We start from the raw sequence: 72,089 nt of genomic DNA on the forward strand, positions 1-72,089 counted from the left end.
GTGTGTGTGTGCGTGTGCGTGCGCGCGCGTGTGTATACATACATTTGTACACATGCACACACACACATACACACACACACGCGCGCGCATTGATAGATGCAATGCACGAACTTTAGACTCTAGAGTCATTCTTGTAACTCTCTACCAATTGTGAAAATATAAAACCTACATATATGTGTGTGTGTGTATTTAATGCACAGTATATGGATTTATCTAACCCGGTGATAATCACAAAATGCTCCTTTAGTAGACCAGCTTACAAACCACATACTAAACCAACACATAAAAGTGTAATGTAGAGTCCTGTGCAGTTGAAATCCAGTAAATCCAAACAATGAAGATTTATATCAACTTCATAAGGAGTTTTATAGAATATTAAGTCAGGAGATATGAAATGAATAAATTTCTTTCACCAGTTGATATCCATAAGATGGCGGTCTTTTCACAGCCAACATCATGGAAAGATGATTTACTTTAGTGTATAATAAATTATTTTACATGACTGCACTAGTATATATGTTACAAATTGCGTAGTACCATTGTACATTTTACAAGCTAATGTAGGTACAGAAGGCTATCTCTTCAGAATCATAGAGTATTATGGTTACATCCACCTTTTCAATTCTAGTATACACATACAAAAAGCCATCTTCGAAATATTAATGCATAGAAGACAATAATTAATAAAAACTATTTTCTATGGAGGGGAGGAAAGGTGATTTCGTGAGATATTAAAAAGGAAACAGTGACTAGTGGTAGTGGAAATGAAGAGAGTCAGATATTTTCTCATTAATAACCTAGAAGTATTAATAATAGAGAGAGAGGAAAAGAGAAAGTTAAACATAATCAGACAGAAGTTTGCAGATATTGTGTTTATGAAATATAGAGAGTAATATCAACAAAAAGAGAAATAAAATGAGAGTAAAAACTAGGATTAGAGAGAGGAAGACAGTAAGAGCAATAGAAATTGGTATGGTAGATCGGAGGATTCTGAGCTTTATAAAGTAATTAAAATACGGTGAATATTAACCGGAATGGGAAAATAATGAGGTAAAGTAATGAAATTAGTGTTTAAAAATATATAATCAATAGTATGACAGTTAGATATATATATATATATATATATATATATATATATATATATATATATATATATATATATATATATATATATATTTAACTAGGGAATAAGTAACTATAATTATATAATGGGAAAGAGAAAATAGAAAGTGTATGTGTGTGTATATATATATATATATGGGAGAATGTACGAAAAAAACAACAACAGACGAGGACAGGTGGTGTAGACAACAAAAGGATGTATTAGTTTGACGCTCGGGAATCCCCAACCCCTAACTCTCTCACGTCATATATATATATATATATATATATATATATATATAGTATTTTATATTCCTGTTTTATTTTATATTATTATTTCATTTTTGTTATGTTATTTTATTATATTGTTTTTAACCACCAACTTAACACTACACACTGAATTGTGGCAAGGTATGGACGGATACCGGAGTACAGAGGAAATTATGTATAAATATATCAAATTAAGAATTCTACGAGGTATAGTACAATGCAAAATACCAAACGGAACCTCACCTCTTATATCTCATCTTTCTTCCTCCTTTAACGCCTATGTGATATAATTCTTGGGAGAGAATACATTTGCGGCTGAAGATAGCTTTATATTGTCAATTATACACTGATGTAACAACTATAAAGCTTGAAACACGTGTACCGCAGAATCCTTTGTGTTTTTGTTTTTATTTTTGCATTTACAATTTATATATATATATATATAAATATATATATATATATATATATATATATATATACTAGCAAATGCACCCGTTCTTTTGGACGGTGTAATTTATTATAATGGCGCACTCCTCTGGACTGTTTCAGTTGAATTAGCCCTCAGTTAGAAGTCGTTTCAACTTGATAAACGTAAAATGTATAATTACCAATTTCGTTTGCATTTTATTATATGGTATTAAGCAACCTAGGTAATGAATAAAGTTTTTTGAACACAAACTTGATAGTCCATGAAATGATATTGCAATTTCAATAGACATTAGGGATTCTATATCTCACCTGAAGCGTTAAGCGTTTTGTAGCATGTAGTTATTTTACTCGTAATGTCTGACACAACCGCATTGAAGCTTTTTTTCAATGAAAGTCATGTATGATAAAAATCCCACCGACTGACCGATGGTTTTAATGTGCCCCTACGCAGAACTTCACGTTTGCATTGGTTTGAAGTTGCATTGCTCTTTGTTCAGCAGTGGACATAAAAGCAGCATTCAAAGCCTGATGATTTGTGCGCTGTGCTGGTGACTCTGCAGCGTTTGCAGCAGCATTAGTGTCAGCATTACGCTTCCTTCGGGAGGTGCACTGGGGGCTCTGCAGCCCGCGCAGCAGCAGTAGTTTTAGCATTACGTGCCCTCCGCGCTGTGCGTTGTTGTGGTGACTGTGAAGCCCTTTCAGCAGCAGTATTGCGTTTCCTTTGGGCTGTACGCTGTTGGGGTAAGTCTGCAGCCGTTGCAGCTAAAGCATTTTTGGCAAGACGCGCCAACGGGATAGTCCATTTTTGAGGTGATTCGGTAGCCCTTACAGCTGAAGCATTTTTGGCTACACGCGCCAACGGGATAGTCCGTTGTTGAAGTAGCTCGGTAGCCCTGGAGGCAGCAACAATTGCAGCATGACGGGCTCGGCGTGCCACAAGCCCTTCTTCAGACTTTGAAGGAATCTTTCTGATTTGGCAGACACCACTTGTTTTCTTAACGAAACACTTTCAAACTTGGGACACTGGTAGAATGTGTCATATAAAACATATTTTACTGTTAGTGTTGTTGAGAAAAGTTTATATTTTTAAAGTTATTTCGTGTTAAAATTGTCGTATTTCGGTAATTTCAACCAATCACAGACGTCTATTGAGGTGAAAACAATTACTGCTGTGGATTGTAAACAACACTTTGTGGCGGTGTAATGGGATCTTTTCCCTTGAATAAAATTAGTGCCGTTGTTTGTCAACAAAAACTATCGGCTGTACTGTTATTTATGACATCGTTCGTGCGTTTGTACTGGTTTTAGCTTTAGGGTCTTAGGGTTAGGGTTAGGGTTAGGGTTAGGGTTAGGGTTCGGGTTCGGGTTTTAGAGTTGAGGTTAGGGTTTTAGGGTTAGGGTTAGGGTTATGAGTATTTTTGCCAAATTTGGTGAAAATCTGTTCAATACACCGCCACAAATTATATACTATATATATACTATATATATATATATATAGTATAGTATAGTATAGTATAGTATAGTATTGTATTGTATAGAAATAAGTGAACTCGATTTACAGTAACAGGACCTGTCTCGGCACTAAAGAGGTATTTTCATGTGTTTGATGTAATTTTTTTCTGTGTTGTTTAACTCTGCTCCATATTCATGTAATGCAGACAAATGCAGCAGTCTTAAATATCCTAAATTATTGATAACTACCGATTAGCTAACTGCATTATGCCTCAATTTAATTGGTTGGAATGTGTTCCGTTCAACACAAATGTATATAAAGTCATTAGATACTCTTATGTCAACTTTTTTTAACCACACGTTTGACTTCTTCAGAGGTGTTTTATCTTGAAAAAAATGCAAGTCCAAAACGAATTTCCGTTCATTTCGTCTGATTTGTATTTCGATTCATTTGAAACGGTGACCAATTAAAAACCGCGTTATATTTGGAAAATAGCATTGTGCAATTACTACCTACTCGTTTGTATTCTGTAAATTCTTTTGTTTAACAGGTGTTGATTAGTTAAAATGTAATATTTCTGCACATACGATAAAATTTAACAATTAAAAAGTATTACATTCTCAAAATGAACGACACGGTACGTTTTTTCGACGTTTATGTCTTGGCTCATATTCAGGTTCGACAGCAAAGGTTAGTCTGACATCGTCATTCTTCATACACAGGTATTTACCATGAGGTTGACGTCTCACTCGTTCACAACAAATCTTATTACCACAACAACTATTGTACAAAACATAAAAGCTTCACGGCTGACGTAACAGGAGTTCAGATCTCGTTACAGGCAAACTTTGTGTTCTCTGCCTAGCACTAATTGCATTTAGCTACCGGTTAACATTGAGTTCATATCTTGCCTTTGGCAAACTCTTGTGTTATCCAGCACTAATCGAGTCGCACTTTCGGTGCAATAGAGCAACGGAAAAAAAAAAAAGAATGAAAGCCTGGTGAGAAAACAACGCTTTAAAGATAAACGGAAAGTAAAACTAAAATGGAAGAGAATATGATAAGTGAATGAATAATAACAGATTTTTGAAAATGTCAGTGTGTTGTAAAAACACCATGGAATCCTTGATGTTAAATGACAGATATCTATTATCTTTTACTTGTTTCTTTCATTAGATTGCAGCCATGCTGGGATACCGTCTTGAAGAATTTTTAGCTGAATGAATCGACCACAGTGCTTATTTCATTAAAGCCTGGTGCTTATTCTATAGATCTCTTTTGCAGAAGCGCTAAGTTACAGGGAAGTACACCAGCTGTCAAGCGTTGAGGAGGAAATTTAAATAAGGTATTATTAACATTATTAATAATGATAATGATAATAATAAAGTGGCTAGCAAGTTTATTCCTTTATAAGTAAAAAATACAAACAAAATTCAGTAGCGTATAGAATACCAGTTGCTGTGAACAGAGCTATCGCTCTAAAACCACAAATTGCTCACTATTAAGATACACACGGCGAATTCAACGAATATAACAGAAATAGGCTTACCTTGTATGAACTACAGAAGTAAGTAATACGCATATTCCGGGATCAATTGATTTCGCTTTCTGTATGAAAAACATACTTAAACTCATCAGCCAGACTCACCGCAAATCATCTATTTCTGAAATATTCACCACATTGCACTGTGTGCGTTCTTTCATTTGAATGCCCCCGCGACATAACATGAACCAGTACAGTATAAATTTAAAGTAGGCATCATTACTATTATTATTAATAATAATGATAATAATAAAATGGTTAGCAAGTTTATACCTTTATAGGTAAAAAAAGTACAAACAAAATTCAGTAGGGTATTAGAATACCACTTGATATAAACAGAGCTATCGCTCTAAAACCACAAATTGCTCACTATTAAAATACATACGGCAACGATTTTATATATATATATTAAGAAGGAGGCAGTTAGAATTTTGGATAATTCTTTATTACCGCTTTCGTTCCTTCAATTGAACTCTTCGAGATATAATGTACAGAAATTTCTTCCACCTTTTATATAAATCGAAAAGAGAATGTTATTTTATTTTGTTTGGAAGAGGAGAAAGAGAAAAGAGGAAGGAAGGGGAAGAGGGAGAGAGAGAGAGGAAGACACAGAGACAAAAATGTATCTTGAGACTGTCTTTTGACTGACACGTGGGTGGTGTTAAATGATCTTTCAAGATGTGAATTTAGGTTTTTGGAGAAAGGGAGAAAGAGAGAAAGATAAGGACAAGAAAGAGGAAGAAAAGCAAAGAAAAGAGGAAGAGATACAGAGAGAAAGAGGTTTCTTTTCAATTATACTGTATCGATATGGCCAACCCATTGAAATTTAATTACAATTCAGGATGTCATTACAATTCAAGATGTCATTCAATTTCATTATATACGTATTAATATGTTTGTAAATATACACATTAGGATTGAAAAAGTGATATATATGTGTGTATGTGTGTGTATATGTTGTTTTGTTTAGCACCTGTAACGAGGCACCTGTAGCGAGGCACCTGTAGCGAGGCCATTTTGAAACAGCAAGATATCGCCTGCAACCATTGCCATACGCGAGACAAAAAATGAGATCTCGCCTGCAACCATTATTTAAGGAAAAGACAACTTTTTCCCTCTCATTCTTCTCACGCTTACGCCGAGAAGACACTTCGAAGCCAGGAGCTCACAGCGGACTTTTACCACATGCATTGTCTCCACGCGTTATTGAACCTCACGTGTATGGGAGAGAAGACTAACTACGCACTGCTGTGAAGATGGTTACTGAAAGCAAACCCCTTGTACGAAGCATCTGTGAATAAACGATTATTGAATTTACTCCGCCTGAGAACTTCATTCTTCGTATTTCCAGCTCCTTGAATCAACAAAATAATCATAATGGAAGAAGATATCCCAAAAGTATCATATAAACCTTCTTTCCATTATAAAATGGTGACCCAAGTCTAAAAGGATTTTCAGCAGCCGAAAGCCTCTATCATTGTTAAAATGGCTCACTCGAACGAAGAGCTTAGTTTCTAAATGCAGCAACGAGAGGACATATTTCAAGCAAGCGGGCCATCAACTTCACAGCCCGAGTTTGAATACAAAAGTTTCGCCATCGTTACAATTCCTAAAAGAATGAGCTTCACACGTAGACGACTTCACACCTTCCAGTTGTTGAATGTTGTAGATATTCCCTCTAGCCAGTCGCTTCTCTGTGCTGCGCCTTGTGTCTTTCTATGTTCGTGTGTTCCATCTACCTCAAAACAGAAAAGGGGTACAAACTTATACACACGAATGAGTAGAAGAACCACAAATTCGTCTCCTGCTCGTTTTCCCCCGAGGTACGATCTCCATAGACGAAGTAAACAAACGACACCATGTTGAGAAACGACGAAAAGTGCTAGTAACGAGCCGGTAAACTTGAAATGACGAGATTGTTTCCCGCCGTTTTGTTTTCGCCATTTTTCCTGCTGAAGCCTACAGCCATCGTTCCCGTCTACCGCCATGTTCTGACGCCTCACATGTTGTCAGAGACAGAAAACCACCTTGAAAAAAAAAAGGAAGAAATATTTTTTTTTCAGCGGACTGTAACACAAGTTTAGCGACTAAAATTTTTTTTTTTTTCCTTTCTGCACACAGTACAAAAAAAAAATCAAAAATTTTGTTACGAAATTTTTTCTTCTGCGCACACGTTTATTATTCCAACAGTACTTTTGTCGGTTCTTTGGTCTTTTTCTCTGTGAGAGTTTTGTACATTCCCATACTGTTTTCCTTTTTCCTTTCTTTCATCTGTAAAAGATGAGTCTTCCCAGCTTGCCCACATACTCTGGTGACGTCACACTCGTTTGCTCAATTGGATGCATATTTTTCCGCCCATGCTGTGCCTCACCAACAGCAACTGAACCTTTTGAACTATGGAATGCATTCACCTCTTGCACGCTCGGTGAAAGATCTCATCAGTGACCCATATCCGGACGCGACTTACGCGTCCGTCAAATCCGAAGTTTTCCATCGGAACACACAATCCGCGCAGAGTAAATTCCGGACACTGATGCAGGATGAACACCTGGGAGATAGGACCCCATCTGAGTTTCTTCGTCAGTTGCGAGAACTCAGCGACTCTCCACTTGAGGACAATCCTCTGCTAAGAAAATTGTTTTTCTCTCGTCTACCGCCGAATGTCCAATCGATACTGGCCACAACGGTCGACTCCAATTCGCACGATCAGATAACCACCATGGCGGACAAGATCATAGAGTTTACTGTGCAGCCCGCACCTCACCATACCTGTTCGGACCCCATAGTAGCTTCCTCTACCACTACAGAGTCTCCTGCCTCGTCACATGACGACATTTTGGAGAGAGTCGATGCATTAACACGTCGCATGGACACACTGTGGTAGGAACACGCCAACTCTCGTTGTCCTCGCAGTAGAAGCCGTTCTAAGCCACGGTCGTCTAGTTCTGCTCCAACGGTTTCCAATCTCTGCTGGTACCATGCCAGATTTAAGGACGAAGCCCGTCGATGCATCCAGCCCTGTTCGTTCAAGCTGTCGGGAAACTAGTTGCGGAAGATTTGAACGCGTCAATTTCTGACCGCAATTTTTCATCTCATCGTGCATTCTTTGTTAAGGATCGTGTTTCTAACGAATCGTTCATGGTTGACACTGGATCCAGCTGTTCTATCTGGCCTTTGCGTCTTACTTCAGACAAGCCGAAGCAATCTGCCATTAACCTGCACGCGGTGAATCCCCGATAAAAACTTACGGTCAGGTCTCATTAAACCTAGATCTCAACCTTCGAAGGGAGGTTCTAAAACACTTTTTTTTGCGAAGTAAAAAATGTGTATGTCATAACATCAAGTGGTGTTTCCCCAGCATGGTCACAGTTCGTGAGCTGAAACCAGTTCAATTCAATTCAGTTCATATATACTTTTCCTTATTCAGGCAGTGTTTGGTTGGTGTCGTTCTGTGGATTGTTGAAATGGTAGTTCTGGTTGTTGTGGAATTATTTTTTGTTCATCTAAAAAAAAAAAGACACACGCACCCACACATGCACACATCTCCCCACACTCAATACGCATATACATACACACACGCATATACACATGCACATACACACGCGTGAACATACACGCATGCACACACACACACACACAAGCATACATGCACACGTATACACACCTGTAGAATTTATCTCGATGGTATGAGAGAGGACGCGAAAGTTAAGGCGACAGGTTAGAAACCAGAGACGAATGCTGTTGTATGATAGGGGAGGGGGAGAATTAAGAAAGGAGAAAGGAGTGGGGGTGTAGATACATGTATCACAGGATGTCTATGTCTGGAGGCAAGCATAAGAGGGAATGGTGTGTGCATGAGCATGTAGTGTGTGTGTATAAATGCGTACAGAGGTGCGAAATGTTGGTGAGTAGTGGTAAAGCGTGTATGTAAGCACGTGAGAGGATTGCGGGTGGAGAATAAAGCCGTACGAGCAGAGGTGGAAAGTGTTATTTATGTGTGCAAGTGTATAAACGAAAGAATGTGATGTTTCTTGGCGTTTAGCTGTGAAGTAAAATAAGTGGAAAAATGTGTTAGAAAAGCTTGAAGTCCGATAAACTGATTGAAACACAAGTGTAAATAGACACATACACACACACGCACACACATACACACACACGCACACATACACACACATACATACATATGCACACATGTTTGTGTACATATATATATATATATATATATATATATATATATATATGTACGTATGCATATATCTCTACATATATATACATATATGTACATGTATGTATGTATGTATGTATATATATGTGTGTGCGTGTGTAACATACATACACAGGCGCACATAATACAAATTTATACACACATATACATACATACACACATACATACACATACATATATATACATATATATATATATATATATATATATATATATATATATATATATATATATATATACATATGTATATATATATATATATATACATATATATATATATATATATATATATATATATATATATATATATACATATATATATATATATATATATATACCTATATACATATATATATATATATATATATATATATATATATATATATATATAGGTGTGTATGTGTATGGATGTGTGCTCGTATGTATATATATATATGCTATACTATCACATACATACACATACCCATGTGTGTGTGTGTGTGTGTGTGTGTGTGTGTGTGTGTGTGTGTGTGTGTGTGTTGTGTGTATAGAGCATAGTGTTATTTTGAAATGTTCCTGTAATTATTGATCATTCCTTCAACAAAAGACGTAATTTTCGTGAAATTACTTCAGTTCCGACTTGAAACCTTATCAAAACTTCAACCCGCTAGCAGATAACATCTGATTCTACAGGCCTCTTCAGCATTGATTCTTCTTCTCTGTATTTCAGGAGTATAAGTAATAAGAATGTGTAATGTTCATACCTCTCCTGGAAACGTTTAAAGCGTAGATAATATAAAATGGACTCAATCGGAAATCGAAACCGATCAGCAGGCTTTGTCGTCTATTTTAGAACAGCTGTCTTTTTTGTGGATAAGAATGAATCTGATACGTTGTCGATTTCTTGCATACTCGCAATGAGCACAAGATGGTTGAATGGTTAAGAAGTTCACCTCGGAACCACAAGATCTCAGGTTCGATCCCACTGCAAGTTTTATTCGGTAAATGTCATTTTGCTGTAACTTCAGGTCGGTTCGTTTCTTATGAGTAAAATTGGGTAGACCAGCCATGTCAAACTGCAGAGTCTCTACGGGCCGCATTGCTCACATTCATGTTGCCATGTGGCTGCATATTTGTAAGCACACGTTTTCAAGAAAGATTTCCGTCAATTGAAAACTGATGTCAGAATTTTGTACAGACAAATTTTATTGTAACCACAAAAAACTATATTACTGAACAATAACTATTAAAAAAATAGCATACTACACAACAAATTTACTGATAACTGTTAATTAATCTTTATATTGCTGTCATGATGCTTGACATCGAGTTTTGCTAACTAATTTTCGTATATTTGGTTCAAGTTGTTCGTGCAGTTTCACCTTTCATCAATGATAACAAATGCTTGTCAATCAACCAGACCCTTTCAGAAGTCTTTGTTGTTTTGAAAACAACAATTTACACACATAACTTGAATCAACCATTGCCATAATCCTTGTGGGAAATTACCTGATTTTTCTCAAATCGCTGCGGCAGATAGGGGAAAAAGCTTGGTGATCCCATTTCATTGTACAAAGCAGAGTGAAGAATCTGACTGCATTTCTAACAGTTCCATTTGTATTCTTTCATCTGCCTCGACAGTTTCGTAGGAACTTTTTACTATTAAGTAAAAATCTTTCAAAACTTTTTATTTGCTCATCAATAATCTTACTTTCAATAATTAGATTATTATTTATTATTCTTATCATTAAAAGTTTTGGCAGGGTTCACCATTTTTAAACCCCTAGCAACGCCACTCGCTGGCTGCATTTGTGTTTGAAAAGATCCGCGAGTTTGACATGCCTCGGGTAGATGAAAACAGTCTTGGACTCCATCGGATGATTGTACCTGTAATTCAAACGATACAGTCTTGAAGTATATTGTGTTGTGCTAATTTTAAAACAGTCTTGGACTCCATCGGATGATTGTACCTGTAATTCAAACGATACAGTCTTGAAGTATATTGTGTTGTGCTAATTTTGTTAAGGGTACACGTGTCTTTAAAATACTCAACAGCTTACGCAATTAATTCAGGAGCAAGACAAAGATCCATCATAGAGCCACAAGGTTTCCAATTTGAAGGAAGAAGACAGTCAATTGCATTGACTCCAATACCTGACTCTATTATCTAGACCCCGAAAGTCATAACATGCTGGCTTGAAAGTCATAACATGCCGGCAGGAAAATAACATCATTAGGTGAGACAGGCTGACACTGAAGTGGCTTCGCTGATTGAAAGGTGACGGTCTCGGTTAGAAAATGCGTGGGCTAAGATTACGCGCCCTCCATTGTCAGTTAAAGTTTAGACAGTATCACGTGACAACTTACTGGGGCTGCCTGCTGGAGCCTAGCACCAGGTATTTAAAGGGAAATTTGACATGACAGTCAGTCGGCCGCTGACACTCGTTGACGCTGCATCGAAGAGGCCAGGGAACAGAAGAAAGATGACATGCACTCAACACCAGAGCTGAATACACCTCCGAAAGGGGGGCCGCCACGTCAAAACGGTAGAGGAGTAGGGGCCGAAACCGGACGTGGTTCTTCCTGATGATGTTTTGAGCTAACTGGATCCTATAAAGGAGCTGTTGTGGTAGCAGACCACGAAACATGGTTGAAATTCCCCAAGGGCAAAGTTAACGTGAGCAGGATTTGTACTCAGAATGTAAATTGCCGCAATGAATACCGTAAAGCATTTTGTTGGATGCTCCAACGATTCGGCTAATCTATTTATTATTGGCATCTGATGATCCTGCTGTATAAAACTAGAATGTTATCCGTTATATGACGAGTAACTTTGAATGTATACTTTTATCGCCATGAGTAATATCAGAGAAATACGGCATATATACATTAATTATGATAACTTTTTCAAATTTCTTGGGATTTTTACAAAATAATGAAATGAATACTGATTTTCTAAAGAAAAATATTTATTACCTTCAAATAAATTTAAATAAAACAAAACAATGATGTAAATATTCATTCTTAACATATTCTCGTTCATTAGAACGAGTATATGCTAATTACTCTTGCATTTTGTCTATACATAACTTCTCTTTAACTCCTTTATTTATTACTTTGTCATTTATTCCCTCTCTTCCTCTTCCTATATGTCTAGGAATCTCTCTTTCTCACTACGTGTGTGTTTGTAGCATTCTTTTACTCATCCTGTACCTCTTTTGTCAACTCTCATCTTATGTCTATTACTTCCCGCCCTTTCTCCATTCGATGTAATGCGTGACTAGACTAATCAACCAACCAACCAACCAACCAACCAACCAACATTTCATATAGAGATAAAATTCCATTGATTTCTGATTTTTTAGTAAAAATTTCCCTGATCAATAATATACGAAAGGAGAACTCTAAACAAGGAAGTATTTACTTGCGTACAGGATTCAAATCTCGCGGAGGTCAACTTTGCCTTTCATTTACCCGAACGTCAATAAAATAAAGTATCGATCAAGTTCTGAGATAGAACTAATCAGTTAAACCCATCTCTCGAATGTGAGGTATTGTCCCCGTGCTGGAAATTGTTAAAAAAAACGAAGTTCAGTACTGCAATAAAAAATATTTACCCATAAGACAACAGATTAAACGTTAAAATAAGGTATGTGGGAGAAAAGCAATTACTTTTCAAAAATAATTTCTGAACAAATTTAAAACAGAAAAAATATAATGGGTCATCCCATAAATAATGTGGGGTTTTTTATACTTTCTTTTATTTTTCAGAATTAAGATAAACAAATTTCTTTTTCAATCTAAAATACACTCTCCATTTTCTACAATCCTCTTCCATCTATCTGGTAGACTTGTAAGGCTCCTCTTCCAAAATTCACTTGTCCGTGATAAAAAATACTCCTCCAGTACTGTTCTAACCTCGTCTACAGAATTCATATTTTTTCCGTCCAAATGATTTTGAAGACTGTGGAATAAATGATAATCAGATGGGGCAATGCCGGCGAATATGGTGGGTGGGGCATCGTTTCCCATTGAAACTGCTCCAGCCTTTCGAATGTCATCCTCGCTGTATGTGGCCGAGCATTATCCTGATGAAAGAACATCTTTCGTCTTCAAACCAAAGATGGTCGTTTTACTTCTGGCGCTGACTTAAGCCGCTCAAGCTGCTCGTAGTAGATCTCTTTTGTTATCGTTTGGTTTGGATTTAAAAGTTCAAAGTGGACTAAACCTTTCATATCCCACCAAACAGATAACAACACCTTACGTGGGTGAAAACCTTCTTTAGCCTAGAGTTCCGGTGTTTCTCCTTTCCCTGCCCACTGTCTTCGGTGCTTGACATTTTTATAGAGAACCTATTTCTCGTCACCAGTCACAATTCGGTCAAAAAAGGTTCATTTGAGAGATGTGACAGCAAAGAAGAGCACACATTCACTCTGCGCGCGATTAGACTCGGAAAGTTTGTGAGGAACCCATTGACCCAATTTGCTGACTTTTCCGGTGGCACGCAGGTGTCGATGAATGGTTGAACGACCAATCCAAGCTTCTCTGCTAGTTCCTCAACAGTTACAATGGGATTTTGTTCCACCAGGATCTGCAGGACGTCCTCATCGAGCTCTACAGATCTTCCAGGACGAGACTCGTCTTCAAGGATGTAGTTTCTGGCTCGGAATTTCTGGAATCACCGTTGATACTGGCTTACACGTATTTTCCAGTCCCCATATACTGCATTAATATTCCTCGCACTTTCCGTTGCGTTGTTGCCTTTATTGAGCTCATAAAGCAAAATATGCTTAATATACTCCTTTGTCACTTCCGTTATAGCGTTGAAAAAATAACTGTTAAAATCGAACTGCACTCTTCAAAACTTGCACTAAGAATAACTACAAGGTAAAATTACTACTTGCTTTTATAGCAAGTTGATGCAGGTAGTTTCTCCTGTCCCCCTCCGACTTTTATTTCATGCATTTGAAAAAAACAGCATTATTTATGGGATTACCCAATATTTAGCGACATAAAAAAAGCAGAAAAAGAAGCAAAAGAAGCAAAAAAAGAAAAAAGGAAGATACAAAGGAAGGAAGAAAACTACAGAAGAAACAAGTAAAATAAAAACAAAGAAAAGCAAAAAGAAAAGGGGAAAATGGAAAAAAGAAAAAAGAATAAAAAGCAAAAGAAAAAGGAAAGAAAGAAAGAAAAATGAGAGAAAATGAAACAGAGAAAGAAAGAAAGAAAGAAAGAAAGAAAGAAAGAAAGAAAGAAAGAAAGAAAGAAAGAAAGAAAGAAAGAAAGAAAGAAAGACTAGAAAAAAAGAAGCAGTGAAAGAGAAATAACAGAAGAAAGAAAGAAAGAAAGGAAGAAAGACAGAAAGAAAAAGAAAAGGTGTAAGAAGGAGAGAAAGAAAATAGGGAATAAAGGAAAATAAAGAGTAATAGGAAAGTGAAAGAGAGTAAGAATAAAGAAAGAAAAAGAAAGGAAAATAACAGAAAGAGAAAACGAGAAAAGTGAAAGAGAGAAAGAAAGAAAATAGAAGACGCAAAGAATGGAAAAAAGAAAAATGACAAAAAAAAACGAAAAAAAAATTGAAAAAAAAGAACGAAAGAAACTTCAGCTGGAGATGTTAAATTAAAGATCATACACAGGTTCCAAGAGTAAGTAAAGAGCAAATTCAAGCAATAAAAGGAGCCATAAATACTCTTTAAATACTCTTAATTATTCCACGGAATAATTTGCTTTTGTTTACGAAAGTCTTTCTATCTAGCAGTGGAACTGTGTCAGTTACCAGGTCACAGTGTGACGAAAATGTTGACATCAAATATTAAACGATTTAGTGAAGTTAACAGAGACTGATATGTCTCTTTCACGTTATACATTGCTTTAGTTTCAATACAGTGGAGGCGCAATGGCCCAGTGGTTAGGGCAGCGGACTCGCGGTCATAGGATCGCGATTTCGATTCCCAGACCGGGCGTTGTGGGTGTTTATTGAGCGAAAGCACCTAAAGATCCACGAGGTTCCGGCAAGGGATGGTGGCGAATCCTGCTGTACTTTTCCACCACAACTTTCTCTCACTCTTACTTCCTGTTTCTGTTGTGCCTGTAATTTCAAAGGGTCAGCCTTGTCACACTGTGTCACGCTGAATATCCCCGAGAACTACGTTAAGGGTACACGTGTCTGTGGAGTGCTCAGCCACATGCACGTTAATTTCACGAGCAAGCTGTTCCGTTGATCGGATCAACTGGAACCCTCGACGTCGTAAGCGACGGAGTACTAACAACAACAACAGTTTCAATACGCGGTCCCAGATCAAATCGTTTACCAGACAAATGCTTCTCCGAAGTTTCCTATCTTTATTCATTCTATCTTCACTAGGTGTGAAGTGAGGAGAAGGTGGTAAGAGTAAAGTGTTGAGCCCGAGAGAACCTTCCAGAGAGATGAGCCTACGATTTGCTTTCAATGTTACTGCGTTTTATTTCACACTGCTAACATTTTACATCGCAATCATCGAGAAAAAGCACAACCTTCACAAACCTCATTTCATCTATCTTCCCTTGTATCTCGTTAATCGTTTAAAATTTAGTATAAGGCTAGCAATTTTAAGAGGGAAGATACTATCTAGTGCTTGACTTATATTTTATTTCATCGACATTGGAGAGATGAAAAGCAAAGTTGACCTGAGAACGTGAACAACAGAAGGAAATGGCGCAAGGCATTTTGTCCGATGTTATTTTCGATTCTGCCAGCTTCCCGCCACGTGTTTCATTAATAATGGCTTCTGATTTAGGTGCAAGGCCAGGAATTATTTGGATGGGGGAGAGAATTACTCGATATCATCAACCCCAGTTCTTGACTGGTACTGTATTTTATCAACTAAGAAAGGCGAAGTTGAACCTTAGCGGAATTTGAATTCAGAGCTCAAAGCATAAAGAGCTGAAAGCATAAAGAGCTGAAAGCATAAAGAGCTGAAAGCATAAAGAGCTGAAAGCATAAAGAGCTGAAAGAAATACAGTAAAGTATTTTGTCCGACGCTCCGTCGATTCTGCCAGCACACCACCTTATGCGTAATGCTCTCCAGGGTATTACACGATAAATTTGTCGATTATATCTTGGACGTTCTTGTCGGAATATTTGGTCTGTCCTGACAGGAATTATCCAGAAAAGAATTTATCTCTAATTTTATACCTGGAAGAATTGTATGTCATAGTAGAAAAATAAATATGCCTGTCCAAATTCCTCACCAAGGTCAAGGTATCATGACAGCACAATTCTTTCTTGTTTCTAGGCGATCCATGAAATAAAGATGGTAAAATAATAGTACTTTCTATGAGATCCTGCATAATAGACAAAATAAACAGATGACCAATAAGTCTTTGATTCTGTGGAACTCAAAAATGTCCTTGATAGTATCCTACATAATTGAAATTATTTACCTTAACTGAAAGAGAATCATCATCCCATTGCTAAAATAATTGTTCTACGATATGCAAGTTGTTTGCTGCCTTCTTTTATTACTGTTTGAACAACCTTGTATTACAGTATAGAAATAGTGTATATCATAACATTAAAGAGTGTACTCTTGTTAATTAGTTTAAGATTAATGATCAATCTTAGTTGACGTTCTCGTACTCCTTATGGATAGAATAAAGTGTAATTCTTTGAGTCAAAATTGAGGGTCAGTAATATTAAATTTGATCAATGGAGGTCTCAATATGGAAGGTAAATACGGACTTGATACTTAGAAGGATATTTATATCAATATTTTCTAAAAGTCATTGCTACATCATAATTTGGTAAGTTATATCGTCTTTGCCCATTGTTTCTGTCTCTCTTAAATACGATATTGACTACTGGTGTTGGAATATATCCTGCTGCTCTCTATTGAATTCGTACTCATTTTCCTAACATTTTATACACGGAAACGTAAACGTTTTTTTGTGTTGATCTGATTTAAAGTAGTTAGAATTTGAGGAATACAACTGCCATTACTCAGATTCTGGAATCTAATATGAATAGAATCGTTTTAGAATCAATGATGTAAAGCTTGTTAGATTGTCGAGGTTCTTCTCCATTAAGACAATATATTGCTCGTGCGACATTAGCTTTTGTCATGAAAACGAAAATATAACAGCCTACGATTTAAAACATCAGATATCTGAGTTACCACTGAGGAAAAGTATTGTGTTGTAAGATCTAATGCTATCTTGGAAGTGTTTGTAACTTGGATTTCTTGGTTTATTCCTTATATTACGGTGATATGGTGCTGTTTATCTTTGGTTATGCAATACCATTTTACTCTTGTGAAAACAGAGGAACTCTCTGGTGAGAATATTTGGCATTTCAAAGTTTGTAATAAATATTCATAGATCCACATGAATGACGCAGTGAATTTTCTTTGGAAAATAAATGTTGACTCTATTATTTGAAATTCTGATATTCTATTTTGAATAATGTTTATATTTCTTTCTTTTATGTTGATAGTCCTGTTTTCAGATAGTCTCTTATGTTGTAGTCCTGTTTTCAAAATTAGCATTGCTTTCTCCTCTGTTGATACTATTTTCTTCCATTTTTTTCTATTTGAAATAACATTTACATTTCTTTGTACAGATACAAATTTGCTTCCATTCTGAAAGCAATAACAACTCTAGATCTATCTCTAGCAATTAACCTTCTTCTTTCGTAATTCCTCTTGTACTCTTACGCTTATTCTGCTTTGTTTTTTGTTTGTTTGTTTGTTTCGAGCGTTGTCATATTTTCTTCTTGTATTTTATCTTGTTCTCTTTCAGCTATTTTCATACTTTTTATTGGTAGCCTTATTTCTACTTCTTTATGTGTCTCTTGTCATTTTACAGTCTTTATTTCTGTTTCTTTATGAGTTTCCTGCCATTTTACAGTCTTTATTTCTGTCCACTTAACATCAAGCAGTGATTTCTGGTGATAATCACCAATCTAGATTTCTGATATGTAGCTTTTTCTCTGTAACTGAGAACTTGTTCGCCAGTTTCCCTTATATATATTTGTTGTATAAGTAAAAATCTGAGCATTGGATTGCTGATCTCTAGACATCTAGTTGTAGATATTATCTAGCTTTCCTCTGTCGAGCGAATTTCCGCCACTTTTCATCTAAATTTTTTGTATGTGCTATCGCAGTGAATCAAATGCGTAGTGTGAAATGTGGATTATGAGAAACAGGCGCTGAGAGAGAGTGAGAGCTAATTATTGTAAGTTTCCTGGTAGAAAAACAACACTAAAAACCATGCTACAATGTTTACGTGAAAAAATAATGTTACAAAAGTAGATATACTTCTACTTCGGAATTCATAAAGAATATAGAAGCAAATAACCAGAAAAATAAATCTTTGAAATTGAACATTTAAGAAGAAAATGGGCGATCTGCATAATGAGATATTAAACATGAAGTGGATGATATGTGTTACGACATATTAAACAGGACAGTGTATATAATGAGATATAAATTATGTATAAAAAAGAAAACAATTATTTCTACTCTAAATTCTAATTAGCAGGAAAATCGGGAACTTAGCTTGAAAGATTTACATTGCAGAAAGAAACAGCAACAATCTTTTCAAAACAAAATAATATTAATTATATAAAAACGAATAACTTCTACTGAGGTAAACAACAACATTTAAAAAAAATAATAATTTTTACAAAAACAAAATTACTTCTGCTACCAAATTTTTTAAGTATAAGGGGTACTTTGTTCTTTATAAATAAAAAAAAAAACAGGAAAACCTTGTTAATGAATAAATAGACAGGACTGGCTCCAGCCTTACAATATGAACCTTCTTCTTTCAGCTCTTCAATGTGTGCCCTCATCTTCCGGCCTTACAATGTGTACTCCCTTCTGCCAGTCCTACGGGATACGCCCCTTCATTCATCCCTACAGTGAGAGCACTCTTCTCAGTTTTAACTCCTTTTACATCTTCCAACCATCACCCTTATTATACCAGCCAGGTAATTCAATCGGAAAATCATAATAAACTTGCGAACAAGAAATCTTTTCGTTTTATGATCATGCATATCACTTGTAAATTACTGGGTTACATCAGACGAATTTCACAGGCTAGCCGTGTACTCTATTCTCTTGTATTCCGAGTGTCACCTCACCGGCTCTTTTCAATATTAAGTTCTCGTGTTTTCATTTGGATTTTAAAAAGTCATGTAAGTTATCTCTGGCGTCCCCGGGTTTATCGCTATAGACAATCGTCTACTTTGCTTGGTAAGTAGCGCCGGCACTATCAACTGAAATTCGACGATGTGTACAATGAAGTATTAATTTTAACAAAAGCGATTACTTCTAGTGACCTAGAAACATTAACTTATACTTGCGAATTTCTTATATCTTTAAAAGAAAAATATAAATATTGCAACAAGAACGAAAGTGCCATTGAAATGGTTTAGTTCTGATTTGAAAATATAAATTGCACGTCGAAAACGCTCAAAGTGTTGATAGTCTTCCTCTTTGTACTGTCTATATCCAGCTCTAATCCCAGTCGATTGTCCCAGTTTTCAAGAAGGGCAACAAATCGCTGGCAGTGAATTGCCGACCGATCTCATTTGCCTCTTGCATCGTCAAATCATTTGAGAGAGTTGTGAGATATCGAGTAACTCACGAACTGTAAAGTAACAGCCTACTGATTCCCAAACAACATAGCTCCTGAAATGGTAGGTACTGCCTAACACAGCTCCTGCATCACTTTGATGATATTCTAAAGGCTCTAGGAGAGGGTTCCAATGCAGATGTTACCTATCGGGACTTCAGCAAGCCCTTCACAAAGTTGACCACAACATTCTATTCAAGAAAATATCGAACGTTGAAGTCTGAGGAAAAATTTGAAGTGAACTGAATGTTTTCTGGTGAGCAGAACCCAGCATGTTATGATAGTATTCGATCGAGCTCGGCAAGAATCATCAGTGGAGTCCCACAAAGCACACTATTATGACCACTCTTTTTCATTATTTACATCAGTGACATCATAGACATCATAAGTCACAGCAGTATTAGATTTTCGCAGATGACTCTAAGCTTCTGAAGATCGTTAACAGAGCAGGAGACCGAACAGATCTCCAATTGGATCTGTTCGCTGTTATCTCATGGGTGAAAAAACACAATATGCACTAAACGAAAACAAATTTGAATTAATTCACTTTGCACAAAGATGCTGCACTTAAGCTACCACATGGCATCAAACACGTGGCATTAAACACTGTTAGGGATTTTGGAGTAACTGTCGACAACAACTCATGCTGGAGTGCCCACATAAACAATGAAGTCGACATGACAAGTAGAGCGGGTTCGTAGATCCTCAGGGCTTTTTGATTTAGAGACGCTCCTGCCATTAACCTTGTCTTCTCCACCTTCGCCCGTCCTCACGTTGAATACTGTTGTCCACTGTGGTCTCCCTGCACGAAACAAAATATATAAATTGAAAAAACCCCATAGATCGGTCTCAAGGAAAATAGATGAAATGACAGGTCTTGATTATTAGGATCGTCTCGAAAAACTCAAACCTTATTACCGCCAACACCGCCATGAGTGCTATATCATTTGTATAATGTGGAAAAATATTCTGACCGTATTACCCAAATGATGTTGGCTTCAACTTTAAAATTCATCCAAGACTTGATCCCTGTGCCATTCGTCTTCTACTAAAATCATGCTCGCGTCACATTACAACACTAAGACAGAACTATTTCACTTCAACTGGGCCTACTTTCTTTAACATCATACCAAGATACATAAGAGAAGAAAAAAAGATAACATTCAAACGGTTCCTGCATGAATATCTCCAACAAATTCCAGATGAACTACCTACACACGCTTTATCTCTGTAAACTGTAACTCTTTACTCGAATGGGTTGTGATGCCCAAAGAATGACTGTAATATGAAACATAAAATGTTTTTTTCAAATGGTGCTATTAAGTTAGACATGGCCTGTGCCAATTCTGACCGAAACGAGAGAGAGAGAGAGAAATGTGATAAAAATATCTATTAGTGAAACGAGTTTTGCATACATTTCGTCAGTTGAGTTCGTAACAACATAAGACTATGTTTCGCTTACGAGTCATAATAACACAGAAACATATCCTATATTATCTCACGTACTTAACGAATAAAAATTAAAGTTATAATTAATTATTGACACAGTTCTTCCCTCTCACTAGATTTGTTTCTGGCGGACTTTTTAATAGTTGCATTAAATATATAAATAATAATTCACCTTATGTAACCACAATTTACTTCTCTCTGGCTTCTTTCTTTCTCACCCCGCTTCAATAGTTGCATATCATCTATAATGTGGGAATTTACATACTATAAAATAAGTTCTTTTCTCCTTAAAGCTATGTATTTTTAGATATCAGCAAATTTGATCAAAAGTAAAACGTTTCCCTTTCCTTTTGGATTTTCTCTTGATTTATTTTTAATTTGAAATAAACAAAAGGAACCAGTTCCAAAACATTATACACAACGCTAATATTTTCAATTCATTTTGTTTCTCAAGAGACGCTAGCTCAGTTATATTATTTTAATTTAATCGTAATTGCTTCAATAAGTAAATGTTGTTTATGTCTTTTAAAAAAGAACTGGCGATTATGGAAACTGGTTTTACAATAAAATTTTCTTAACTGTATCATTAGAACTTTTTAATGACCCAAATCATCCAAGTCCTCATATATTTTGATGACAAAGCCAGATAGTTTTCTATTGTTGTTGTTCAATGTGATTATTGTGTTCAATAAGCAACATTCAGTGAATTTATTATAGTTTATAACATGAAATTATCTTTATACAATCTTGCCTCTAAGTTCTTCATAACTATCTTTCCAAATAGCATAACTTCGAATGCCAGATATTAACTCAGATATTTCGGTTTTCGTATAATTTACTGTTACAAACTTTACCGATTATCCTTTGTCCAATGTGGGAAAAAATGAATCTCTCTCCCCGAAATTCAGACTCATCTCCCTAAAAGTTTATTTCCATTCATTGACACGTACCACCATCTTTTTTATGAGATTATATGTTGAATTTGGTACTGGTTTCAAATTTTGGCACAAGGCCAGCAGTTTCAGAGGAGTGAGCAAGTCGATTAAATCGACACCAGTGGTCAGTTGGCACTTATTTGAACTCTGAACGTAAGGATGGACGAAAAGCTGCTAAGCATTTTTCCTGGAGTGCTAACAATTCAGCCAGCTTACCACTTTAAATGTTGAATTTATATTAACACTGAGTTGTTAGATGTAAGAATATTTTCTCAAAGAGAGCCAAATTATAAAGAGTCACCAGTTAATAATATCTATGGAATGACTTTCCAGCACTTTAATGTAATCTAAACGAATCAGTAGAGCGACAGACGAAATATCCTGATATTTAGTCACGTCCTTTGCGTCTCAAATTCAATGCTCGCTAATGTTGGGCAGTAATTTCGATCTCGAAAGAACATGGTTCTGAAGCAGCCTTCTTAACCAGACGATTAACCTTGCAACTTTCTTAACCAGGTGATTAACACGAGAAATCTCGGTTTCTCTTCTAACAACGTCTCCGTCGTCTATGAAATGAACAATTTCCATCGGTCCAATTATATTCGTCAATTCTGTATTTTATTCCTTACTTGTGTAGTCTTTGTGTTCTATAATTGTATTATCAAATACGTAGAAACAAATAATTTGATTAGACGAGCCAAGTTAATAATAATAATAATAATAATAATAATAATAATAATAATAATAATAATAATAATAATAATAATAATCGAAAATCTTTTGGCGACATTTGCAGAAGACAATTTTCCATTAGTAATTAAGTGTGAAACAGTGATTCGAAGAACATATAAAAACCACTCAAAGTTCGGTAACCAATCGTTGGCTTTTTCTATTTCTTCACTTACTTTGTTTTTCTCATTTATGTGTTCTTCACGTCTTTTTTCACACCAACTTTAAATTACAAAGAATGTATTCTAGATTAGATTAACCATCGGGAGTTCTATTCATAGAAATACATATTTGCGTGGCAATTAAATAATTAACAATACTTGTTAATAAATCTTTTAAACATAAAGTCACATGGTTTTATCGCGGTTGTTTAGCACCAAGTTGGTCCTGATCGATCAGATGTACAACGGAAGCTATTCCAGTTGTGACCATCTCGACTTTATTATATATCTGAAAGCATAGTATACTCAAAACTCACTTATCCTATACATCCTTAAGTGGAATGTGGGTTGAGTATGATTTGGCTGTTATTTCTTGCAGGTTACTGTTGTTGTTTAGTCCAGGTCATCCTTGACAAAATAGATCTATGTTCAAAAACTTTTCGGCCGTGACCATACTCGTCATGTTTACATTGTCCCGTGTGCCCTTCCTTTGCTTTAAGGCATTAAGGTGTGATTTTTTAGAGAAATTTTGCTGCTATTTTTTAACAGGGCAAACGAACAGGTGAGAGATATAATAAAGTTAGTTACCCGTCGCTCGTAAGCAAGTACTACCTAGTGACATGTACCGTGCTTTCGCTGATTGTTTTAGATGTCTATGTAGTTGTGAACAGACATAGAAACTTTGTCGACCCTCTTAACCTCGTCCCAGCGGAACATTAAGGATGGGACTACTAGAGAGGAAGAGGTCTGAAGCTGCTCTAGGTTGCTACTAACTTCCAGTTGTCTAGACAGGAGCAACTTGACATGAAGTGTTTTGCTCGATGATACCATGTGAGACTTGGTCCAGGAATCGAACCCATTACCTTATGATCCTGAGCTCAGCACCCTAACCGCTTGGCCACGCTCCTCAACATACATACATTCATACATACACACATATTAGAGTGCAAGAAGTTTACTTCCCAATCACATAGTTCCGGATTCAGTCCCAATCCGTGACACCCCAGGCGAGTGTCTTTTACTCTAGCCTCGGGCCGACCAAAGCCATGTGAGTAGATTTGGTTGACGGAAACTGAAAGAAGCCCGTCTTATATATATATATATATATATATATATATATAAAAGATAAATGATATATCAGTGTGTGCGTGCGCGAATGTGTGTGTGTGTGTGTGTGTGTGTGTGTGTGTGTGTGTGTGTGTGTGTGTGTGTGTGTGTGTGTGTGCACATACATGAGTGCGTGAACAAATGGACAGCAGTAGCATACAGCTCATATCGTTTCCTCATATCGCTTAAAGTTTCGTGGGCGCAAAAGCACGTCCATTTGCTTCCAAATGTCTGAAGATATAGAAATTTTAAGTAACATGAGGAACTAAGTTAGCCAACTAATATATATGTGTATGTGTAGAAAGGTGGCGAGCTGGCAGAATCGTTAGCACGCCGGGCGAAATGCTTAGCGGCAATTTCGTTTTCCTTTACGTTCTGAGTTCAAATTCCGCCAAGGCGACTTCATCTTAAATCCTTTCGGGGTCGATAAAATAAGTACCAGTTGAATAATGGGTCGATGTAACTGACTTACCCACTTCCCCGTGGGATGTGATTTTAGGGAGTTTTGACTGTTTGGGTTACCGTGTAGAGGTTCTGTCTCATTTGTTCGAGGAATCTATATTTTTACGACTGTAGTTACATTCAAGATGTTACCTATGAATGTAAGTGGTTGATGACAAGAATATGAAAATTGTTTCAAACGGGAATCGAAACAGCAACGCAATGAAGTAAACGATTTTACTCGTCGACGCTCACCCCACTACCACCACCAACAACAATGACAGAAAATTGCACCAGCATGAAAGACAATGAAAACATGTTACAAATGACTTTGCCTTTTACTTATTGATGCTTAATTAAGTTATTTTCTTATTCTTAAATGAATAATTCAATGAAGGTAAACAGCACAGTTAAATAATATTGGTTAAAAATCTTGCTTTAAAATAATCTTTTTTTTTTGTTTATACGTTTGTTTGTTCTCTAACCTCTGAAAAATGGTAAACAAAGATCCACCTGAGGCATATTTCATTTCTGTAAAATAATATTAATTTGTACTTGTTGAAGTTGTTTCATACAATTTCGATTTTTTATAAATTCTTTGACTTTGAGAAGTTTTTTTGTTGTTTTTTTTTTGTAAATTTGGTTAATTTTAATTTTCTTTCGTTTTATCAAGAAAATTCTAATTAAAGGAAATTAAGTTTTGATTTGTTAGCAAAAATGCTTCATCGGTTGTGAAATAAATGTATTAATTTTCTTTTTCTTTTAGATTTTATTTTTATCTCGAAAAGAGATGTTTGTGAGATTATGAGTTTCGAGAAACTATAACGCCGAAAATTAAAACTTACTATTATCATTATTATTGTTATTATTATTATTATTATTATTATTATTATTATTATTATTATTATTATTATTATTATTTACTACAGAATAGTTCGGACGTACTTTTGATCACGCTTTGTAAGTCTCCCTTCAAATCATCGTTTACATCGCCCGTTTTGTGTCAGTTGATGTGTATAAATACTGTTGCATTTTCATTCAAAATGCAGAAAAATGTTTGGTTAATGTTTTGCGGTTACTTTTTGTCCGTTAAGGGAAAAATTTTACCTCTATAATTCCGCTTGGGTAGCGTTAAGGCGAAATATAATCCATATTCCAGATAGTACAGTCGTGGCCAAAAGTTTGGAACATAGGTTTGGAAATTAGAATTTTAATATTAAATGCCCAAAGTTATATTAGAATCGAATTGCACTTGGCATAACAATTTAAAAATTTTTTTTAATGTTCCAAACATTTGGCCACCACTGGAGCGTCAACAAACACGCCCAACATCGAAACATTAAATGATAAAACCCTTCCTCCCACTAGCACTCTCACAGCTGACAACTTCCCTCTCCTTCTTTTACTCACTTCGCTTCGAAGTCAGTACAATTTAAGTGGTGATGGCGAGAGCAGCAGCAACATCGGCAACAACAACAAGCTGACTAACGTCGGACTGCTAACTAGCTGGCAGTACTGCAGAAAATGTCAGCAACAGAAGAAACCACTGCCACCAACACTACCAGTAACAGCACGATGCCAAGCTTACAGAGTGTAACAATTGAACAGCAACAAAAATAATATCGGTTTCAAATTTTGGCACAGGGCTAGCAATTTCAGGGAAAGAGGTAAGTCGATTACATTGACCACAGTGCTCGACCGGTACTTATTTTATCGACCCCGAAAGGATGCAAGGAAAAATCGACCTCAACGGGATTCGAAAAGCTGCTAAGCATTTTGTCCGGCGTGCTAACGATTCTGCCAGCTCGCCGCCCCACCGACAAAAATAGTATCGACAGCAACGACCACAATAGGAACGCATTTAGCTGGAGTAGCAGCAACATCAATAACAGCAACAACAACGATAAAAAAAAAAGTGCAAAACCTCACCAATCGACAACAACAGCAAACCCACTTTTGCAAAGCATAGGGAACTCGTAGCAAAGCAGAGTTAACTAATTAAACTTTCCTTAGAAGAGAAGTAGTGAAAATTAGAGGAGGCAGCTCGTTATAGAAAGACTGATAGGAATAAGGTGTTAATAGAACCCCACCAAGACTTCTCGAATGATATTTTAAAAAGGACAATATGCTACCGCTGCATCGCTGTGAGAAAACGCAACCTGGAGAACGCAGATAAGGCTCTGGTGGAAAGCGCCGTTAAATAGTCTGGGAGGACATTCAGTACGGGGCCAAGCAGTACAGGGGGGAAAGCATAGAAGTCTTATCCAAGATCGAGGCTCTCGCTCTGTAACACTCCGTGGTCCCCTGAGGGAATGAGGACAATACTCTGCACCCATATATTTGGGCCGAAGCACGACCCGAGTGAAAATTCAAGACATCCCACTGGGGTACAACCTGTAGTGGCTGACATCCTGTGTGATCTTAGGAAGGAAGGGACACGCTACTGGATGTCCAGAGGATGGAGCAAGAGATCTTTTCTGGGACCAACCCGGAGATACTTTTCCACATAAAACCGGAGGATCTGGAAAGGATCTGAGATGTGCCCTCCCTGAAAATGAGAGAGAGTTGAGTATGTTTGTGAATGGCTGGAGAAAATGATGTCATGTGTGTGTGTATGTAGCGACCATCTCAGGGCTTTCTGCCTCCATAATCACAAGACAGTGGGGAAAAGGCCGCACTACTGTCAATACCATCACCGCAACGAAAACAGTAACAACGACAGCAAGAAGCAGTAACAACAATAGCAGAAAGGGAAAATAAAGAAAGGATGATAAATTCTGGACTAGCATCATCAACAGTATTATCAACAACAGAAAGATCAACAACATCCACAATCGCAACAACAGCAGCAGGAGCAGCAGCAGCAGTGACGACTCCGTTCGCAGTAGCAATTAATGGTCGTGGTGAATTTTCACAGGCAAGAAATAATCTCCACCCAGGAGACATCCAACTCTACTCTCTCTCTCTCTCTCTCTCTCTCTCTCTCTCTCTCTCCCTCTCTATCTCTCTCTCTCTCCCTCTCTCTCTCTCTCTCTCTCTCTCTCTATCTATCTATCTATCTATCTAACTAACTATCTATCTATCTATCTATCTACCTATCTCTATCTATCTATCTCTATCTTCTCCCTCTCTCTCTCCCTCCCTTACCCCTGTTTATACCTTACCTACATACAAAATAACAGATGTATTCACAGGAGAAGCATGCCCCTACCCCCCATCCGAGGTAGAGTCTCCCGACCATATATCAGGTAAGGAGGTGAGGCGGGGGAAGCAAAAAAAAACGGAAGTGAAACCAAAACTAAAGCAACTACACTATCACCACCACCACCGCCTCAAGTTACAGTAACAAAAAAGGCGATACACAAGCGAGACAACAACCACACAAGTGGAAAACTAGAAGACAAATACACAAGCCCAGACAAGCACACCCACAACCAGTTGCACCCATCTTTGTATTAGTAAAAAATAAAAATAGGGAACTGTTTTCTTGCATAGCACAAAAAGGAGACATAGAGAGAGAAGGGGAGGTTTACAAAAACAACACAGTTAATGTACCGGAGGATCTGAAATTACTTAGACTACCAATTAATTCTCACAGGGAAATGAGAGAGAGTTTCCTACATGACGATGGGAACTCAAGTGTTCAGGATTTCCCCAAGAATCCCTATACAGAAAACGAGTTTTCATACACCCGAGTGCTTAGCAGAAAACTTTTAAGGTAGGAGACCTTTTTTCTTCTCTTCTTTTCGGTCAGCTTGGTCATCTTAAGAGTGGGCAGCACAAATAAACATGATCTGGGGTCTTGGATGTGATAGCTGCCAGCGTGACCAAGATTTCTAAGACACGCACCTTAGCACCAATTTTAGCGAATTTGAGATTTTTGTGTCTCTTACTCGACCTGGAACGAGTACCAGGGGAGGTGCTGTTCCAAAAAGGCCTGGGCACGTGATACCATCGATCTTCTTGGACCCGGAAGGTTAATTTGTGGTCTTGGACGTGAAGGGTAGTGAAGGTGGTGCTTTTAGATTACTCGCTGTGTACTCCCCGACTGGGGTGAACAGCCGGCTTTCTTCATACGTTTGGAAATTTTCCTTGGGACGTCTTGTTCTTTAATGCTTGTGGGCAATTAGAACGCCATTTTGAATGCTCGTCTGGACTGTGTGGGGCCAGCCGATAGGAGAGGGGTTATAAAAACTTCACAAAGTTGCTCAGTGGCTTAAAACCGGTTGGATTTCCCGAATGCGCCAATGTGGACATCGGGTCATCCATATGATATCTAGATAGAACATTTTGTAGACCAGTAAACAGAAATAGCATAAGATGTCCACAGTTCAAAGTCGTCAGCTATACAAACCACAAATTTATGATCTGTACAGTTGACCTAGATAGGATCCATAGGCTGGGCTCCAGATACTGGAAACTGGACACGTCTTTCTCGGTGCATCAAGCTTTCAGAGACCGAGTTAACAAGTTAGTCCATTAGAAGTTGTTGAGTACAATCGTCAACAACTGATGATGTACAGCCCCGGAAGAGCTATTAAAGCAGAGGCGTTGGGGTTAGGGTTAGCAATAGAAAAGTCATGAGTAAAGGGAGATATAGTCAGGAAGCTAGAAGAGGCACTTAGAAAAGGCATTGCAATCGACGTACTGGTGACGAGATTGACTCTCGGTCGATTCTTTAATGCCAAGCAAAGAGGTTGCATTGTCAGAGTTAAGACGCGTGCTCTAAAACAGTAGTGAACGAGAGCTGTTCGATGATCTAGAATGGCAGAGCCGCAACGTGGCGACAATTCGGCCTTTGACGGGTGGGTACAGGCTCTTGCAACTGGAATCCGAAGAGATGTGTGCAGAATTTCAGCGGCACTTCACTAAACCGTCCGCGGCGCGCGGTGGGTCGGAGACAGTGGTGACTTTCACTTCCTACGTCGACAGCCTGTCGTAGCTTTTGGTCAGGAATGGGGGGTTCTGCAAAATGCCGATAACAGCCGAAAACATACGTGACACGATAACTAACTACGCACGGGAAAATCTCTGGGGTTGGATGGTTTAACCCTTCGAGTTTAATCTTTAGCTAGCAGAATCGTTAGCACGCCGGGGAAAATGCTTAGCAGCATTTCGTCCATCTTTACGTTTTAAGTTCAAATTCCGCCGAAGTCGACTTTGCCTTTCATCCTTTCGGGATCGATAAAATAAGCACCAGCACAGTATTGGGGTCGATGTAATCGATTATCCCACTCCCCCAAATTTCAGGTCTTGTGCCTATAGTAGAAAGGATTTTTTTTTTCTTCTTTCTTCAAATTTTCTTTCATTTCTCGCCGAGTGTTTTTCGTACACCTAATGCAGAGAAACTCATTGTATTATTATTATTATTATTATTATTATTATTATTATTATTATTATTATTATTATTATTATTATTATTATTATTATTGAGTAAGAGCGTAATGCATGCCATCAAAGTGACACGGGAAAATACGAAGCTCAGTACACCCATCATGACTACCCGTCTGATAAGGATACATCAGGCACATGAGGATGAATTATTTAAACCCCCAAAGAAATCCTCTCTACACATGGCTATGATACTCCTCCCACTACTTCTGCTCGTGGCCAAAGATTCACATGTTGTTAGCCACTATGGGACATGCTCAACTGGCTATGGTCAAGCAACTGACAAGCAAATCTGTGACAATGAGCAGAATATTTGCTGTAGCCCATCTTTTAAACCAAGACAAAATATGTACATGATAACACGTCCAATCAATTAAGATCAGAAGTCATATGAGAGCCACTGCCTGGTACTGCATCGGAACTGTCGAAGTGATGAGACATGTTCTTTGCGAACTTCGAATTAAATGGGGTTTTTTCCATGAAATACCATATGAAAAATTTTTCCATGGAATATTTGCAAGTTAGAGATTATTAACGGCATGTGGGCATCTTCCCCCGATGCCTGGTAACCGATTAAATAGATTGTTCTTGCAGATATTTACTCTTTCATGTTTTGATGACATTTTCACGTCAAAATGGCCATCAGATAAAAAAGAAATGTGAATTTAATACAAAATGAATTTCACACATCAATGCCCACAAACATGCAAGCAAAAAAAAAAAGAAACAAATTGCACGGTCGAGTAAACTTAGGACATAAAGAACAAAGGAACCTTTAACAGAAAATGAAATTATTTGAACAGTTTTAATAATACATGAAACGATAACAACAGGAATAATAACAATAACACTTGACTATAGACAAATATGAGAGTAGGCGACGGTGAAAAAGACGTTGAAAATGATAGTAAAAAATATGTTGAATATAGCAGCAATGAGATTGATGTATGGCGGTCAGCTGGCAGAATCGTTTGCACGCCGAACATTAGCGGCATTTCGGTACAAGATCGACTTGTACAAAAATTGCTAACCTTCTGCAAAAATTTCAAACTAATATTAATGAGATTGATTGTGCAGGAAAGATGGCCCTGTCAGCTCCAGGAATCGCAGAGACAACCAAGATTAGCAACCTGACACCCCATCCCCCGACTATATCGACTGTTTATGCCTTCTCATCGATTTGAGTCAAAGAGAGACAGATTAAAGTTAAAACGTCTCTGGCATAATGAGAATTTTTACCGAAGGCACCCGGAGGTTGTCAGCTTTCTCACACCCACTCTGACACCTGGATTTTTCATGGGTACATTTTGGACAAATGTGTGGTATTTGTCCTGACTCTTTATGTCAACTTTGCCTTTAATATTCTCGGGGTCAGAAAAGTATAGTACCAGGCAAGACTAACCGCCACCCACCTTCCCTCAAAACTCCGGACCTAGTAAAACAGAATCGTTAGAGAGTCTGAAAAAAAAAGACTTTGCACTATTTGTTCCGGTTTATACGTTCTAAGTTCAAATGCTGCCGAGATCAACTTTGCTTGACAACGGTCCGGGATCGATGAAATAAAGTTCTCATCAAGTATCGGCTAGTTTCTTCCCCGCAAAAGAATTCTTGGCTTTGTACCAGATACAATTGTAATTATTGTTGTTGTTGTTATATTAATGTAACATGTCATCGTCTGACAAACACGCCTCCAAGAATTTTGAACAAGTCTTCGAATATTTTGTTAACGCGAAGATGAATTGATAAAAGAGATTTGACAAGCAGAAAGATGACATTTAAACAAATACAGGTTTTTGCACTACACGTGTTAAAAATTATTTTAACACGTGTTATTTTATTTTCGTGACTTTCTTCTTGTGTGTTGCTTGTGTTGTATATTCAGTGGACGACTGACATGCATGAAGTGCAGGCTGGCCAGTGTCAATACAAAATTGTATTTTCATTTCCATTAAAACAACACACATTTACTGTTGCATTACCAGTTAATAATTATCGCAGCGATTGCAAGGCAAAATATAAAATTCTGGAACACAGCAACCTCGGTTGTCAAGCGATGGGGGGGGGGGGGACAAACACAGACACACACACACATATTTACGACGGGCTTCTTTCAGTTTCCGTCTACCAAATGCACTCACAAAGTTTTGGTTGGCCCGAGGCTATAGTAGAAGACACTTGACCAAGGTCCCATGCAGTGGGACTGAACCCAGAACTATGTGGTTGGTAAGCCAGCTTCTTACCATATATATATATATATATATATATATATATATATATATATATATATATATATATATATATATATATATATATATATATATATATATATATATATATATATATATATATATACATATATATATGACGGGCTTCTTTCAGTTTCCGTCTACCAAATCCACTCACAAAGTTTTGGTTGGCCCGAGGTTATAGTAGAAGACACATGCCCAAGGTGCCATGCAGTGGGACTGAACCCAAAACTACGTGGCTGGTAAGCCAGCTTCTTACCACACAGCTTCTCTTATGTCATGTCGAATATATGTAATTAAAACAAGTAAAATATAGTAAAAAAAGTTTAAAAAAACAAAAGAATTAATTTCTTTAACGTTTTCTTTATGTAATAACAGTGGAGACGCAATGGCCCAGTGGTTAGGGCAGCGGACTCACGGTCATAGGATCGCGGTTTCGATTCCCAGACCGGGCGTTGTGAGTGTTTATTGAGCGAAAGCACCTAAAAGCTCCACGAGGCTCCGGCAGGGGATGGTGGTGAACCCTGCTGTACTCTTTCACCATAACTTTTTCTCACTCTTACTTCCTGTTTCTGTTGTGCCTGTAATTTCAAAGGGTCAGCCTTGTCACACTGTGTCACGCTGAATATCTCCGAGAACTACGTTAAGGGTACACGTGTCTGTGGAATGCTCAGCCACTTGCACGTTAATTTCACGAGCAGGCTGTTCCGTTGATCGGATCAACTGGAACCCTCGACGTCGTAAGCGACGGAGTGCCAACAACATATGTAATAACAAAAAATTTTCTATTTATACTAAGAAAAATATTTAAAAAATGAAAACTAATAAACAAATTGAGTACAAAATCTAAAATTGACTTACCAGTTTTTTGGGTTTTTTTTAAATACTTAGGGCTTATAATTTTCAATTTTGCTTAAATAGCTATTGCGTAATTTTTTGAATATATAATTTTGTAACATCAAATTTTTAATGTGTAAACTTGTAGGCAATTAGTCTTCTCATTAAAACTGAAAATAAAATGGTTCTTGATCATTTTAATTTCAACTTTTAAGTAAAAATAGAAATATAAAAGGCATTTATTTGTATTTTAGGATTACAATTGGTTTACATGTGGTACTCTACGCTCATGTAATCAATCAGTCCATATCCTGAAAAATAACAACAAACACCTCAGTTATAACAATAAGAATAACACAAAAGCAGTAAGAACAACTATGTTAGAAGCATCAGCAATACGAAGATGTTCATATCAATTTGTAACATATTTTGGCAGATTTGAACATGAATTTGATAATCACTGTTGCACTGCACCTTTGGAAAACAAATTAAACCTCTGACGACATGTGACGTAAGAAGAATTTAAGACTAAGGTGTCTGAAAACCATTGAGCCTCTTCAGTCAAGGTTTGTTTTCTTTAAAGAAGTGATCGTTGCCAGAGCACCAGCTGTCCTCAATCAAACCGTCCAACCCATACTAGCATGGAACTTAACCTCCCTAAACCATAAACCATGTTTACTGACACGTGTACCCTTAACGTAGTTCTCGGGGAGATTTGGCATGACACAGCGTGAAAAAAGGCTGGCCCTTTGAAATAAAAGTACAACTCATTTTTGCCAGCTGAATCGAGTGGAGCAACGTGAAATTAATATGTCTTGCTCAATGACGCAACCCACCGCCCGGAATAGAACTCATGACCTTGCAATCGTGCACTGAGTGCCCTAACAACTAAGCTACGCGCTTTCACCTGGTGGTGGAATGAAGGCGCTCAGTTTGCATTCGTTGGGTTCTAGTTTCGTTCCCGCTGCATTGCTACTACTACTACTACTACTACTACTACTACTACTACTGCTACTACTTCTACTACTTCTACTACTACTACTACTACTTACTACTACTACTGCTACTTACTACTGCTACTACTACTTACTACTACTACTACTACTACTTCTACTATTGCTACTGCTATTGCTACTACTATTTACTACTACTACTACTACTACTACTACTATTGCTACTACTACTACTACTACTACTACTGTTGCTACGACTACTACTACTTACTACTGCTACTACTACCACTACTACAACTTACTACTGCTACTACTGCTACTTACTACTACTACTATTGCTACTGCTATTGCTACTACTATTTACTACTACTACTACTACTACTACTACTACTACTACTACTACTATTGCTACTACTACTACTACTACTACTACTGCTACTGTTGCTACACCTGCTGCTGCTACACTTGCTGCTGCTATCATTATTACTATCGAAATGAATACAAACACACAGTAAATATAAATGTAAGATGGCGAAGGGCTTACCTTTGCTCCAGGAGGTTTGGGAATTTGAATCGGAAAAGAGAAGTGCAGGATAATGCGTCAAATTGACATACGAACAGTTAAATGGACTTTCAACAAAAGTCAACCACCAACGGTCCTCCTCACATGTATCTCCAATATATCCTATAGTGAAGGAACGATCGACTCTGTTTCAGAAAGAAAATATGCAGAATTTAATATCAGAGACACTGTTGAGTGACTGTGCAGACGATAACAACAACAGCAAATACAACAACAATAGCGATTTTGTAATTTTAGGTACAAGGTCACCAATTTTAAAGTGTAATGGTAAATCGATAGATATTGATTAAGGTGTTTGAATGACACCTTATTCTTATTTCTTTGTTGCCCACAAGGAGCTAAACATAGAGGGGACAAACAAAGACAGACAAAGGGATTAAGTCGATTAGATCGATCCCCACTGCGTAACTGGTACTTAATTTATCGACCCCGAAAGGAAGAAAGGCAAAGTCGACCTCGGCGGAATTTGAACTCAGAACGTAACGGCAGACGAAATACCACTAAGCATTTCGCCCGGCGTGCTAACGTTTCTTATTTCTTTATTGCCCACGAGGGGCTAAACATAGAGGGGACAGACAAGGACAGACAAAGGGATTAAATTGATTAAATCGATCCCAGTACGTAACTGGTACTTAATTTATCGACCCCGAAAGGATGAAAGGCAAAGTCAACTTCGGCGGAATTTGAACTCAGAACGTAACGGCAGACGAAATACCGCTAAGCATTTCGCCCGGCATGCTAATGTTTCTGCCGGCTTGCAGCCTTACACCTTATTCTATCGACCCGGATCCGATAACGGGTGACGTTGATCATATCATATTTGAAACTAGGTTAAGAGACGGCGTTTTTCAAAAGATTTAGAGAAACCTGGACGAAATTCAACAAGAAGGTTTACATAACTGGTAGCAACGAAGTGTCTGATGATTTCCGCTCTACCATTCTTGGATTTCGTAAATACCACCTTTCCACGCAGAAACAACAGCGAAATGATTGCCAAGAATTGTTGAAGTTAACGATAATCTTTCTTGGAGACATTCCGAAGAACGGGATATCGTTTCGTACACCAGGAACTATAAATCATGCTAGGTGGATGTTAAAAGCAATTGACGCATTCAAGATAAACCTGTTTCAAGATCATTTTTCATTTACCTCCTGGGGAGAAGAACTCTTTAAGAAGAATATGTATTTTTCTTGCTCGAGTGTATGTTCAACCCTGGTTTCTGTCATCAGAAGCAATTAAAGTACCTTATCCTGATTTCCTATTCATGTGTCAACTGATAAATTAATCATGATATTGATCCAGAAACCAGTAAGGATGCTGCGAAAAAAATTTCCAGTCATCTCTGGTACTTAGCTCCCGAAACTGTGGCTCTGTCCATATTTGATGACAATGTTCCAACAGAGGTGAAGGTAAATATTGCTCAAGTTATGCTGGAAGCAGACATAGGTAAAGAGGAGGAAGAAGAAAAAAATCAACTGAAGAGGTACATTCTACACCAAAATGACTTTTCTTCCTTTACAAATATCGAGTTTTCGTCTTTTGTAATTCCTGGTACAAAAAACTCCATGAGATTTTATATTCGAAGACTGGCACCCATGCCAACGTCGTCTCCTTCATTGGACACGAAACTCGGCTTGCGAAGACCTGTTGGGGCAAGCGAAAGCGAAATCGTCAATGGCACCTGTGCCCAGCATCGCCTTTCTGGCACTTGTGCCGGATGGCATGTGTAAAGATATTCGAGCGAGTTCGTTGCCAGTGCCGCCGAACTGGCTCCTGTGCGGGTGGAACGTAAAATACACCATTTTGAGCATGGCCGTTGCCAGTACCTCCTGACTGGCCTTCGTGCCGGTGGCACGTAAAAGCGCCCACTACACTCTAGGAGTGGTTGGCGTTAGGAAGGGCATCCAGCTATAGAAACTCTCCCAAATCAGATTGGAGCCTGGTGTAGCCATCTGGTTTCACCAGTCCTCAGTCAAATCGTCCAACCCATGCTAGCATGGAAAGTGGACGTTAAACGACGATGATGATGATGATGATTTCCTTGACAAAGACCCTTCAATATGGAAGGATAATCCTAGTTAAAAAAGTGGACTTGAAAATTTTTAGAAGACAGTTATTGTGAATGATGTTGTAGAAAGAGGTGTCAAAACTCATTCAGGATTACAATAACATTCCCACAAAAAGATGAAACTGAGAAACAACTTGTTTTACGGATTGTTACCAAAAACCGTAAAACATACCCAACTGCCACTAAATCTTCTCTTATGCAAAAATAATGATCAATATTCAGTGTTCAGTGTTCACATTATGTTTTTGATTCTATAGAAACTATTGTTGTAAATAAAAATGCGTTTCTCTTGTGGAAAGCTCCTCCCAGCACTCAAGTTGTGTGCTTTATTGAGGAAACCTAATATTTCTTAAGTTTTTCATCTTATTTCAGGAATTTCTAAAATTACCTATTGGTAAATTTGATTCAGAACGTATTTAAACATTTGTTGGAGTTGCCACGATGTGTCCATATAAATTTCTTCAAGAAGAAAAAGGAAAAACAAAACAAAATGGTTGAGAAAGGGAACAGTATACCACTTTTGAACAGAATTAATCGTTGCATATACTATGTTCCAACTTCAAGGCCTTTGAGGGTCGCCTAGCAGTTGTCCAATTAAGCTGCACTTTTGAACATCCCGTTTTTTTTTTATTCATTGGAACAGGATTAGGGGGTGGGAGCAGCTAACTTTTAACTTTCGGACTAGTCCATACTATTTAAGGTTTATTATGACATTCTGTAACCCTTTCCAGCGTGCGCATTTTTCAATTCTAGTGTATGCATGTATGTATACAACTATCTATGCATGCATATATGTACGTATTTGTTTGTATATATGTATGTAAGCAGGTTAAGGAGGGGATCGACACTTTTGAGAGAGCACGTATCCAGCATGAAGAACTTAAGCGAGCTGTGCGAAAGTGCACGGCTCAAATAGTGAATGAGGAAAGCTTAATCTGCAATGTTTGCAGTCGTGTATGCTTGTCAAGAGCAGGGCTCATTAGCCACCAACGGAGCCGCAAATGCAAAATATAAGTTAGTCCTAGAGCACACAATGTTCCTGAAGGTCGGCAATGGTCTTCCTCGGTCACGAGTGGACGGCCATCATCATGTATGCATGTATGTATGTATGTATGTATGTATGTATGTATGTGTATATATGTGTGTATGTATGTCTGTGTATGTGTGTGTGTATGTATTCTAAAACACTGCCGTTTATGAGCGCATAAACAAGTGAATCAGTTCAGTCCGTGTCCGCTTCATAAAGTTATCTTCCACAGAATGATGTAAGGCGAGCTTGACTTTGATTATAATAATAACAGGGATTTTTTTATTATAATAATAACGGATCTTTGAGCAGGTCTCCGGAAATTAATTACTCGAGTTATAATTTATTGCCTACAGATGAATGAAAGCAAGTTAATTCCAGGATGTAAATGAACACAACCATATAACATAAAAGTGATGAAAAATAGCTTACTCATTTCCTCGAAGTGAAAACATATTAAAGTTGGTTGCGTTTAGATCAGTCCATGGGGAGCCTATTAGTCTTGTATACTGAAACCAGTTATCCATGGTTGAATTACGTCCATCAAAGTACAGTTTTAAAACAACTTTTTCATGGTAAACACCTTTGAGCGTCACCTTAGAAAATAAATTAAAATCCATAATTCTTTGCATATGTGTGTGAGAACATATAAACATTCATACTTCTCTCTCTCTCTCTCTCTCTCTCTCTCTATATATATATATATATATATATATATATATATATATATATATATATATATATATATATATATACAATAAGATACTATAATAATATATTCTTTTCTACTTTAGGCACAAGGTCCGAAATTTTGGGGGAGGGAGCCTGTCGACTAGATCGACCCAAGGAAGCAACTAGTACTTAATTTATTGACTCCAAAAAGATGAAAGGTATAGTCAATCTCGGCAGAATTTGAACTTAGAACGTAAAGACAGACGAAATAGCGCTAAGCATTTCGCCCAGCGTGCTAACGTTTCTTATTTCTTTACTGCCCACAAGGGGCTAAACATAGAGGGGACAAACAAGGACAGACAAGGGGATTGAGTCGAATACATCGACGCCAGTGCGTAACTGGTACTTAATCGATACCGAAAGGATGAAAGGCTAAGTTGACCTTGGCGGAATTTGAACTCAGAACATAGCGGCAGATGAAATACCGCTAAGCATTTCGCCCGGCGTGCTAACGTTTCTGCCAGCTCGTCGACTTACACTTTTGTATATTCTTTTCTAGTCTAGGGACAAGGCTCGAAATTTTGGGGGGAGGGGCCAGTCGATTATATCGACCCGAGTACGCAACTGGTACTTAATTTATCAACCCCAAAAGGAAGAAAGGTAAAGTCGATCTCGACGGAATTTGAACTCAGAACATAAAGACAGACAAAATACCGCTAAGCATTTCGCCCGGCGTGCTAACGTTTCTACCAGCTCGTCGCCTTACTGTAAATTTGTATTAATATATTAAGATATATCAAATACATTATAGTATAGGCAGCTTGCTAGCAATTAAAAACCAAAAAGGAATTCATAAATGAAGGATGCAAAATAGCACCAGTGATTGCTAAAAATGGAAGTCAAGATTTAACTCTAAAAGCCACAGAAACACTAACCTCATTATATTTACGGGAAGCGAGCATAGCAAAATAACCGATCCTTCCTTTTGGGGATAAACTCACAAAAAGAAATTGTTGGAGAAAGCCTTATCACTTAATTTCGAAATTTAACCAGTATGGTCTTGTTTCTCATCAGAGGCATCCATTAACTACTCAGGATTAAAGACTTAGCTTGCCTCGCAATAGATCATTTCGGCGCAAAGCAGAAGAGTAAGCGCTCAGCTATAGTGCGGGGGTAACGCATGACAGTTAAGTGGTTGTAGATGACAGATGCAATGTAAATATTCTCCACATCAACCCCAACTTTCAATGATTGTTCTCTTTTGTGCCATTTCTGAGTGATACTAGCCACAATGTCTGTCACCTCTTCCTAGCTCTTGCCTAGAGGTCTAAATCATTCCAAACGCCAAATAATGCAATCCTTCATCTGTCTGGCATCCCACATTACTGTTGGACGGTATGGACCGTCATCTCTAGATGCTAGGCTGTACCCCAAGTACTATACCTGGTTAATGTAGGTTAAATACTACACCTGTTAATGAAATCGGTCGCCGTAAGAACACCCGTCAAATATTGACGGTTAATCGATTCTGTCGAAAGCTTTCGACTTATGTAAGTGATTATGTGGTCACTCCTGCCAGATTTATATATAATGCATCGCATGGGGTAGAGATTATCGTAGATAGATTTGTTGGGAATGGTGCATGTTTTCACGTCATTAATTAGACAGTCAGCGAGAGCGCTAACCTCTTTGCTAGCACCGAGGAATAAATTTTGAAACTTGCATTTAGCAGTTATGGACAAACTTATGAACAAGAAGCTCATTTATGGGTTCCTTTCTCAGTAGTGTCACCACCTATCTTTGCCCGTCTGGATTCACTCCTGCACGGCGTGACTCCAGCGTAGTCGCGCGGGTCAGTGCGGGAGCCACGAGGCAGCCATCATCGGGCGTCGACGTTCGCGTTGCGGTAGCGCGTCCACTTCCCGGTCGTTTCGGCTCACACGGTTCCTCCGAGGATGCTCTTCGCCGAGTGTCCGAGGCTGCCGGTACGTTCACTGTGAAAAAATTAGAGTGCTCAGAGCGAGCCCCACCGGCTTGCATACGAAAATAGGAATTCTCTCGTTCTGTTGAGAGTTGCACTAGATATCTGCTTAGCAGCATTTTGTCCGTCTTTTACGTTCGGCGTTCTAATTCCGTCACTATCAACTTTGCCTTTCGTCCTTTCCGAGTTGATAAAATAAATACCAGCTGAGCACTGGGGATCGATGTAATCGATTATCACACTCCCAATAATATTGCTGACCTTGTAACAACTTTTCATAAAATCATCATTATTGTCTTAGTTTCAATAATTTTCATTCGAGTATTTACCGCAGCAGTGGGTGAAACTCTGTTGTGAATCATTGTGTTTAAACATTACATATGATTCTAATTGTGTTACCTTTTCTCTGTTTATGGTATTATTTGAATATTTGGTGTGTCTTTTTGTGTACAATATATTTTGTTGAGTGGTAATAATTTCATAAATGTCAAGTGATTTTCTACGTGTTTTAGTGGTGAGTGACGGTTGAAACAGAATAAGTGTTGTGTAAGTTTTAGCTGTGTTGTGTTTTTCTGTGTCTTATCAAGATGTGTTAACACAAGTAGTATCTATTAGTGCCACCAGTGATGGTAGTCTCGTTAGAACTTAAGACATGATAAATGGTGAGGGTTAATCTCTTAACATTATAATAACAATATTTACATTTTAAAAAATTATATCTAAATGAAATCAAAAGGATAAGGAAAAAAAGAAAGAAGCTACGAAATTCTTACATTCTTTTGATTTCCTGTAATTCAGCCTTCCTCATAGTCTCAGGAGAGAAAATGGAAAGGCGTTGCCCCAGAGGACGGTATGGGAAATGCGCTGGAACAGCCCTCTGACATACAGGGCTCATACTTGTGGATAGTTATCTCTGCCTCAATAGTGGTCGGGGGCCGAGAGCGCCGGAGGCCTCCACTGCCACAAGCTCGACTATAGACCTGTAAGAGAGCAACCGATACCTTGACAGTTTGCTTTTCTTAACTTGACGAGCAGCGGAGCCAGGGCTGGTGGCTGAACATACCAAGATGTCACTGTAGAAAATGTCACAGCAATTGGCATCCCAGATGAGAGGCCTGCAACTACGAAATGGGAAAACTGTCATACTGTCAGGCCTTGTAGCGTCCACTTGGTCTAGGCCCGCAGACTCCAGTTAGGAAAGGAAGCCCGCGGCGTCTACACCATGCTTTATGATTTCGTTAAGGGCAGTCGGCATGGCATAGAAGGGAGCTCTATAACGGCATGACGTTTTAATGGAATGAATATCAGTGAAAAGTCGAGGTTCGACTTATATGAATTGCGTGTGTCATTGTCACTACAAAACAATTATTTTTAAAATTATTAAAATCTTTTGGTATTTAGTTGCGTTACGTTCTGAATTAGAATTCAATTAGATTTAACTTCTTTCAGATTTCTAAAATCCATTGATATATGTATCAATGAAATACTGGTACATAATTAATGACTTGTAGGGACACCGTAATTCGTTGTGCAACCATAATCATCATCATCATCATCATCATCATCGTTTAACGTCCACTTTCCATGCTAGCATGGCTTGGACGATTTGACTGAGGACTGGTGAAACCAGATGGCTACACCAGGCTCCAATCTGATTTGGCAGAGTTTCTACAGCTGGATGCCCTTCCTAACACCAACCACTCCGAGAGTGTAGTGGGTGCTTTTTACGTGCCACCGGCACAAAGTCCAGTCAGGCGGTACTGGCAACGGCCACGCTCAAAATGGTGTATTTTACGTGCCACCCGCACAAGAGCCAGTCCAGGGGCACTGCCAACGATCTCGCTCGAAAGTCCTTACACATGCCACGGGCACAAGTGCCAGAAAGGTGACGCTGGGCACAGGTGCCAATATACTAAACGCTTTTATAAGTCAATACTGTGTTAGTAGTGCTGACGAAGAAACAACAACTCAAAACAGCATATACACCCATCACCCTTTTGTCATCTTCGATCTCATCGTTGTTTACATTAGACATACTCGGATAGGAAACGTCGTAACAAATCAATGTAAGCTATAATTTCTTTAGAAAAATCTGTAGAGATAACCTAAACTAGTGCATCTGTTCAATTTTGTTGACTGCTCTAAAATATGTCTCCTTGTAACTCTGTTGGTGAGTATACTGCCTGTTTGTTACTGTAGATATGTGTGTACAATATATGTGAGCGTGTGTGTATGTGAGCATGTGTGTGTGTGTGCGTGTGCATGTGTGTGTGTGTGTATACGTACCAAATCGACCGGAAGACGGTTCCATGAATTAATGGCTGTAGCTCGGTAGATGCTCGAGTCAAGTATCCGTGTTGAAAGATCTATGTAGAGGAAGCTTTTATAGACATTCACAGACGTCGGTATGCGTACTCTATAGGCTAAAATCAATGTGTCAGCTGAAATATAAAAGATATTAGTTTCAAATTTTGAAATTTTGGTCAGCAATTTCGTGGGGAGGGTTTAAGTCGATTACATCGACCCCAATGCTCAACTGGTACTTATTTTACCGACCCCGAAAGGATGAAAGGAAAAGTCAACCTTGGCGGAATTTGAACTAAGAACGTAAAGAGACGGACGAAAAGCTGCTAAGCATTTTGCGAGTTCTGTGCCTTATGAGATTGTGTTGTTGGCACTCCGTCGCTTACGACGTTGAGGGTTCCAGTTGATCCGATCAACGGAACAGCTTGCTCGTGAAATTAACGTGCAAGTGGCTGAGCACTCCACAGACACGTGTACCCTTAACGTAGTTCTCGGGGATATTCAGTGTGACACAGTGTGACACAGTGTGACAAAGCTGACCCTTTGAATTACAGGCACAACAGAAACAGGAAGTAAGAGTGACAGAAAGTTGTGGTGAAAGAGTACAGCAGGGTTCGCCACCATCCCCTGCCGGAGCCTCGTGGAGCTTTAGGTGTTTTCGCTCAATAAACACTCACCACGCCCGGTCTGGGAATCGAAACCGCGATCCTATGACTGCGAGTCCGCTGCCTTAACCACTGGGCCATTGCGCCTTATGAGATATAGAAAATATTAATGGTGATAATATAATTATTAAAAATATAATTATAATTCGGCACAAGGTCAAGAGTTTTGAGGGAAAGAGTTTAGCCTTTACAATTGACCCCAATACTTCACTCGTACCTTACTTCATTGTACCCAGAGAGATGAAAGGCAAAGTGGACACGGATGGGATTTGAACTTAGGTTGTAAATAACAGAGACAACTAACTCAAGAAATTATCAGACATTCTATCAATTCTGCCTGCTCGCCACCTGAATAATTTCGGCCCAAGGCCAGCGATTTACAGGGTGGGGGTAATTCGATTACGTGGAGGCGCAATGGCCCAGTGGTTAGGGCAGCGGACTCGAGGTCATAGGATCGCGGTTTCGATTCCCAGACCGGGCGTTGTGAGTGTTTATTGAGCGAAACCCTACTGTACTCTTTCACCACAACTTTCTCTCACTCTTACTTCCTGTTTCTGTTGTACCTGTAATTCAAAGGGTCAGCCTTGTCATACTCTGTGTCACGCTGAATATCACCCAAGAACTACGTTAAGGGTACACGTGTCTGTGGAGTGCTCAACCACTTGCACGTTAATTTCACGAGCAGGCTGTTCCATTGATCGGATCAACTGGAACCCTCGACGTCGTAAGCGACGGAGTGCCAACAACAATTCGATTACATTAAATGACAGCAGTGAAGAAGTACAGCAAAGTGTAAATGTAAATTCATTGTCAGCAAATGAAACAGAAGTAATGAGAAGAGCAATATCACAAGAATACGATGATGACCAACAAGATATAGTGAGGATGTTGTGCCGATATATTAGAGAAGACCAGGACCAAGCAACCCCACCCTCCCACAGTCTGAGGTACAGTGATCGACGCAAGCTCAAAGTTGAAATCGAAAAGATGTTCACCATTAGTTAGCACTAATAGCACTGTGGTTTGTGTCATTGCTGCCAACCTTTATAGCTATTGCAACAGTGTAGCCATTATCATTGTTGTTATGAGCTGCTGCAGAGCTGCTTCCAGGAACTACCAAGTCAATATGATGAAAAATGGAATAGACTCAAAGGGCCGATATTGCAACGGTAAAATTGAAACAGTAGACCACCTAATCTCTGGGTGTAAGTTTTTAGCACCAGTAGAACACAAATCTAGACATGACAGAGTTGGCCAATATCTACACTGGATAATATGTCGGCATTATAAAATCAAAACTGCTGACAAATGGTACAAGCACCATCTTGAGGGTGTAACTGAGGGAGAAAATGGACACTTTCGGACTTGCCAGTATATACAGACAGAACCATCAAAGCTAATGAACCAGATGTTGTTGTGAAAAACCAAAACAATGAAGTCTGTTTATTGGTTGATATGAGCATCCTTTGTGATCATAATATCTCGGCAAATGGATTTGATAAGCTAAGAAGACAAAGATTTGCTGATTGAAGTCGAAAAAACGTTTCATCTCAAGACGGTTAAAATACCAGTAATTGTAGGAGCACCTGGAATAATGAAAAAAAAAGGGACTAAAAGTTGTTTGAGGATGAACCCTAACTTACCATCCATGCAGAAAGTGCAATAAATTGTGTTAACTGGTACGTTACTCGTATTGAAAAAGTAAGAAAGTTCACAGTGACAATCGCTGAGAATTTTCTTACCTTTTCCCCCTTATTTTCTTTGATTTCTGTCTTCATTTTTTTCTTTTTTTCCTTCTTATTCTGTCTTTCTTCCCTTTTTTTTCTATCAGATGACTTTGTAAATGAGTAATCCGCTGTCTTTATTTTAAGAGCCTACCAATGTATACAGTGAGTTTTTTTGCCCTAGGTGTTGCGAAAACACTTGACAAGAAATAGAAACAGAATTGAAAGAAGATAATAATAATAATAATAATAATAATAATAATAATAATAATAATAATAATAATAATAATAATAATAATAATAATAAAAAGATCAGACAAAGAAGAAGTGTTTATTAATTGCGATCATAATATAGCGGCGAAAGAATTTGACAAGATCAGTAAATATCAAGACTTGCTAATAGAAATTGAAAAAATGTGGCACCTCAAGGCGACTACCGTACCAGTGATTGTAGGATCTCTAGGAATGATAAAAAAAAAAGGTACTGAAACTTATTTGAATATGATACCAGGCTTACCGTCCCTACAGGAAGTACAAAAATCGTGTTAACTGGAATGACTCATGTACTGAGAAGAACATTATCGCTGTGAAAACAACATCCATTCATGAATTTATTTATGTATTTTTTTTTAATACATATTTTACCTGTGAATTTGTGTGTGTAAACTGGGAATGCATACAATGAGCTTCTCTGCCCTAGGTGTACGGAAAACACTCGGCGAGAAATGGAAGAAAATTTTAAGAAAGAAGAAAAAAAACCAGCATAATAATAATAATAATAATAATAATAATGATAGTAATTCACTTACTTTTATAAAAGCACATTTTGTTTCTGTTCTTTGTATTGCTCACATTCGGAGCTCTCCCGTAAGTTTCACAAATTTGGCTCAGATTGTCATAACTGAAGAATTGTCCTTCCCTGTTTAAAGTCATCAATGCACATTCTGTTAGACGCTGAGTCGAGTAGATTTTTTGAAATGAAGACCAGCCATAACTAGAGTAGGTGTTACCAGGACCCAAATATTTGAAGACGGCTTCCCTCTCTTGGGGGGGTAACGATCGCGATATTTACAAGGGTTAAAAGCAACGCCGTAGTCACAGTTGGGCTGGTAAGAGTAAACTGGAACATTCTTGTCCTTGGATCTACTGAAATAGAGAAATGAAGAGATACTGGGAGAGCAATAAGGGAAGATAGCAATAGCTGGTGGTAGAGAGGGTGGGGAAGATATGTATATAGAGAGATGTAATGAGAAAGAGGAGAGAGAGACAGAGAGAGAAGAAGAAGGTTGAGAGGAAATGAGGATCAGCAAACAAGTAGTGTTAGATGGTCTCCGTTGCCAGTTTTACGCACCACCACTTGGCATTTTGGGTATCTTTAGCGAAAAACACTCTATTGCAAGTACTGAGAACAGTTCCCAGTGTGAAGACACCATTCTCTTTCCCTCCTGCAAGTCTTAGATGACCCGCAGATGGTCATAGGTTTTGATATTGTAGCAAACTCATAAGAGGCGGAGAGATTTTCCAAATCCCCCATCCCGTTCATTCCAACCCACCTTCTTATATGATTTTAAGCAAATGAATATATGAATTTATATGAATTTATATATGAATTTATATATGAATCTTATATGAATTTATATGAATTTATATGAAGTTATATATGAATTTATATATGAATCTTATATGAATTTATATGAATTTATATGAAGTTATATATGAATTTATATATGAATCTTATATGAATTTATATATGAATCTTATATGAATTTATATGAATTTATATGAAGTTATATATGAATTTATATATGAATCTTATATGAATTTATATGAATTTATATATGAATTTATATATGAATCTTATATGAATTTATATATGAATCTTATATGAATTTAAGCAACCCACCTGCTTATTTCAACCCCACCTCTATTATTTGGGACCCAAGAGCAGTAGAATATAAGGAAACACAACTTACGTTTGGTAGAGATGAGAGTAACAACTGTATTTGACAAGGTTAAGGACTTTCCACTCTTCTCAACAATATCATCTACTTTTAGAATTATCACTGAATGTCCAAAAATGTCTGTATTATTCACTGCAGCCGACTGTGTCTAATGATATTGCTAATTTCTGACGCTGTCACTTTCTGTCCACTTCAGTCAACAACGCTTATTTTAATCAAGTGTGAAAACGATTCTCATCTAAGTTAAACAAAATATTTAATGACAAGCTATTGCTTGCTGTCACGCTTCACTGATCAAGTAAAAGATACATCTTTGTGAATTAACGGGTTTTTTAATATAGTGTAGGTGTTGTCATTGTTGCTATCGATTAACTTAGCGATAGTCTTGTTTGTAGTTTTGATTTAAGGGTGTTATGGTTACGACAGTGATACTAAAGGCGTTAATGTTGCAATAATGGATTTAGAAGTGGTGATGAGGGTTACGTTGTGGTGTAATGATTGTGGTGATATCAGCGTGCTGCTAGTGATGGTGATGTGGCAGGTAGGCAAAATTGGTGTTGGTTATGGTGGTGATTGTTGGGGTTGCAGTTGTTGTTGTGGCGGTGTGGAGAGATATAAGTGAATGATTTTTTTTTGCTGTGGTTTATGGTTGGGGGACATGTTTGCCCTGTTTCTATAAGGAGTTCATGGCTCAAATTCGTATATGTTTTGAATAGGATTTGATTGGTAGAGGATAGTCACATGACTGTATAAGGAGTTCATGGCTCAAATTACTATATGCTTTGAATAGGATTTGATTGGTAGAGGATAGTCACATGACTGTATAAGGAGTTAATGGATCAAATTAGTATATGTTTTGAATAGGATTTGATTGGTAGAGGATAGTCACATGACTGTATAAGGAGTTTATGGCTCAAATTCGTATATGTTTTGAATAGGATTTGATTGGTAGAGGATAGTCACATGACTGTATAAGGAGTTCATGGCTCAAAATCGTAAATGTTTTGAATAGGATTTGATTGGTAGAGGATAGTCACATGACTGTATAAGGAGTTCATGGCTCAAATTCGTAAATATTCTGAATAGGATTTGATTGGTAGAGGATAGTCACATGACTGTATAAGGAGTTCATGGCTCAAATTCGTAAATGTTTTGAATAGGATTTGATTGGTAGAGGATAGTCACATGACTGTATAAGGAGTTCATGGCTCAAATTCGTATATGTTTTGAATAGGATTTGATTGGTAGAGGATAGTCACATGACTGTATAAGGAGTTCATGGCTCAAATTCGTATATGTTTTGAATAGGATTTGATTGGTAGAGGATAGTCACATGACTGTATAAGGAGTTCATGGCTCAAATTAGTATATGTTTTGAATAGGATTTGATTGGTAGAGGATAGTCACATGACTGTATAAGGAGTTCATGGCTCAAATTACTATATGTTTTGAATAGGATTTGATTGGTAGAGTATAGTCACATGACTGTATAAGGAGTTAATGGATCAAATTAGTATATGTTTTGAATAGGATTTGATTGGTAGAGGATAGTCACATGACTATATAAGGAGTTCATGGCTCAAATTCGTATATGTTTTGAATAGGATTTGATTGGTAGAGGATAGTCACATGACTGATCTCAGAAATTTTTGTAGGTTCCCCGCTAAGTCCGTATCAAGTGACAATGCTTGGCATCGTAAGTCAAGGCTGACACAGTTGACTGAAAAAATCCAAACAATCAATCCTCCGAATGTTTTCTGTCAGGGGTTTGTAAATAATGAACACATAATTGTGGCCTACATGGCATTGAAAGTTGTGCACAGATATAGAGACATAATAGTTGGTGGAGGTTCATGCGTCAGCAAATGAGATTTGAGCCCAGCAAAAGAAAGACATGGTCTGTCACAAACTGTACACACAAAAAGGTCATTGTGATTTACCTTCTCAATCATAACATTCTTCTTTAAATCTCTCTTGAACCTTGCATGGGTTATCCTGCCCTCTTCAAACGATTTCACTCCACTCCACACTTTTGTTTGCCATCCAGCGCAATCAAAAATAAAAAGTTTCTATGTCCTCTGGATCCATTCCAAGTGACTTCATGGCAGTCCTTATGCCGTCCATAACCCTCTTTTTACGTTTTCACCGATGGCGTTTCCCTTCTGCATGCACACCATAAAACAGCAGTTTATGTGTGCGTTCATCCGCCATTCGAACAATATGGCTACACCATCTCATTTGGTTTTTCAAAATCATTGTTTTAATTGATGCCTGCAGACGCAAGGACATCTGTACTTGGAGTAAAAGAGCTCCATTTAATGTTCAAAATGCGATGAAGGCATTTTTTGTGGACTTATTCTAACAATTTAATATGGCTTTCATAACATGTCCATATATATGTATATACATATATATATATATATATATATATACATGTATATATATATATATTTATATACATATATATATACATACAGATATATATATATATCTTAATAAGGCGTTGTGGTTTATACACAATAAAGCTGGGCTTTCTAGAGAAGAGATTAATGTAGTTCTAGCTGCTAGGAAATCATTTATTAAATTTAATGACAAGGTTTGGATTAGAAAGGGTACACCTGATGCGTTTGATGTACCTATGGGTAGTTCAGATTCAGCCCAGGTTGCTGATGTGGTTTGTGCTTTTATACTTTATGAATTAGCTGATCAATTCCCAAATATTAGAGGGGGTCTTTATAGAGATGATTGTCTCTTATTTCTCAGAAATAGTTCGAAACAACAGGTAGAAAGGGTAAAAAATAGATTAGCTAGATTTTTTCGTAGAATAGGAATGAATATTATTTTTGAGGATAATATATCTGTAGCTAATTTTTTAGATGTTACACTTGATCTACATAATAATTCATATCGGCCGTATCATAAACCTTCAACTAACCTTAGGTATATTAATAAATTTAGTAATCATCCAAAAGCAATAATAGATAATTTAGTTCATAGTATATCATTAAGATTGTCTAACCTATCCGCTAATAATCTGGTTTTTGAAGATGAGGCAAAGTTTTATAACTCTGCTTTGTTGGAAGCAGGATATAATGATAAGGTATACTATATTTATCCAGATTCTGCTTCCTCTAATGTTGATGTTAATAATATTAATAAAATTAATAATGTTAATAATAGGAGTAAGCGTAGTTATAAGACTACTACTACTAATAATAATAATAATGATGTTGATAATGTTAACTTGTTTAGAAAGATTAAGCATAAACCAAAATCCGACGGTAATGTATCAAGGACTGATAATGGTGGACTTAAGTTTTTTATGGATAATAATGTAAGTTATAATTCTAAAAAACAAGATAGTTTATGGTTTATCGTCCCATATGGGAAACAAATTAGATCAAATTTAGTTAGTTTATTTAGGAATGTAGTTAGTAAATATTTTCCCAAAAACTCGCATTACTATAAGGTCATTAACGCGCATAAGGTTAGGTTCGGTTTTTCTAATACCAAAAATTTAACCCAAATTATCGCCGCTCATAACTTTAAACTTTTATCCTCTAATTCTAGTCATGATTCTATTGATATAAATATAGAGAGCAATAATATTAATACTAGAGACAATGTTAGAGATAATTTTCAAAATAAAAAGGATATTGATAATACCCTTAACTATGGTAATAAATGAATATAAATTTCTGAAGATAATCCTAATAGAATTAGATTCCTTAGTGCAAATGCTAAAACGAAAAACATTGTATATAGGTGTAATGTTATAACGGATAAGAAGATTTGGAGTTATATTGGAGCTTCGTCACTTGAAGTCTCGAGTAGAATTTCTAATCATTATTCGACGTTTAGGGATAGGAATAAACAAAATAGTACGGCGCTCAGTAGTTTAATTTGGAAATTGAAAGATGAGAAAAGAGATTACTCTCTTGAATGGTTAATAATAGGTAAATCGATTCCGTACGACAAGGGGAAAGATACCTGTTCTTTATATAACTTGGAGTTATTTTTCATACTTTTTTCCAAGGGTCACTTAATTAATAAAATTACATTTAAAGCTTACAGATGTCTACATATGTATAGACATACGTTTGCATTTTATGAATGAGAATATTTATTTATTTATTTATTTATATATTTCACTGAAATATGTATAGATATACGTTTGCATTTTATGGATAGGAATATTTATATAATTTACTGGAATTAGGTCTGTTGCATAACTATAAGAGTGTATATGTATGTATGTATGCATATATATGTGTATATGTATGTGTATGTATATATATGTATATATATGTATATATATGTATATGTATATATGTATATATATATGTATATATATGTATATATATGTATGTGTGTGTGTGTATATGTGTAAGTGTTTTTATATATATGTGTTTATGTATGTATGTGTGTATATATATGTATTTAAATGTATGTGTATGTGTATATGTATATATGTGTGTATGTGTATGAGTGTATATGTGTATATGTATGTATATGTGTGTGTATATGTATATGTGTATATGTGTGTGTGTATGTATATATATATATATATGTGTGTGTGTGTGTATATGTATGTATATGTGTATATATGTATGTATATGTGTATGTATGTATATGTATGTGTGTATGTATATGTATATATATATATGTGTGTGTGTGTGTGTGTGTGTGTGTGTGTGTGTGCATGTGTGTGTGTGTGTGTGTTGTGTGTAGGTATATATATATATATATATATATATATATATATATATGTATATGTATATATGTATATATATATATATATATATATATGTGTGTGTGTGTGTGTGTGTGTGTGTAGGTGTGTATATGTATGTATGTGTATGTTTGTGTATGTATATATATGTATAAGTATGTATGTATGTGTGTGTGTGTTTGTCTGTGTATATGGGAGTGTATGGTAAATATATTAAGAATATAGATAGGTGTATTAGAAAGTCACGATGTGTATGAGGTATAGTTTTTGTTTGGAAATTTTTTTCGGTAAACACCGGTGTTCCGGTAAAAGTGATTTTGTGTTGTTTACATTCGTAGAGTACATAAGTAAAGATGAGTTTGTTTGATTTTTTCAGTTTATTTATTTAATTATTTATTTAATATTTAATGTATAATATATAAAAATATATATTAGAGTGTGTGTAGGTATAGTTAGAATATAGATAAGTGTAGTATGAATTACCGTATGTGTGAGTTAGAATTTTATTATAGGTGGGTTTTTCATTGAAGACGGGTTTCTGTTCTACGGATATTGAGATGTAAAATAACGTGATAGTACTGAGGGATATATATATAATTGAGTATATTGGTATATGCTAGAGATTTTAGAGTGAATTTATTAAGAACATTATCATCATTATTATTATTATTGTTATTATCATTTAAGTGTGTTTTTGTTTTACTCTAGTTTGAATGTTATATTTTTAAAAATTGTTTTCTACGGCGTGATTTCTTTCTTTCCTTCTTACATTCTTTATTTATTTATTTATTTATTTATTTATTAAATTTGATATTTATTTTGATGATTATTACTCTAACGGATTTTATAGCGTTCTAAATTGAACAGTAAATGAAATTTATAATATAAAATTTTTAGGTTTAGATTTGAGGAAATTTACCGTTTGCTCGTTCATTGCACATTTGGGATGGAAAGTTGTGTGCCATCTATTACTTTTTCATCCTGTTTTGTATATTTTCATGGGTCAACTATGAAAATTAGATTTGAATGGTTTCTGTTTTTTTTTTTTGGATGTGTATTGCCAATAATAATGATGGTGATGATAGCAATAATAATGGGACCCTGAGGAGATGGAGTATCCTATATTTTATAATATTTTATAATACTTTATGATATGTATTAATCATTTTGGATGTTCTATCGAAATGTACATAAGTCTATTTATTTGTTATTATTATTGTTATTATTGTTATTGTTGTTGCAATAAAGTATTTTCAACGGATCAATTTTGAGCTCTATTTAAAGTTGATATATATATATGTAAGGACGACCGTGCGAACTCAAAAAGGAGAAATGGTGACGAATGGAAAAACATAGGAACCCTTTTATTTAAACGTGTCACACGGTCGAACACAAAATAATTATATCAAAGATGATATACATGATATGTTATACGACGATAACATAGATGACCAGTAATGAAAGACCACAACCGTATAAGATGAATAACAGAAATATTTATTATGGCGTTAAAGATGTATGTCTGTGTGTGAGTGTGAATGCGACATATAAGAACATAATCAAAGACAGGCCGTCATACAAAGAAAAGTATGTATGTGAGTGATACATGTATGTGTATGTGAGTTATTACAGCAGATGGAAAGAGAGTCAATAACACGTGAGCAATTATACCAGTTCTTTAGTACACAATAGTATGAGTCTGTATGTGAAAGAAGTGAGTTGAGGCTGTGAGTGTGGCAGAGTTGATCACTAGTTGTAATGTTGTGGCATCGATGCCGGGCCGTGATTCTTGTTATACAGATGTTCGTCGTTCGTCGTTTGGCAGAGCTTATCACTAGTTGTGTTTTGGCTTCGATGCCAGGGCCTTGAGGACAGACGTTTATCGCAGGCTGAAATTCTCTTGTCTGTTTATTATCGTGGTGAAGCTAAGTCACCTAACAGAATCGAAGAGAGAGATGTGCCGCGGTGGTTTGGATTGGTGTACATAGAAAGTCGTGTTGACGCTGGTGGAGATTGATGCTGGTTAGCAGTAATCGTGTTGGTCATGACGATGATGCTGGTCAGTAGTCGTAGACTCGTGTTGCTGATGTGGCGACGGCGGTGGTAATCGTTGGCTGGACGAAGTTGTTGAAGTGGTCGCTGGCTGATTGTTGCTACTGCTGTCGTGTGGTACACGGAACAGTCTCTAAGAGAAACTGAACCGAGACCAATTTGGCCGCCGAGTTAAAGCTATTTATAACAATCTATCGGCTCCCGAAGGCTTCAGAAAAATACTCTATCACGTGACCTTATTAGGGGCCGTGATTGGTCAGTTTGCGTTCTGGCGGGAACGGTTCGAAGAAGTTGCCGCTTCGAATATTAATCAGTCACGTGATGACAAGGTTGATGTTCTCCGCTACGCTCGCTTGTTTATATTTAAATGAGAAGATTGTATGTAATGGCGATAGTAGTTTTGTATCTAATGGCGATAGGTAGTTTTGTATGTAATAGCGATCGAGGTGTTAGTTTCACTACATATATATATCTGTATGTATATATATATATATGTATATAAATATATGTATATATGTATATGTATATATATATGTATGTGTGTGTGTGTGTGTGTGTGTGTGTGTGTGTGTATACACGTTAGCCGTTTGGCAAAATACACCGATAGAATAAGTACCAGGCTTACAAAGAATAAATCCTGGGGTTGGTTTCTTCGACTTAAAGTGGTACACCAGCCACATGACCAAAACATCTATAATCCCGAGCAACGCCGGGTATCTCTGCTAGTGCATGAATAATATTATAGATCCGCGAAACAGTTTCGTCTTGGTATGTATATTGATTTGTGTATATACATATATGTATGTGTGTGTGTGTGTGTCCGTGTATGCGTTCACATATACTTGTATATACATACATACATATATACATACATATATATGTAAATGCACACAAACACACACACACACACACACACACACACACACATAAACGTATACAAACAAACTAGTATATACATGACGGGAGGCCAAAACAAACAACTTCAAGTTAGAACGCATTATGTGGTCCTCGATACACCTACATCTAAATATAAAGAGAATACAAATCTGTTCATGGTTGAAATGAATTTGAAATGAGATCATTTGGCACACGCCTGAACTGGTACGAAACAGCCACAGGAATCGTTTAAAAAGTAGCCGAGATCCCTTCGTCACGTCTGATTAAGGACAAAATGAAAATAAGGAAATAGTGGCAAATTTCATATTGCAGTTCCAGTGAATTCCAAGATTAGGAATTAAGGAACGGGGAAGGATGTAAAATGTATAAGGTTTTAAATGAGATTTGGTGGTAATAGGCGCAGGAGTGACTGTGTGGTAAGTAGCTTGCTTACCAACCACATGGTTCCGGGTTCATTCCCACTGCATGGCACCTTGGGCAAGTGTCTTCTACTATAGCCACGGGCCGACCAAAGCCTTGTAGACGGAAACAGAAAGAAGCCCGTCGTATATATATATATATATATATATATATATATATATGTATGTATGTGTGTGTATATGTTTGTGTGTCTGTGTTTGTCCCCCCAACATCGCTTGACAACCGATGCTGGTGTGTTTATGTTCCCGTAACTTAGCGGTTCGGCAAAAGAGACCGATAGAATAAGTACTAGGCTTACAAAGAACAAGTCCTGGGGGTCAATTTGCTCGACTAAAGGCCGTGCTCCAGTATGGCTGCAGTCAAATAACAGAAACAAGTAAAAGAATAAAGGAAAAGAATACATACACACATACATACACACACACACACACACACACACACACACACATATACATACATGTTGGCACTCCGTCGCTTACGACGACGAGGATTCCAGTTGATCCGATCAACATAACAGCCTACTCGTGAAATTAACGTGCAAGTGGCTGAGCACTCCACAGACACATGTACCCTTAACGTAGTTCTCGGGGATATTCAGCGTGACACAGTGTGACAAGGCTGACCCTTTGAATTACAGGCACAACACTCTTACTTCCTGTTTCTGTTGTGCCTGTAATTCAAAGGGTCAGCCTTGTCACACTGTGTCACGCTGAATATCCCCGAGAACTACATTAAGGGTACGCGTGTCTGTGGAGTGCTCAGCCACTTGCACGTTAATTTCACGAACAGGCTGGCACCCTCGACGTCGTAAGCGACGGAGTGCCAATAACAACAACACGGTTATAGTGCAAACAAGTATCATCAATAATAATGGCGATACTATAATAATTGGCGACGAGTAATTACGTTTCAATGTTGGTGACGAGGATTCTAAGCTGATGCAAGTCAGTTAACCAATTTTTGTATTAAAAAGTTGTTAATGACGGAAGACTTATTAGCTTCTGTAATACAGTTGCAAGAACAGCAATGGAGCTATGTCTTAACAAGTCCGGGAACACAATAAGTTCGTTTATGCCAGACGGCCAGCAACTGGGGAGCTGACCGCTGACCGGAACCGTGAACTGACCGGAATGGGGAGCTGACTGGAAGAGGAAGAGGGGGAAGAGGGAGCCTCGGTTGGGATTTCGTACCCTTTTCGAGCGGGGTTGTCGTGACGAGAGGACGTGCCAAGCGATCGTCTAGGTGTTGGGAGAAGCAGCTGCTATTCCTAGCGTTCTTCGGGTCGGGCCAGCTGCGAGGATCGGATACCGCAGGACAGACTCGGGCAAGGGAAGGAAAACGATACACCACAGAACTCCATAATAGAATTCAGTTGTATCCCAGAGAAGCATACTTTAGAAGGTATGAAGAAATTTTCAGGGAAGATTGCAAGTCGTGGACGGACAACGAAAAAATAAGACTATTATTATGTAAATTAGTGCCGGCTGAACATAAAAAATATTGTAATTTCATACTATTCACAAAAACTAGTGAAATATGTTTCCAGGAAATAGCCGAATCACTAGCAAAAATATTCTGTGATAAGAGTTCCCTATTTAACACTCGACTTTTTGCTCAATATGGTGTTCCGGAAACCATAGTCTCGGACAATGGAACACAATTTACAGGATACGAGTTCAAGAAATTCTGCAAAATGCATGCAATCAAGCACATGTTTACCCCACCCTACCATCCTAGGTCAAATGGGCAAGCCGAACGATTCGTAGATACTTTCAAGCGAGCGCTAAAACAAGCGAGGAATGAGTTAGGAAATGGCAAAGCGCTAAGTTCTTAATGGTGTACAGCAGTGGTTCCCAAACTATGAGTCGCGACCCACTGATGGGTCGTGAACGGAATCCTAGTGGGTCGCAAAAAGTTATAAAATTACGCATTAGCTTTGATTAACTGCTGTTTATCGAGATAGTTCAAGACTCATGTTTTCAATACCAGACTGGTTGTTTTATCAAGCAATAGGCTTTTTTCACGAATTTAACAAATCAGAGGTGATCATTTTCTCAAGTTATTTATACATAATGAAGCAAAAGAAAGTTTTGAATTTTATTTTCATGAAGAGATGAATACTATGCAACAGAACAGATGGATTATGAACCCCTTTCAACCTGACGTGACGACTGGAATATCAACAAAAGCCGATGAGGAACTTATGGATTTATCCGAAGACCCTTCCTTGAAAATGACCTTTAACACCCGAAAATTGGTACAGTTCTGGGCGTCTCTTCAAACCCTGTACCCAATCATTTCCACCGAAGCATTAAAAGTACTTCTCCCCTCGCGTCATCTTATAATTGTGAAGCTGGATTTTCAGCAATGGTTGGGATTAAAAGCAAATTTCGAAATAAACTGCAGCTCTCAAATTCTTTACGGCTGAAACTATCATGCATAGAACCTGATGTTAATTCTATTATTGAGCGTAGCAAGAAACAGGCTCATCCTTCTCACTGGCCTCAATGGAAATGTAATCTGAAATAAATTTGTTTCTTTCATTAATGTTTTTACCCAGTAGAGTTAAGTGGGTCGCCATAAACTGGTGTTATAAATAGTGGGTCGCATCTCTAAAAAAATTGGGAACCACTGGTGTACAGAATAACGTTCAATCCGAATACCAGCTCAGGTAAGTTGCCTGCAGAGCTAATGTTCGCTCAAAGGATTAACTCGATCTTCGACAAATTGTTGTCAAAGGAAAAAAGCGTATAGAAAAAATACAAAACATTCAACTGAACATGTTGATGTCGGAGACGAAGTCCATTTCAAAGTATACAAGAACGGTAAAGAGAGTTGGCAGGATGGTGTAGTGACTAAAAGAATTGGACACATGATGTATTTAATGAAAGGCCAACGATGGGAGCATGAGCGACTTCTAAACATCAGATATACAGAAGAAAAGAAGGAAATTCCAATGGAAGTTAAAGAAGTGATTTTTAAATTCTCAAATGCAGGATAATGCTAATAATATAGCCTGAACAGGATAAGCTACCCCTATTTTGCAGAAAAAAAATGTGTTGGCGGCCAGCTATGAGACTCGAACTCAAACCTCCGTGATTACGCGTCGCGGTGCTCTAAACCATTAAGCTAAACGGCCCTCACCATGGAAGTGTTTTACGACATATTCGATGTGCCAGCATGGGAAACTGCTGGTCTTCCATAAACAAACTTGTCCGAACTTATGTTGTTGGCACTCCGTCGCTTACAACGTCGAGGGTTCCAGTTGATCCGATCAGCGGAACAGCCTGCTCATGAAATTAACGTACAAATGGCTGAGCACTCCACAGACACGTGTACCCTTAACGTAGATGTCAGGGATATTCAGCGTGACACAGTGTGACAAGGCTGACCCTTTGAATTACAGGCACAACAGAAACAAGAAGTAAGAGTGAGAGAAAGTTGCGGTGAAAGAGTACAGCAGGGTTCGCCACCACCCCCTGCCGGAGCCTCATGGAGCTTTTTAGGTGTTTTCGCTCAATAAACACTCACAACGCCCGGTCTGGGAATCGAAACCACGATCCTATGACCACAAGTCCGCTGCCCTAACCACTGGGCTATTGCGCCTCCACTCCGAACTTATACCACGAAGAGAAACTTTCTAGGTGAAAATCTCATGGTCTTTACTTTTTTTTTTTATCAATAAAATAAACTATTGGCTCTTTTTGCTAAACTTCTATGTAACGATCAAGTACTGGGATCGATGCCATCGACTAAGGATCTTCCGCCAAAACTGATTGGTAACCTGTGAAAATCGTTTGTGCTCTGCTTTTTACGTTCTGTGTTCAAGGGTTCTGTAGAGTTTACTTTGCTCGTCTTCATTTAGTGCTCCATAAATTAAGTACTGTATCGACACACTGAGATCGATGGACTCAGCTTCCATGCAACATAAAAACTGTGCAAATATTAGGAAGGTATTAAAATCATCATCATCATCATCATCATCATCATCATCATCATCATCATCATTATGAGTAGTAGTTGTAGAATCAGAAGTATTAGTAGCAGCAGCACCGACAGCAGTAGGAGCAATGTTTTAGCATATGAACTACAATTGAAAAAAAAAATCATAGATCCAGAAAATCAATTGATCGTAAGTATAACGTGTGTATGTGTGAATGTGTTTGCGTGCGCGTTTCATATGTGTGTGTGTTTAAAGGCGGCGAGCTGGCAGAATCGTTAGCACACCGGGAGAAATGCTCAGCGGTATTTCGTCTGCCGTTACGTTCTGAGTTCAAATTCTGCCGAGGTCGACTTTGCCTTTCATCCTTTCGGGGTCGATAAATTAAGTACCAGTTACGCACTGGAGTCGATGTAATCGACTTAATCCGTTCGTCTGTTCTTGTTTGTTCCCTCTATGTTTAGCCCCTTGTGGGCAATAACGAAATAGGTATTTCGTCTGCCGTTACGTCCTGAGTTCAAATTCCGCCGAGGTCGACTTTGCCTTTCATCCTTTCGGGGTCGATAAATTAAGTACCAGTTACGCACTGGGATCGATGTAATCGACTTAATCCGTTCGTCTGTTCTTGTTTGTTCCCTCTATGTTTAGCCCCTTGTGGGCAATAACGAAATAGGTATTTCGCCTGCCGTTACGTTCTGAGTTCAAATTCCGCCGAAGTCGACTTTGCCTTTCATCCTTTCGGGGTCGATTGAATAAGTACCAGTTACGCACTGGGGTCGATGTAATCGACTTAGTCCCTTTGTCTGTCCTTGTTTGTCCCCTCTATGTTTAGCCCCTTGTGGGCAATAAAGAATTAATATATGTGTGTGTGTGTGTGTGTGTGTGTACACCAGACAGAAGCAAACTGCGTTTCATTCCCGGCCAAAAGAAGGCGGTCGGGTGATCTTCACAAATGGACTCGGCTGATAACCGATCAACATCCACTAGATATTGGACAAGTACATGCAAAACAGTTTCATCGCCATGCACACATCTCGGACGGATCCCTCTGATGTCACTTCCCTACCTGCAGAATCTATCTCAAATCTGCACGTCTGCGTGTCACCGACCAGCGCCAAGCTTTTGGCTAAGACCTTGACCAAAATCTTATAATCTGCGTTCAGCAGAGTTGTGGGCTTAAAGTTGTCTATTTGATCCCCCTTGTTCGAGTTCTTTCTCAGCAGCACCACGCCACGGCACACAGCTCTGAGAATGCTCACGTTCTGCTGCCTGTTGCCGGAGACATCCCCCAAGATATCACCAAAAAATTATTTACATTCGACGGATATTTGTCCTCATCTTGTTTGTTGTTAACACGTTTCGGCTGATATACCCTCCAACCTTCATTTCGAACCTGGGTTCTCATTCCTAAGGTATTTTTCGATGTTGTTGTTGTTATTATTATTATTATTATTATTATTATTATTATTATTATTAGTCAAGACGAAGAGCGCGATTCGATTACTCTTTTACTTGTTTCAGTCATTTGACTGTGGCCATGCTGGAGCACCGCCTTTAGTCGAGCAAATCGACCCCAGGACTTATTCTTTAGAAGCCTAGTACTTATTCTATCGGTGTCTTTTGCCGAACCACTAAGTTACGGGGACATAAACACACCAGCATCAGTTGTCAAGTGATGTTGGGGGGGGGGAACAAACACAGACAAACATATACACACACATACATATACATATATATACATATATACGACGGGCTTCTTTCAGTTTCCGTCTACCAAATCCACTCACAAGGCTTTGGTCGGCCCGAGGCTACAGTAGAGGACACTTTCCCAAGGTGCCACGCAGTGGGACTGAACACGGAACCATGTGGCTGGTAAGCAAGCTACTTAGCACACAGTCACTCCTACGCCTATTGTATAGATATTTTATTTGTTTAACTTGACAAAGACAGACGTACTGTTGAAATAGTTCAACAAATGAAACATCAATACAATCGAATCGCGCTATTCGTCTTGACTGTTTACCTTCGTGAAGAGTTACGTCAGTCCTTTCAAAAATATTATTATTATTATTATTATTATTATTATTATTATTATTATTATTATTATTATTATTATTATTATTATTATTATTGTTGTTGTTGTTGTTGTTGTTATTATCGTTATTATAGTTTTTATTATTATTCAGTAGTTTTATTTTTACAGCGTGCTTTCACTTCACTACCGATCGCAGCTCTGTGTGCCTTGGGTATGTGCTGTGGTTTGCTGTGACGCTCTTATGGTTACTGTATTGAAAGTGTTTTGAGGAGGATGGGTGCAGTACCCAGTAGTGCAGTTTTCTGTATGTTATATATATTTGGAAGTCCTGGTGTTTTTGTTATGTATTTGTCTGAATTTTTTTATACCTAAGGCACATACTATGATAGGAATTGTTTCTGTTTTTAGATTCCACATTCGAGTTACCTTATTATTATTATTGTTGTTGTTGGTATTATTATTATCATCATTATTCAGGTCACTGCCAGGAATCGAACTCGGAATCTTTTTTATGTTAGTAGCCCGCGCATTTAAGCACGGGCATATAGTGTAGTGGTTAAGAGCGTAGGCTACTAACCCCAAGATTCCGAGTTTTGATTCCAGGCAGTGACCTGAATAATAATAATAATAATAATAATAATAATAATAATAGTAACCATAAGAGCATCACAGCAAACCACAGCACATACCCAAGGCACACAGAGCTGCGCTCGGTAGTGAAGTGAAAGCACGTTATAAAAATATAGCTACTGAATAATAATAATAATAATAATAATAAGACTAAAACAATACCTATTGTCATTGGTGCCCTGGGAATGACAGTGAAACGAGCTGATTACTACCTAGCTCAGATACCAGGAAATCCCAAAATGGCTGAAGTTCAAAAGATAGTGCTCATGGGAACTGCCCATATCCTACGTAAAATACAGTCTATGTGATCTCAAATTTTAAAACAAACACATAATTTTCTTATGGTTTCTTAAGCATTCTCTAGAACAACACTATGTACAAATCCAAATATATGGTACCCTACATGAACTTCTAACTTGTTGTCTCTTGAGACTTGGATCCAACTTGTACAAATGCAAAGCAAAAGTCAAACATAAAATAATAATAATAATAATAATAATAATAATAATAATAACAACATCGAAAAAATACCTTAGGAATGAGAACCCAGGTGCGAAATTTCCCCAAGACACCTGATGAAGGCTGGAGGGTGTATCAGCCGAAACGTGTTAACAACAGAAAAGATGAGGACAAATATCTGTCAAATGTAAATAATTCCTCATCTCTTAAATATAGAACTGTATCACCGAAAAAGTCCGGTATATGAAAATAAAGCTCGAAGAGCAGACCGTCCGTCCCCAGTGACTTCGCCCTTATGCAGTTAATCATCGCGTTCTGTATATCTTCGGCTATTATCAGTATTTCGCAGAACTGCATCCTTGGCCAAAATGCGCAGCATGCCGACAAGTTAGAAGGTGAAATCCGCTCGCGTCTCCAATTCATCGCGCGCTCTGTACAGTTTGGCAAAGTGCTGCTGAAGTTCTGCACACATCTGTTTGGATTCGAGTAACATGCGCACGTCCCAGGCCGTCAAAGACAGAATTGTGACTTTGACGGCCATGTTGTATCTCTGCCACCCGGGCCAATCGGAACGACTTTCGTCCTCACATGTCTTAGCACACGCTCCCTAGAATTGATGAAGAGCCGCCAGCATATCAGTCACTATGCCTCTCCTAAATGCCTCTTCCAGCTTCCTAACTAAGTCTCCCTCTACCCTAGATTCTTCTAAAGGTATATCCTTACTAAATGTGTGTGTGTTGGCACTCCGTCGCTTACGACGTCGAGGGTTCCAGTTGATCCGATCAACGGAACAGCCTGCTCGTGAAATTAACGTGCAAGTGGCTGAGCACTCTACAGACACGTGTACCCTTAACATAGTTCTCGGGGATATTCAGTGTGACACAGTGTGACAAGGCTGACGCTTTGAATTACAGGTACAACAGAAACAGGAAGTAAGAGTGAGAGAAAGTTGTGGTGGAAGAGTACAGCAGGGTTCACCACCATCCCCTGCCGGAGCCTCGTGGAGCTTTAGGTGTTTTCGCTCAATAAACACTCGCAACGCCCGGTCTGGGAATCGAAACCGCGGTCCTATGACCGCGAGTCCGCTGCCCTAACCACTGGGCCATTGCGCCTCCACTAAATGTGTGTGATAGTAAGAGAAAGAGATGTTGCACATAAACAACATTTATAATCACGCACACAGTGTACACATGTAACAAAAGCAAGCAAATTGCACTCGCAACTACAGTGATATACGAAAATTACCAAATAGTTAAGCAACGATTTTACTTTGTTAGAGACGATAATGACTATAATGACTGTGCCAAGCTCGTGCCTCATCAGACGTTAAGGATGGATGAGAATTAATTTTCTAATGGAATCATTCTAATGTTCCAGTTCCAAGTAGAATTCCAAATGTTTACTAATTTGTCCAGAAGTTCTCTCGATGTAGAAATAGCAGCCAAATCTCACTCAATACATAAACGAATTAACTATAAATCCATGGAAAGTATATTAGAGAAGAAAAGATTTTCTTTAATATTTACCTTAGAAAGGGCATCAAAGAAAGGAGATTGGTTGAACTTACGATTAAAGAGGTGAATATTTATCTTACTGAGACAAACGGTGGTTTCGTGTTTTTCATCTTGGCAAAGTGAAAAGTTTAAGTACCAGAATCAAGTGTGTGTGTGTGAAAGAGGGAGAGATGTACCACATGAACTACGTTTTTTAATCCCACAGTGGATACCTGTAATCAAGGTAGTTGTGGTATATGAAAATTATCGAATAATTAATGAAGCAACTACTTTATTTTATTAGAGACTAGCTTACAAGCCGTACTCTTGTGGACATTTAGACAAGCTCCTGTGGAGGGCTTATTCGATCTGCAGTCCAAAACTAAAAAGACCCAAATAACCTGGACTATAATATGTCTATAATGTCTATGTGCCTGGCTGGTGTCTGATCAGATGTTAAGGACGGATGAGAATTAATTCTTTAATGGTATCATTCTAATGTTCCAGTCCGAAGTTGAATTCCAAATGTTTGCTAATTTGTCCAGAAGTTCTCTCGATGCAAAATGAACGAAGCAAATGCATTTTATCTCCCGTTTGACCTTTGGTGTCTTCTGATAAAAACCAACTGAAATGATGTGAATCTGCCAAGCTAACCATCTAGCAGCAGCAAGCCAAATGCATTTGAATAAGATCCCAGTACTCGATGTTCAAGAGACAAACAAATGGCAGGTTTTCAATCTGGGAATCATTCTCATTCCAAAAAACGTATTGCTAACCAACCACATGGTTCAGGGTTCAGTCCCACTGCGTGGAACCTTGGACAAGTGTCTTCAACTGTAGCCTCGGGCCGACCAAAGCCTTGTAAGTGGATTTGGTAGACGGAAACTGAAAGAAGCCCGTCGTATATATGCATATATATATATATATGTATGTGTGTGTATATGTTTGTTTGTCTGTGTTTGTCCCCCCCCCCCAACATCGCTTGACAACTGATGCTGGTGTGTTTACGTTCCCGTAACTTAGCGGTTCGGCAAAAGGCACCGATAGAATAAGTACTAGGCTTCCAAAGAATAAGTCCTGGGGTCAATTTGCTCGACTAAAAGGCGGTGCTCTAGCATGGCCACAGTCAAATGACTGAAACAAGTAAAAGAGTATTATTTACATTATTTACATTCGACGGATATTTGTCCTCATCTTGTTTGTTGTTAACACATTTCGGCTGATATACCCTGCAGCCTTCATCAGGTGTCTTGGGGGAATTTCGAACTTGGGTTCTCATTTCTAAGGTATTTTTCGATGTTGTTGTTATTATTATTATTAGTAGTAGTAGTAGTAGTAGTAGTAGTAGTAGTAGTAGCCCGCGCTCTTCACCACCACGCCATAAGCCCGAAACGTTGTATTAACAAACAGGATGAGAACAAATATCTGTCAAATGTAAATAATGTTATTAGTAACTGTAAAATTTGTCTCCAAACACAGTTTTGCATTCGCCAGCGGTTCTCAGCCGCCCTCCATATAACCCCTCGGAGTTCATATAAAATTTTGGAGTCTAGGGGGCCTCGATAGTATTTTAAGGTTTCATGAAAAAAATTTGATAAAGATGAAAGAAACGGCTAGGTTTCTTCTTTAATTCCATTACTCTTTTACTTGCTTGACTGTGGCCATGCTGGAGCACTGCCTTGAAGGTTTTTTTTTTTTAGTCGAAGAAATCGATCCCAGGACTTATTTTTTAAAGCCTAATACTTAATCTTTTGCCGAACCGATAATTTCCAGGGGCCTAAATATATCAACACTGGTTGTCAAGCGGTGATGGTGTGGGGGGACAAACAGAGACACAAAAAATCGACACATTGAGGTAAACATACATAACAGGCTTCTTTCAGTTTCCATCTACCAAATCCACTCACAAAGATTTGGTCGACCTGGGGCCATAGTAGGAGACACTTACCCAAGAGGTCACGCAATGGTACTGAACCTGCAACCATGTGGTTAGGAAGCAAGCTTCTTACCACACATTGTGCAAACCTATACAAGTTAATACTCTTTTACTCTTTTACTTGTTTCAGTCATTTGACTGCCGCCATGCTGGAGCACCGCCTTTTAGTCGAAGAAATCGACCCCAAGACTTATTCTTTGGAAGCCTAGTACTTATTCTATCTGTTTCTTTTTTGCCGACGTAAACACACCAGCATCGGTTGTCAAGCGATGTTGTGGGACAAACACAGACACACAAACACGTACACACACATACATACATATATATATATATATATATATATATATATATATATATATATATATATATATATATATATATATATACATATATACATATATAGACAGGCTTCTTTCAGTTTTCATCTACCAAATCCACTCACAAGGCTTTGGTCAGCCCGAGGCTATAGTAGAAGACACATGCCCAAGGTGCCACGCAGTGGGACTGAACCCAGAACCATGTGGTTGGTAAGCAAGCTACTTAGCACACAGCCACTCCTGCGCCTATAGGGGGAAAACAAAATAGGAATTTTGAAAGAAGTATGTGTAAAACTAGTTTAAAACCTCGAATGGCTATGGGAGCCCACGAGAATAAAATAGCAATGAAATGGGTCCATAAAAAATGGTTGAGAACTACTGCATTAAACGAATCCAAATCGTTTTTATTTATTTATTTCATTACATTTTATTTGTTCGCCACTGGTCTTACAGAGTTTTAGTAGAACAAATCAACTACTGGTATTTATTTTTTTAAGCCTAACTCTTAATTCTGTCCTCATTTAGGGAACCGCTGATTTACGGAGGATATGTAAACAAACCAACACCGGTTGTAAGCGGTGCTGGAGACAAGCACAAGCGCATAGTTATAGCTCTCTTTCTCTCTCTCTCTCTCTCTCTCTCTCTCTCTCTCTCTCTCTCTCTCTCTCTTTCTCTCTCTCTCTCTCTCTCTCTCTCTCCCCGCCTACACACACACACACACACACACACACACGATGATCTTCTTTCAGTTTCCGTGTATGAAATCCACTCTATTATAACTACTCCGAGGTCATAATAGAAAACACTAGCCCGAAGTTCCACGCAGTGGGACTGAACCCGGAACCATGTAGCTGGGAAGCAAACTTCCTACACAGCCTGAGATATGCGTGTGCCCTTACACACACACACACACACACACACACACACACACACACACACACACACACACACATACACACACACTTACGTCCATACAAATGTATATGTACACATATATTGGATCTTTCTGACCCCATATATTTGTAATGCATGTTTAGAGGTGCATAATGAATGCGTATGTATTTATGAAACCAGCATTTGATTGAAGCACTCCTTCCAGTTGCGCAAACTGGGTCATTCCTGTACTAACATTAATAACTACAACTACAGTCTGGTCACCACAGTATAGGGCTTTCCTATAAGTAGGTTATCTCCCTTGGCTAGGCGGCGCTCCATGTAGATAATTAAACTTCCGGAGGCTAACCCACGCCATTGTTATTGTTTTACGTCTTATCATGGATATAAAGCAGCTTGATGATTCAGCTATCGAAGTACTTACTGTGCCTGAGTTAAAGGAATATTTAAGATTATATGGACAGTATGTTACTGGAAGAAAGGCGGACTTGACTGAAAGGTTGAAAGGAATAAAAATTTTGTCGATGAAGAATGTCAACAAAGTAAATTCATCGGACGATAAGTCTGAAGTATCGGACGATACTTCAGACAGGAATAAGCAGAAGCTTATATCTCCTCTCGGTGAAGTATTGCCTGATCTAAAGATCTTTGTAAGTTGCCGAATTTCACAGATAATGACATAATTACCTCGTGCTACGAATGAAAGCAAAGCAACAGTTAAGGAGTGGCATATTTTACCACGACAGACACGTACACAGCATCGAATACCACGACGTGAGTGAAAGCTGCTCTCACTGTATTGTCCGGTGTCTGGTAATCCCTTCGATACCGACATCAAACCAAAAAAAGAATCCTGACCACAGAGTGTGGGTAATTATGTTAAATGTCACTGGCAATGTGCATTCAGCTGATTGCAACTGTTAAAGCAAGTCACTGAGCATGCGTACATGTCATACGGGAGAGTTCCAATCAGGGGTGGATAACACCTTATAGGAAAGCCCTATAGGTAAGTCTAAGCATATCACGCTTATATAAACACACACAACACACCACACACACATGTAGAAAGTTTTTGAAATGTGTATGTGTGTGTGTGTGTGGAGTAATGGTCAAATTGAACTTTCTGAAACTTTTTCCCTTCACTTCCTATAACTCTTTACCAAAATTTCATTCAATAAGAGGTAACTTCTGACGAGATCCTTGGGCGGCCAGACTTGAAGAAACAGCTGTTTGATTTCCCTCTAATGAAAGAAAACCCGACAGATTGAAACGGCAGGTCCACATATTCGATGAGTATTGTTTTAGACTTTGGTACCCCTAGGAAAATGGGTTTGGATGGTTGCTACTGAAATATTTTTAATCGTAAGTAGCCTAAGTGTGGTCGATCGAGTTTGAGCAGGAATTAAACAAATAATAATGATAATAATAATAATAATAATAATAATAATAATAAGACTATCGAGAACACACTTTATGCTACATAGATGTGAAAGCTTCTTTACACTATATGTTTGCCTCGAAGAAAACAGTAGCTAAATCTTCCTCAGTCACATCCTATTTATTTTTTTAAATACACACACACACACGTATTACATGAGTAACCTTCTTCGGGAAGCGGGCCGCATGAGCCGTGACTCATCATCAAATAGGCAACAACACTAAAAAAAAAAGATTAATTTTTCGCACGGGTGTACCATTCAGGAATTCCCACGGACCATATGTGGGCCGCAGCCCATGACAGCTATAAGTAAATGTAGACGATATTATTCCAAACTGGAAAGAGTTTTGAAAAGCTTCACCGTAGGAGTCTGCGGCCGATCTTCGCTAATAATGGAAAGAAACTATAACAGTTCTTACAATAACGAATAATAATAATAATAATAATAATAATAATAATAATAATAATAATAATAATAATAATAATAATAATAATAATAATAATAATAATAATAATAATAATAATAATAATAATAATAATAATAATAATAATAATAATAATAATAATAATAATAATAATAATAATAATAATAATAATAATAATAATAATAATAATAATAATAATAATAATAATAATAATAATAATAATAATAATAATAATAATAATAATAATAATAATAATAATAATAATAATAATAATAATAATAATAATAATAATAATAATAATAATAATAATAATAATAATAATAATAATAATAATAATAATAATAATAATAATAATAATAATAATAATAATAATAATAATAATAATAATAATAATAATAATAATAATAATAATAATAATAATAATAATAATAATAATAATAATAATAATAATAATAATAATAATAATAATAATAATAATAATAATAATAATAATAATAATAATAATAATAATAATAATAATAATAATAATAATAATAATAATAATAATAATAATAATAATAATAATAATAATAATAATAATAATAATAATAATAATAATAATAATAATAATAATAATAATAATAATAATAATAATAATAATAATAATAATAATAATAATAATAATAATAATAATAATAATAATAATAATAATAATAATAATAATAATAATAATAATAATAATAATAATAATAATAATAATAATAATAATAATAATAATAATAATAATAATAATAATAATAATAATAATAATAATAATAATAATAATAATAATAATAATAATAATAATAATAATAATAATAATAATAATAATAATAATAATAATAATAATAATAATAATAATAATAATAATAATAATAATAATAATAATAATAATAATAATAATAATAATAATAATAATAATAATAATAATAATAATAATAATAATAATAATAATAATAATAATAATAATAATAATAATAATAATAATAATAATAATAATAATAATAATAATAATAATAATAATAATAATAATAATAATAATAATAATAATAATAATAATAATAATAATAATAATAATAATAATAATAATAATAATAATAATAATAATAATAATAATAATAATAATAATAATAATAATAATAATAATAATAATAATAATAATAATAATAATAATAATAATAATAATAATAATAATAATAATAATAATAATAATAATAATAATAATAATAATAATAATAATAATAATAATAATAATAATAATAATAATAATAATAATAATAATAATAATAATAATAATAATAATAATAATAATAATAATAATAATAATAATAATAATAATAATAATAATAATAATAATAATAATAATAATAATAATAATAATAATAATAATAATAATAATAATAATAATAATAATAATAATAATAATAATAATAATAATAATAATAATAATAATAATAATAATAATAATAATAATAATAATAATAATAATAATAATAATAATAATAATAATAATAATAATAATAATAATAATAATAATAATAATAATAATAATAATAATAATAATAATAATAATAATAATAATAATAATAATAATAATAATAATAATAATAATAATAATAATAATAATAATAATAATAATAATAATAATAATAATAATAATAATAATAATAATAATAATAATAATAATAATAATAATAATAATAATAATAATAATAATAATAATAATAATAAAAAAAAAAAAAAAAAAAAAAAAAGTCAACAGGTTATCTTATCAGAGTCGATAAAAAGTTCGGTGGCAACTTGGTTGTAAAAATTTGATATACTCAGGAATGATAAGTGACAAATAGGTCAAGCAAATAAAACTTGCGTTAAAGCTAAATAGTTAAATACGAAATTTGGTTGTCGGAAAACGAAACTTTAGCTACTAAAACATTGGACACGCGCGCACACACAGACACACACACACACATACATTATATACATATATGATACATAATTTGTCTGTCTACCTATCTATTTGTCTATCTAAAATATAAGTAGGCTTCAGTTGAAATGGGTACTTAAATTGAGGTACATCGTTTGGTCAGAATAATGTATCAAACTTGGTACACAAGTACCGGCCGGGACTAGCGTAGCTAGTGAGGCAGGGCACTTTCGGGTCTGTTGTAGGCAATATGTGTTTTTTGTGGAGTCCGGAAACAGCAAACGGAAGGGCCGCCCTGGGCGGCACACACACTAGCTACGCTAGTGCTGGCCGGATGACATTCCTGCAGTGTATGTAGACAGTTAAACCCAGCTGAGTGAAGAAATCTGATTCTGTCAGCTGAAATAGTAGCTTAATCATTGTAAATGTTTTTGCTCCGTGGATTTTAACTACTCTTTTACTCTTTTACTTGTTTCAGTCATTTGACTGCGGCCATGCTGGAGCACCGCCTTTAGTCAAGCAAATCGACCTCAGGACTTATTCTTTGGAAGCCTAGTACTCATTCTATCGGTCTCTTTTGCCGAACCGCTAATTTACAGGGACGTAAACACACCAGCATCGGTTGTCAAGCAATGTTGTGGGGACAAACAGAGACACACATACATACATATCTATCTATCTATCTATCTATCTATCTCTCTCTCTCTCTCTCTCTCTCTCTCTCTCTCTATATATATATATATATATATATATATATATATATATATATATATATATATATATATATATATATATATATATACGACGGGCTTCTTTCAGTTTCCGTCTACCAGATAAACTCACAAGGCTTTGGTCAGCCCGAGGCTATAGTAGAAGACACTTGACCAAGGTGCCACGCAGTGGGACTGAACCCAGAACCATGTGGTTGGTAAGCAAGCTACTTACCACACACCCATTCCTGTGCCTATATATATATATCTTTTACTTTTTACTTTTCCGTTCTTTTAACCTTCCATATTTTCTATATGCTTCCTTCTCAACATTTTGTGCTTCTTCTCTCATACAATTTCCCCAAGACACCTGATGAGGACAAATATCCGTCAAATGTAAATAATGTACATAATACCTCATCTTTTAAATATAGAACTGAAGTATTAGATTGCTAAAAAGAACGGATAGCATGGTACCGTAGGCTGCAGGTAGTAAGTCCGCTACGCATGCTAGACTCCAGGAGCTCCAACAAAACATGTGATAAAGAGAAATAATAATAATAATGGTGGGTCTCATGGCTTCTAATCTTAACTCATTGGAAGTGTTGTCATATACATGTTTTGTTTTGGTGTAAAAGATGCGCTACAGCAAATATTCTGCTCATTGTCTTAGATTTGCTTGTCAGTTGTTTGACCTTAACCAGTTGAGCATGTTCCATAGTGGCTGACATGCGCATCTTTGATTACGAGCAGAAGTAGTGAGGGAGCATCATAGCCATGTGTTGAGAAGATTTCTTTGGGGTTTAAATAATTCATCCCTGGAAACATGGGTGTTTCGTCCATCATCCTTAAGCAAACTTTATTCAGGGACCTTTTGAGCAGGATGAGCTACTCGACATGAAAAAAATTCTAACTTGGCT

General features: G+C 36.9%; 1 protein-coding gene and 1 pseudogene across 1 annotated transcript; one reads left to right on the plus strand and one right to left on the minus strand.

Moving 5' to 3' along the window:
- The first annotated feature begins 5,938 nt into the window (after positions 1 to 5,938).
- LOC149133210 (uncharacterized) lies at positions 5,939 to 7,842 on the plus strand (annotated as a pseudogene).
- A 32,945-nt stretch (positions 7,843 to 40,787) lies between these two features.
- Positions 40,788 to 47,049, minus strand: LOC149133211 (uncharacterized). The gene is made up of 4 exons (XM_089360509.1): positions 46,862 to 47,049; positions 45,698 to 46,034; positions 42,482 to 42,636; positions 40,788 to 40,871 (listed from the first exon to the last, which is right to left on the minus strand). The coding sequence occupies exons 2-4, from the start codon at positions 45,819 to 45,821 to the stop codon at positions 40,788 to 40,790; spliced, it is 363 nt and encodes a 120-aa protein (XP_089216635.1). The 5' UTR covers positions 45,822 to 46,034; positions 46,862 to 47,049.
- Between the last annotated feature and the right edge of the window lie 25,040 nt (positions 47,050 to 72,089).

The sequence above is a fragment of the Octopus bimaculoides genome, chromosome 11, assembly GCF_046866305.1.
Source record: "Octopus bimaculoides isolate indiv1 chromosome 11, ASM4686630v1, whole genome shotgun sequence".
Taxonomy (NCBI): domain Eukaryota; kingdom Metazoa; phylum Mollusca; class Cephalopoda; order Octopoda; family Octopodidae; genus Octopus; species Octopus bimaculoides.

Excerpts from the sequence above, each read along its gene's own strand:
- LOC149133211 (XM_089360509.1), bottom strand. The coding sequence starts at position 45,821 with ATGACTTTAAACAGGGAAGGACAATTCTTCAGTTATGACAATCTGAGC. Across the intron at positions 42,637-45,697 it reads CAAAATGTGCTTTTATAAAA|CTGACACATTGATTTTAGCC; the intron begins GTAAGTGAATTA and ends TTTATATTTCAG. Across the intron at positions 40,872-42,481 it reads ACCGTCTTCCGGTCGATTTG|AGATTAACCCTCACCATTTA; the intron begins GTACGTATACAC and ends TATAATGTTAAG.